The following is a 72,089-nucleotide window of genomic DNA, read 5'->3' on the forward strand; positions in this document are numbered from 1 at the left end:
ACATGGCAGGTGTAGTATAACGTGCTAAATTTTGAGGCTATCTGTTTTGATAGGAAGAAGAGGTGTGCAGAGTATTTTTTTAAATGGCAGGAGATTGGAAAATGTAGAAGTAGGAAGGGGTCTAAGTATCATTTTCATTAAGTCACCAAAAGTTAACATTCAGGTCGAGCAAGAAATGACTAATTGGAATGAATGTGGTGGCCATGTTAGAACTGTTTTAATCAAAACTCAACCTACATTTGGTCTGTATGCTTGTCCTCACAAAAAAAACAAAAGTTAATTTAGTCTGCTTTTTTTCATTTTACCACAACTTATCCCAGAGTCTACTAGTCATTTCCAACTCATACTTCAAAACCAACAAAAGAATAATAACAAAAGTAATGAAAAATCAACAAGGGTGCTAACAATACTGAAAGAATAGTAAGGGTAGATGCAAGTAAGTTGTTTCCCCTGGTTAGAGTGTCTTGAAAAGTACAGAAAAATTTAAAAATACAGGGAGATACCATTTAAGAATGAAGTAAGGAGAAATATTTTTATTCAGTGTGCTGTGGAAGCTCAGTTGTTGAAAATGTTTACAGTTTGTCAGACATTTGATTAACAATGCCATAAAGGATAATGGAGATTGTGTGGGCACAAGGTATTGAAATATTTGAATAGCCATGATTGGATAAAATGATGGGCCTGGCTTGATGAGCTGAATGGCCTACTCCTGTTCCTATATTTCGACACTGGTATTTCTTTTAGCCTGTTTCCAGTTGTGTCCTGAAGATCAACCTTTAGTTCCTGGGAACTTCTTTGTTCCAGTGAGTTCGTAGTATCTGGAAGTCTCAGTCTCATGTATGCCTAGCTTTAATATCCTCCTGTTTTCTAATGAAAACAGTTTCAATTTCAGAAGCTCATCCAGCTCTACACCTTGTTATCTCAATTATTTTGTTGTCTGGGGATAGTTAAGTTCAGGTTTGCAAATTGGAAGAGACAGTAAGAACTACAGATGCTAGAGTCAGAGACAGCACTGTGTGGATTTGGAGGAACACAGAAGGCCAGGCAGCATCAGAGGAGCAGGGAAGTTGATGTTTTGGGTCGTGATCCTTCTTCAGAAATAGTCCTGAGGCGAAATGTCAACTTTTCTGCTCCTTTGATGCTGCCTGGCCTGCTGTGTTCCTCCAGCTTCACACTATGCTGTCTCTTTTAAATTGGTAGAGATGCTTACATGTGACAGATAATTATTTAATGCTTTGATCTACTGCAATATTTGCTTAAAGTGAATGAATTTTATTAATTCATGCCATTTTACCACAACTTATCCCAGAGTCTACTAGTCATTTCCAAATCATACGTCATTAATTTATATTGTTATTCTTTTCACAAGGTGTTTGAACAAATACTCGGTTCTCATCCATCATACCCTGCCCCTTAGCCTTGACTGACTGCTGTGGGCCTCAGTCACAGACAATGTGAGCAAGGTTAAAGGTTTAGAGGGAGCAGAATTCTTAAAATGCATCCAAGACAGCCTTTTATGCTAGTACATAGAAGGCCCTACAAGAGCAAACACAGCCCTGGACTTAATTTTGGGTGACAAATATGGGCAACAGGTTAAATTAAGTTGGTGAGCATATTGCAGACAGCAATCATAACTCCTTGAGATAAACATTGTTATGGAAAACAACAAGGATGCATGTGAAAACAAAGTTCTAAAATGGTGGCAGGCTGATTTTAATAAGATCAGAAATTGCTTGGCCAGGCTGGACTGGGAGCTGTTGCTTGTTGATAAATCAGTCTCAGAACAGTGGGGCGTATTCAGGAAGGAAACATGGAGAGGACAGAACTAACATCTTCCAATGAAGAAAAGGGTTGGGACCATCAAATCCTCGATATCCAAGGATTCACAGGAATATACAGTATTGGATTAAGACAGAAAGGGAGGCTTATGCCAGGTATCATGGACTCAAAACGGTAGAAGTCATAGTGGAGTACAGAATGTGCAAAAGAGAACTTCAAAAGAGATTAGGACAGCTAAAAGTACATTAAATTATATTAACAAGTAAAGTAAAGGAAAATCCAAAGTTTTTGTTTTCCCTCAGCTATTTGAAGAGTGAAAGGATAGTGGGGGAAACATTAGGGACCACAAAGGGCCACAACAGTGATTTATGTGTGGAGGATGCAGGTGGGGATCAACATGAATGCCTTGTGTCAGTGCTTATGAATGAGGAAAAATATACATATAGCGATCAGAGAAAAGATCTGTGATACAATTAAACAAACTTGCATAGACATGGGGTTCTGACTGGTCTGGCAGTCATAACAGTCAATAAATGGCCAGGGCTGGATGAATGGCAAAAACTTTCAGTTCCTCTCTGACCACAATCAAGGTGCCGGAGGATTGGAGGATAGCCCATTATTCAAGAAGGGAGCAAGGAATCAGACTAAAAGTTACAGGCCTGTTGACCTAACCTTGTTGGTGGAAAACTGTTAAAAGCAACTCAGACGTACAGAAATAACCTGCATTTGGAGAGGCAGGGATTAGTCAAGAACGGTCAGCGTGGTTTTGCCAATGGGAGATCATGTCTGAACAACTTGATTGAATTTTTTTTGTAGAGCTGACCAGGTGTGTAAGTGAGGGCAAAGCTATTGTAGTCCACTAGGATTTTAGCAATGATTTAAATAAAGTCCCATAAGAGATAGTAATAGCAAAGAATAGGATCCAAGATGTTTTGTCAGGCCGGATCCACAATTGCCTGAACGGCTGGAAGCAGAGTGTGAGGGTTGTAGGGACTTTTTTCTGATTGGAAGTTTGTGCCCAGTGGGACTATATGGGAATCAGTGCAATCCTGTTTATAATTTACAAAAACAATTTACACTTGAATTTTAGGAAGGTTGATCAGTAAGTTTGCAGATTGGTGGGGTGGCAAATGGTGAGGAGGATACCTTAGAAATAGGAAGATTAAAAGAAAAGACTGGACTTATAGAGTAATCAGTAACAAATAGAATTCAATCTGGATAAATGTGAGCTCATGCCTTTAGATAGGACACACAAAGCAAAGGAATACATGATGGACAGTAGAACCTTGTTAGGTACTGAGGATCAGAAAGACATTGGTGTGCATGTCCACTGGTCCCGTCAGGTATCGGACAGATGGATGAAGTGGTTAAGAAAGCAAATGGGATACTTGTCTTTATTAGCAAAGGCATGAAGCTTAAGAGCAGGGAGATGACACTGAAACTCTATAACTGGGTAGCCCACAGCTAGAGTAAAATGTGCAGTTCTACACATTCACAATATAGAAGGGATATGACAGCACAGGAGAAGATGCAAATTTACATGACATTGCCTAGGCTGGAGGATTTCAGTTATAAAGAGAGATTGGACAGTCTGGGCTTGTTTTCTGTAGAGCATAGGAGATTGAGAGGGGACGTAATTGAGATGTATAAAATTATGAGGAACATACACAGTAAACAGGAAGAAACTTTTCCCCTTGATGAAGGGTTCAATAACCAGGGAGCCATAAATTTGAGATGAAGAGCAGAAGGTTTTGAGGATAGATGGATGGATAAATGAATGAATTAACTTTATTATCACTTGTACTCAAATGAGTTTCTAAGTCACCACTTCCAGTACCATTTTAGGTATAAAGGTACGTAGGTACAACCCCTAGTTACTGAGAGAGAAATGAAGAAGAAAGAAAGTAACATTACAGCATTAGAGATAACAAGGTGTAGAGCTGGATGAACCCAGGAAGTATCAGAGGAGCGGGAATGCCGATTTTTCGGGCCTAGACCCTTCTTCAGAAAGGTCTAGGCTGAAACGTCAGCTTTCCTGCTCCTCTGATGGTGCTTGCTCTGCTGTGTTCATCCAGCTCTACACTTTGTTATCACAAAATAATGCAAGTTGGGAGACTGCACCCATACACAGGGAGATCAAGAAGGATCTACTGTTACTGTGTAAGAGGTAAAAATCACAGGACCAGACTCCCAATTTCAACTCCCCTTTTACTGACTTCCATCACCATCAATGTCTACTCACCATATTGATTCCTCACCCTTCTTTCTGAACCCCCTCATCAACCCTTTCACTCACACTCATTTGGTAAATATAAGAACATAAGAAATAGGAGCAGGAGTAGGCCATCTGGCCTCTCAAACCTGCTCCACCATTCAATAAGATAATGGCTAATCTTTGTGGGGACTCAGCTCCACTTAATCACTTGCTCACCATAACCCTTAATTCCTTTACTGTTCAAAAATCTACAACAATTCAACAAGGTAATCTCAACTGCTTCACTAGGGAGGGAATTCCACAGATTAACAATCCTTTAAGTGAAGAAGTTCCTCCTCAACTCAGTCCTAAATCTATTTCACCTTATTTTGAAGCTATGCCCCCTAGTTCTAGTCTCACTCACCAGTGGAAAAAGCTCCCTGCTTCTATTTTATCTATTCCTTTGTAATTTTGTATGTTCCTATAAGATACCCCACATTCTTTCAAATTTAAGTGAGTATAATACCATTCTGCTCAATCTCTCCTCCTAAACCAGCTTTCTCAATGAACCTCGTGAAACTCTCCGTACACCCTTTAGTGCAAGCACAATCTTTCTCAAGTAAGGAGAGAGTATTCTTCATATTAGCAGTTGTGTAGTACTGTACCTTAATATGATATTGTTTTATTTACTTGTATATACTGATATAATACAGAAACACTTACTCAAAAAGTAAAATGATCAATTGTGTCTCATAAATTTTCATTTAACTCAAAACAGATCCAGACATATGATGCAGGACACCACTGAAAGTGGAAAGAACACAACTGGTGATGAGATCCACAAATGATAGTTGGGAAACTAAGTTGGAATTTGGAAAAGTAAATTGGAGCAAGGAGCTGGGGAACAAGCAGGCCAGTCAGAATACTGAGGGTCTATGGAAAATTGAATATGTAGCAGATTGTGCAATGTGTTTTAACCTGAGCAGTGACAGGCAGGAAGAAGGAGGAAGAGTAAATGCATATTGCAGTTTAACTGGAATTTAATGACAACTAAAGTTTTACTGACAGAAATTGTCATCAAGTTAGCATTGACAAAATACGATCAGAATATTTGAAAGAGGGAGAGTTGAGTTAAAGGATATTTTTTAATAGAGTTGAAGAAGATTAACCAGCTCAGAAACAGGCTAACCAGCAGATGAAACCTGTACTGTTGTTTATGCTGTATCAGAGATAATGGGAACTGCAGATGCTGGAGAATCCAAGATAACAAAGTGTGGAGCTGGATGAACACAGCAGGCCAAGCAGCATCTCAGGAGCACAAAAGCTGATGTTTCGGGCCTAGATCCCTCATTGGAGAGCTCTCTGATGAAGGGCCTAAGCCCGAAACATTAGCTTTTGTGCTCCTGAGATGCTGCTTGACCCGCTGTGTTCATCCAGCTCCACACTTTATTATCTGTTGTTTATGCTGTTATTGCTTTACTTCACTTCACTAGATCCTTCTATGCTTTTTTTCTTTCATTTATCAAGCCAGCTTCCCTTTTGAAGGCTATTATGTTTCAGGATCCAATGAGCCACATTCTTGGGTGAAGTCTTCCACCGACTGCACTCGGTAACTTCAGGGTGAAAGGGTTTTTAGTTGTTTATTCATTGAGGTGTTTTTGCAAACAGTCACCAACTGAGAATGGAAAGTTTTTAATTAGACATGACTGGTGTTATCAATAAAACAGATCTAACTGCAATTAGTACAGCTACAAATAAATAACCAATTTCCATTGAATCCGCAAGGCTGTGGTTGCTCAGGCAGAGCTTAGCATTCTGTCGCAGCTACTTTGTAAAAATGTTCTGTGCAGGTTAGCTGGGGCACAGTGTGGTATATCTTTGCAAGAATCTTGTCAATCACAAGTGCAATATGTGTCCAGTTCAATGGAAACTTTTGTGGTTTGCATCTTGTACTTATGACACAAATTATGCCCCAGCTATTTGCAAATGATTTTCAAGTGACCAAAGAAATGCGGCCAGGTTTGCAGATGATTCATAGAGTCATACAGCATGAAACAGACGTGTTAGTCCAACTCGTTCATGCTGACCGATTTTCCCAAACTAAACTAGTCTGACTTGTCTGTTTTTGGCCCATATCCCTATAAACCTTCCCTATTTACATACCTATCCAAATGTATTTTAATGTCGCAACTGTAGCTGTATCTATCACTTCCTCTGGCAGATCATTCCACATGTGAACCACCTGGGAAAAGTTACCCCTCATATCCCTTTTAAATCTTTCTCCTCTTACCTCAAAAATATGCCGTCTAGTTTTGAACTCACCCAACCTAGGGAAAAGACCTTTGTCAACCACTTTATTTAAGTCCCGCATGGTTTTATAAGCCTTTATAAGGTCTCCCCTCAACCACTGACATTCCAATGGAAAAGTCCTAGCCTATCCAGCCTATGCTTTTCACTAAACTCTTCAGTCCCAGCAACATCATGGTAAATCTTTTCTGAGCCCTCTCTAATTTAATAACATTCTTCCTAAGGCAGGTTACCAGCCCTGTACACATTACTCCAAAAGTGGCCTCACCAACATTCTGTACAGTCTCATCATGACATCCCAACTACTATACTCAGTGGTCTGAGCAATGAAGTCACGTGTGCTAAATATCTTCTTGACCACCCTGTCTACTTGTGGAGAATATCAGATATGACTAACTCACAGAGAGTCTGCAGACACCTTAACTGAGTGGGCAAGAAGGTAGCAGATGACATGTATGATGGGGAATTGAGAGGTTATTTATGAACTGAGAAACACTTTATACTTTTAAAGAGTGAACTGTAAAATGTTTACACTTAGAGTGATTTTGGTGACCTTGTATGGAAATTACAGAGTTAAAATGCTAATACAGCGTGTAGAAATGAAAAAGCGTGATAAAGGAGTTGGAGTAAATGAGAAAGTGTCACTTTTGATGTGTTGTGACCTGTAGCTAAGGAAGTATTTACTTACCTTATAGAAAGTACAAAAAGGATATCATTAGATTGATTCCTGGCACGATAGAACTGACTTCATTTGAGAGGCTGAGGGGAGTAGGCTTAAGCTGTCTGTCATTTAGAAGAATAAAATGTGATTTGCTTTGTGTGGTTTTATGCCAACATCCATCATTTATGTTCATGGCAGTCGGATTGTGGAGAAAACAAAGCTAAAAACAACACACCGCACGTTCCGCATCCGAGAATCAGTGATCTCCTATCTGATTAATGGGTTTCTTCTGTCTGAATGTCTGATAAAGAACTCCCTGATTAAACTCAATGTGTAATTTTATCTCCAAAAGTTATAAATCTCCTCAAGCCTGAATTCAATGTAAACATTGCGAGACCTCTCAGAACACCTTGAGCTACGCTGATGGGTTATGTGTGGCATTAGGTTTTTTTTAAACAGCAAATGGTTAGTTAAACACACAGTCCATGGTATCCACATGTAAGACCTTAAAACATAGGAGCAGAAATAGGCCATCAGATCTGTTTTGCCACTCAATGAAATCATGGCTGATTTGATAATCCCCAACCTCATTTCCTGCCTTATCCCCATCACCCTTGATTCCCAAACGCACCTGAAGATGGATTTGTCATGGAAACTGTCTGTGTCTGGATGTCTGCCAGCAGCAATTTTGTCTGTGCAAATGCTTCCTGGCAAAGAAGGCTACACTGTTTGGACATGCATCAGCAGCTATTTTAGTGTTCAGACTAATTATTCTGATTTGATAAACTGTACTATCTACTGGCAGTTGGTGCTGTAAACATGTTTCTCTACTTGTATTTTTTTTCTTTTTCTTAACTGCAGCCACATTGTGCTCTTTATATCCAGTGAAAAAGCTGCTTGACGACATTATTGTTTCCAGAGGACTGGAAAATTGCTCATGTGACACCCCTGTTTAAAAAGGGAACATTTGAATACTCTGGGACTATACTCATTGGAGTTTAGGAGGATGAGGGGGAATCTAATTGAAGCTTTCAGAATACTGAATGGCCCGAACAAAATGGATGTTGGGAAGATGCTACCATTGTTAGATGAGTCTAGTTCTATAGGCCACAGTCATACAGTAAAGGGAAGAACTTTTAGAATGGAGATAAGGAGAAATTTCTTCTGCCAGAGAGTGGTGAATCTGTGGAATTCACTGCCACAAAAGGCTGTAGAGACCAGGTCATTGAATACATTTAAGAGAGATAGGTTCTTGATTATCAAGGGAATCAAGGATTATGGGGAGAAAGCAGGAGAATGGGGTTGAGGAATTGATCAGCCATGATTGAACAGTGGAGCAGAGTCAATGGGCTGAATAGCCTAATTTATGCCCCTAAGCCTTATGGTCTTGAGGTTAGGTGGCTCGCAGAGGTGGTTTGTTCTGCAGATGTTTCGTTACCATGCTTGGTAACATCATCAGTACAGCCTTTGATGAAGCGTTGGTGTTTTTTCCCACCTGGTTTTTAAGCTCTGAGGTTCCACTCCCCTCCATGGACAGAACCAATGCCATCAACAAGATCCCCTGCAGACACTGTGAGAAACATTACATCAGTCAACCAGGAAGGAAATTAACAACAAGAATACATGAACACCAAGTGGCTACAAAAAGACATGACCAATACTCACTCATCTCAATCCACATGGACAAGGAGAACCATGGCTTCGACTGGGACAACACCAAGATCCTGGGACATGATAGGCAGAGACAAGCACGAGAATTCCTGGAAGCATGGTACTCCATGAAGCATGCTATTAATAACCATATTGAACTTGACCCCTTTTACATTCCATTGCGGAGGAAACCCGGAAGTGAGGCAATCCATCGCAACGGACCCCAGAGTTTAAAAACCAGACGGGAAAACACACCGACACCTCATCAGAGGCTGCACTGAGGATGTTACCAAGCATGGTAACGAAACGTCTGCGGAACAACCAGCCAGCTCAGCGAGCCAACCAACCTCAACAACCACAACCTGAGTTACAGATCTACTCCAAAACCTTGTGGTTTTATGGTACTGTTGCTGTAGGCTCTTACAGCCATGCAGAACATATTCATTTTGAAACATACAAGTGTCATGGACAGCTTTTTGACATTTCTTCAGAACTGCCTATGATCAATATGTTACGTGGATGTGTGCATTTTCTTTTCTCTTGGAGTGAGGGAGTCAATTTTTTTAAAACCCAGCATGAAGCTTTTTGTATGTAACAGGAAAGCTTAGCTTATTTTCATGCTCTTGTCTGGTAAGTCACTCATGCATGTGCACGCAAAGATTTGTTTCAGTATGAACATAGGCTATGAATATAAAATATGGATGCAGCTCCATCTCCACTTAAATGCAGGCCTGTTGTTTCATGGTGAAGTTGTTAAAATGCTGGAAGTGAAGTCTTTGCAATTGAAGATATATCTCAGCAACTGTGACATATTCCTCAGTTGATCTGCAGAGTGTGAACAGAATGAGTTCAGGGAGAAATTCTTATGCAGCACTGTTGGTGTAGGCTTTTCCAGCCTGGGTGATGACAGCAGACTGATAGTAGGACTTGCTGGCCCTTGTCTCCTTGCAGTAATGTTTTGTTTTATTAGAGAATCTGTCAGTTTGTCACAATTTGGTATGTTTCATAGAGAGGGACAGTGATCCGTTTGTCCGGAGACAGGGTAAAAGATGCTGAATCTTGTACAAAGTAAAAGAGTGTGGTAATTTTACTTCAGCATTTGCAGTGGTTGACTTTTCACATCTGAAGGTTTTTTGAGAATTGTTTTGAAGGAGCAGACGAACTCCAGCTGGAGTGTCTCCTCCACCACCATTTTGGATTCTGGGACTGACATCATTAGAAGCGTATCATTGGACAGTGAAGCCTATTTACATATTTAGACATAGATTCCAAGGTGACTTTCATATCTGGGGATGTCTTCTGTTGCTTCCCCAAGATGTAAAGGAGTCTTTGAATCGACAATTCCAGTTGACTGCTCTGGGACCAATTTTTAAAGTCAACGGCTTGTTTTCACAAAGGTAAGCTTTAGAAATAGTTTTTCAAAACCCATATAAAGGTATTACAACAACATTGACGTGACATAAGAGGTTCAATAGTGTCGTGCTGAGAAACTGTTTACCCCATCTGGAGAGTCTAGAACAAGAGAGGTATCCATTTAGCACTGGGCTGAGGAGCAATTTCTACACTCAAAAAATTATGAACATCTGGAGTACTGTGCTGGAAAATCTTGACAGTGCTCAGTTTTTGTACAGTTTAATATTGAATTGAAAGGTTATGAAACCCTGAGGAAATACAGGAATTTCTGTATTGAATGGGATCTTGGAGTCAATGTCAAAGAATAATCATAATGTAACAGAACAGTGTGACAGGCTCAAGGAGCTCTTAATCTGAATACTTTTTTTCTGTTATTACAATGGTCAGCAAGTCTGTACTTAATTTATCCAGTTTTTTTCTGGCACTTTGCAGAGCTTCCTGCAGCAAATGGGTGTAATGGTTTGACAGAGTAAATCTGCTATTTCCGGAATGTTATGTGAGAACACAAAGTATCAAATTAAAGCAGCATGAAGTTTCAAATGCATTCTCTTTTATTAAAAAAGTTTCAAGCATAATCAGTGCAAATGAGATAATATGGTTGCTGTGATGCTGAATCAATTAAATGGCAAAGTTTTTGCTTAAAACCAGTCTCAGTCACTGAGTTAGTGATCTTTGAATATGTATAGTATAGCTGTGGCCATAGTCCCACTGGACCATAAGCTTGTTCTTTCATTAGAGAGAGATGACTGGTGGTTATTTAATCTGAGGGCTACCAAGCCTCAGGAAAGGGGAGAGGCTGAGAAAAAGAGTGCTTCAAAGTAATTTCAGCGATATAAGAACTGAACCCATGCTGTTCGTATGGAGCTGGAAGAACACAGCATTTCCGAACAGTGATCCCAACCCGAAACCTCAACTTTCCTGCTCCTCTGATGCTGCCTGGCCTGCTGTGTTTTTCCAGCCTCTCACTGTTATCTCTGACTTCAGCATTTGCAGTTATTGCATGCTGATGTTATCAGTCTGTATCACAAACCAGCTGAGCTAACAGAACTCCATATTCGAATATCGGGCCTCAGATGTGATGTGCAGACCGCAAACAAATTGAAAAAAATTGGCTGATTTCTGGACAGAATAACAGGCTTTCAGAGTGAGTTGGAGATTGAAATCGAATTGAGGAGATTGGGTATTTGATAAAGGCACTACTATGTGGCCCATAGCCAAAAGATTGGAGAGAGGCAGACATCATTCCCTTATTCAGAAAAGGGAATAGGGATAACCCCAAAATTTCAGTCCAGTTAGTCTTATGTCAGTGGTGGACAAATTATTGGAACGGGCTCTGAGAGATAGGATTTATGATCACTTGGATAGGCACAGCTTGGTTTGTGATAGTTAGCATGGATTTGTGGGGGTGGGGGGGGTAGGGGTCATTCCTCGTTGAATTCTTATTTAATTCTTTGAAGAGTTGACCAAACATGTGGATGAAGGTAGAGCAGTGGATGTGGTAAACATGGATTTAAGTAAGGTGTTTGATAAGGGTCCACTTGGTAGGTTCATGCAGAAAGTAAGGAGGCATGAGATAGGGGGAATTGTGGCAGATTGAATTCAAATTTGGCTGACCTTGAGAAGACAAAGGGTGGTAGTGGATGGAAAATATTCAACATGGCGCTCAGTTACGAATGGTGTACCACAAGGATCTGTCCTCTTCTATCTGTGATTTTTGTAAATGATTTGGCTGAAGGAGTGGAAGGGTGGATTTGTAAGTTTGCAGACAATATGAAGGTGGCTCAAGGTGTGGAGGGCTGCTCTGGGTTACAAAGGGACATTGATAGAATGCACAGCTGGGCTGAGAAGTAGCAGATGGAGTTTAACCCTGAAAAGTGTGAGGTGATTCATTTTGGAAGGACAAACTTGAAAGCAGAATATAGGGTTACCGGAAGGATTCTTGGCAGCATGGAGGAGCGGAGGAATCTTGGGGTTCATGTTCACAGTTCCCTGAGAGCTGCCACCCAGATGGATAGAGTTGTTAAGAAAGCATGTGGTGTGTTAGCTTTCATTAATAGAGGGATTGAGAACTATGAATTTTTCTGCTTCAGCTATACAAAAGCCTGGTGTGGTCACATATGGAGTATTGTGTCCAGTTTTGGACACATTACAGGAAAGATGTGGAAGCTTTGGAAAAGATGCAGAGGAGATTTACCAGAATTTTGCCTGGAATGGAGGTAAGGTCTTACAAAGAAAGTTTGAGAGAGCTAGGGCTTTTCTCTTTAGAATGACGAAGGATGAGTGGTGACTTGATCGAGGTGTACAAAATGATCAGGTGTATAAATAGAGTGGACTGCCAGAGACTTTTTCCTAGAGTGGAGGTAGCTGTTACGAGGGAGCATAGTTTTAAAGTGAGTGGAGACATCGGAGGTATGTTCTTTACTCAGAGAGTGGCAGGCCTGTAGAATGCATTGTCGGAGAGGGTAGTGGAGTCGACCTCATTTGAGGCATTTAAACAGCTATTAGATAGGCATATGGATGATAGTATAAGATAGGGGTAGAGGTTCGATAGACCTTGGGGTTAGGGAAAAAGTTCAGCACAACATTGTGGGCTGAACGGCCTGTCCTGTGCTGCACAGTTCTATGTTCTATAGCAGCAACCATGCGAATGAGAGAATGTTTAATACCAGCCTGCTCTATTCAATGTGAGGAATGCTTTATTAATGTATACATTTCAATCTTTACTCATTATTTTGTCAAATACAGAGAATCAGAGGAGGGACTTCCACGGGGTGAGATTGTAGGAAATGTCACTCGGGTGTCAGAGATTAATTACAGTGTTATGAAGGACTATGGTGAAAATGGAGGATTTGTGTTCCTTGATAAGTATCGATTGATACACATGCTCCTTTGACCTCAGCTCCTAAATTTATTGTTTCTTGATCTTTTTTGATAAGTTCCAGTCCATAACCCTCAGATCCACCATCCTTGGAGGTCATGAGTTCAAATCTCACTCCAGAGGAAGGAGCAGAATTACAATCGAACATTCTCGGTGCAGGACAGAGTGGGTGCTGCACTGTTGGTTATGCTGTCATTTGATGAGAAATTAAATCAAAGCCTCATTGGTCTTGAAAATAGAGAATAAAGATAGCAAGCCACTTTTTCAATGGATAACAAACTTTTCTCTCAAATGTTCAGACTGGTGTCTCTCTCTGAACTGACATTGAAGTGGAACTTATCTGATAATTTTGTCCATTACTGTTTGTCAGAGCTTGCCCTATGCAAATTGACTTCTGCATTTTTAACACTCCTGACAGCTGTATTTTTTTTAACTTTTATTTCCTTTTCATTGAAAAACCAGGATAAGGTCATGACCCTACAATGCTACATTTCCCTGAGAGTGAAAATAATGGCAGAGGAGACTGAGGAGCAGATATTGTGAGAATGATAAGATCAACAATGGTCAGTGAGCTTGCGTTTTGTGTTCTTTTGTGAACAAACTCAATGTCCCTGAGCATTGCATGTTGTTGATAGAAGGTTATACCTACTGTACGTTTTGACCCTTTAGGGCGCACAGTTTCTGCGCCAAGAGTGCTATTCGGACTTGAAATACCGTCTACAGCATATACACACATTTTCACTGAGGGCCGTTCCAAATGCTGTGTCCCTGTGGAGTTCTACAGGAGTCAGTGTTGAGACCTCAACTATTCACATTATACAAGAAATGATCTGGACCAAGGAAGCGAGGGCATCGTTGCTGTGTTTGCATATGAGATAAAGGCAGGTGGTGGGACATGTAGTGTTGATGAGGCAGGTAGGTTGCAGAAGGATTCAGATTGGCTACAAGAGTGAACAGAATAATGGCAGATGGAATACAATTTGGAAAGGTGTGAGGATTTGCATTTTGGCTCGAAGAATAGAGGCATGAACTATTTCCTAAATGGGGAAAGGCTTCAGGAATCTGAAGCACAAGGATTTAAGAGTCCTAGTTCAGGATTCTCGAAAGATCAACATGCAGGTTGGCAGTTACGAAGGTAAATGCAATGTTATCATTCATTTGGAGAGGGCTAGAATACAACAGCAGGGATGCTGGGCTGTAGAAGGCCCTGGTCAGACCGCATTTGAAATATTGTGAGCAATTTTGGGCCCTGAACGTAAAGACAGATGGGCTGGCCTTGGACAGTCCAGAGTAGGTTTACAAGAATGATCTTCGGGATGAAGTGTTTATCATATGACGAGCGGCTGAGAACTCTGGGTCTATACGTGATGGACTTTAGAAGGATAGTTGGGGGAGGAATTACAGAATACTGAGAAGCCATACTGAGACATATGGTTGATGTGGAATACTAGGACCTGAGAACACAGTCTTTGAGTAAAGAGATGACTTTTTAGAACTGAGATGAGGATAAATTTGTTCAGCCAGAGGGTGGTAAATCAGTGGAACTCTGATTGTCCCCAAAAGCTGTGGAGGCCAAAAGATTGAGTTATAAAACTGATATAGATGGATTTTTGATTTTAATAAAGGGATCAAAGGTTACAGGGAGAAGGCAAGAGAATGGGGTAGGGAAACATATCAGCCACATAGGATGGCTGAGCAGACTCAATGAGCCGAATCACCTCATTCTGCTCCAATATCTTATGGTCTTATGCATATTAGCAGGGATTCATGGAGTCATGATTGACAACAACATTGACAATTGAAATGTCACTGCAGTAAGCTCCTTCTCTAAACACACAGCCGTACACAAACTCAGCAACAAGATGCTGCCAGCAATGCAACGTCAAGAATCACAAGCCACTTGCATGTTACTGGATTGTCAAAGTGTTTCTAGGTTTCAAGAGTCCTATAGAAGTTGCTATATTCATGGTACATGGTAAGACAGGTGCTGATGGAATTTTCCTTGAAATCAAGTTATCTGCACTGATCACTCAGACATTGATACAGTCGCAGGAATTTCCCTTGGCTTACAGTGTGATGAGGATGACCATGAAAATGATCAGAAATGCTACAGAACAGGAGCTGTTCAACGGAGAAGTTAACTCAGTAAAAAAAAATGTATCCACCTGCAGTATTCAGGGAAAAATGCATCTGACTGAAGCTTGGCAATAAATGACCTGTCAGATATCTGTACTTTTCTAAGTCTTGTTGAAAGTGTTGCATTACTGCAAACTGAGAAGGACATAAACATTTTTCCCTGTAGCTTTGATTGTTATGAATTTTCAGACAATAGCAGCAGATATTACAAATACCTCCCAGTTTCCCAACCACTGTTCCAATGAGAAGGAAACTGATACTCTGTACTCCAAGAGAACTTGGTGCATTAATTCTCCAAAGAAAAAAAAGCCCAGAAAGCTGCTGATGCTGGAAAACAGAAACAAAAATAGAAACTGTTGGAAAAACTCAGCAGTTCTGGCGACATCTATGGAGAGAAAGCAAAATTGACATTTTGGGTCCAGTGACCCTTCTTCTGAAGATTTACTTCTGTTTTGCGACAGAGTAGCAGGCAGAATAAATTCATAAATACAAAAAATTTGGGGCTTCCAAAGGGTGCTAGGTGCCATTGATTGCCCACCTCAGAGGTGTACTACACCCAGAAGTAATAACATTCAGCAGGTGTACAGCTAGGAATAGTATCATGCTACAAGGAACAGGAAGGCTTGTTTCCACTGGAGCTTAAAATTTATTTCCCAGAGTTGAAATGTCTAATATGAGGGGGCATGCATTTAAGGTGGAGGGAGAAGGTTCAAAGGAGATATTTTTTAACACAGAGAGTGGTTGGAGGCTGGAATGCACTATGAGGGGTGGTGATGGAGGCAGATATTATAATGCGTCCAAGACATTTTTGGATAAGTACATGAATATGCAAGGAATAGACAGCTATGGACCAAGGGCAGGCAGAAGGGGTTAGTTTGACTTGCTGTCATGTTCCGCACAACATGGTGGGCCAAAGACCAGATTCCTATGCTGTACTGTTCTACATTCTGTGAATGAAAGGTGATTTGATTGAAGTTTATAAGGACCTATGTCTCTGTGTTCTCAGTGAATAATGCAGGTGAGCACCCATTATCCTGCCATCGATCATGATGCCTTGGAAACTTATGGTAGCTCCAAGGTAACAAGGATGGATTCGATAAGAATGTGGGAAGATTATGGTGCACAACATATGCATACAATAGACAGTCAGAAAGATATACCTGCTTACCGAGTATAACAGAGCACACCACTGGCATACTGCAACAATACTTCCAACACATGGGTCTTCTTGGAGGAACCTGGCAATATTCAGTGGAGATTCCATTGAGGTAATGGGCTGACCTTATTTCCTTATTCACTTGTGGGACATGGGTGCCACTGGCTAGCCAACATATATTGTCTGTCTGTCCCTAGTTGCCCTTGAGAAGGTGATGGTAAGATGTCTTCTTGAGCCGCTGCAGTCCAAGTAGACCCACAATGGCAGAACCCTGAGGAGTATTGGAGTGCAGGTCCACAGATCATTGAAGTACCACCACAGGTAGACAAGGTAGTAAAAGAAATCTATGGCATGTTTTCCTTCATTGGAAGGGGCTTTGAGTATAAGGATAGCCATGTTATTCCACAGCTTTGTAGAACTTTAGTTAGGCCACACTTGGAATATTAAATACAGTTCTGGTCACCACATTACGAGAAGGATGTGGATGCTTTGGAGAAGGTACAGAAAAAAAAATACCAGGGTTTTGCCTGGTATGGAGGATTTTAGCTATGATGAAATGTTGGATACACAGCATTTGTTTTGACTGGAGTGCAGGAGGTTGAGGAGCAACCTGATAGAATTTGGTAAGATTGTGAATAGCATGGATCGAGTGGAAAGTATGAGGCTTTTTTCCCAGGGTGGAAGGGTCAATTACTTGGGGACACAGGTTCAAGGTGCGAGGGGTGAAGTTTAAAACAGATGTGCAAGTCACATTTTTCACTCAATTGATGATGAGTGCCTGGAGCGTGCTGCCAGAGGAGGTGGCGGAAGCAGACACAGTAGCAGCATTCAAGAAACACCTGTATGAATACATGAATAGGAAGGGAATAGAGGAATACCAATCCTATAAATATAGGCAGTTTTAACATGGAAGGGCAATATGTGTTGGTGCAGGCTTGGAGGGCCAAAGAGGCTGTCCTTGTGCTGTATTGTTTGTTGTTCTTTGTCCTTACGGAGGGAATTTTGGAATTGTGACCCAGTGACAGTGAAGGACCAGTGATTTATTTCTGAGCCAGGGTGGTGAGTGGCTTAGTAAGGAACTTCTAGATGGTAGGGGGTCCCGATATATCTGCTGCCTTTGTCCTCTTGGATGGAAATGGTTGTGGCTTTGGAAGGTGCTGTCTAAAGATCATTGGCAAATTTCTGTTATTTAGATAGTACACACTGCTGCTATTGAGCATTGGTGATGGAAGGAATGGATGTTTGTGGATGTGGTGCCAACAGAGTGGGTTGCTTTGTCCTGGATGCTATCAGGTGTCTTCAGGTTGTTGGAGCTGCACCCATCCAGGCAAGTGGGCCAATTCCATCACACTCCTGATTTGTGCCTTGTAGATGCTGGATAGTCTTTAGAGAGTCAGGAGGTGAGTTACTTGCTACAGTATTCCTAGCCTTTTTGCCACTGTATCATTATGGTGAGTCCAGTTGAGTTTGGGTAATCTCCAGGATGTTGATAGTGGGGGACAAATCTTCCACATTATTGTGTAGGTGCCAATATTGTAACTATACTAGAAAAGCTTGGCCTGGACTGCACCAAGTTCTGGAGCACCAGTTGCACGTTGCCCAGCCCGACCATCAGAAGAGCACAGCATTTTCTACCTATGTTGACCAACAGAAAGGACAGAAACAGAATGAGGAGGAAGAGTAAGTGAAGGAGAGAGAGCAGGAGATGAAAGAAGAGAGGAATAGAAAACACATTAAGCACTTTTTCAGCCAAACTGACCTTGACTGACTGACTGACTGTAAACCAACAAACACAACCCCAATCTCACATTCACAAACCTTCCATATCTTTGCTTGCTTCTGTTGCTGACCATCACAGCATCTTCTTGGTAATAATGCTCAACAGAAAATCAATATAAGCATTGCAAACCTAACTTACAAAGTAGAGCATGCCACACTGCATGCAAATATTAATTGTCATTCTGGTGCCTTTGATGTCTGGGTCTCATGTCTTTTTGTCTGTTATTGTGTTCCTATGCAATAATCCAGTCCACCAGTTTTAGAAAGGGTATTAACAAGCTGGAGAGGGTTCAGAAAAGACTCAACAGGATGTTGCTGGGAATGGAAGACTTGAGTTATCGGGGAAGGCCAGTTCAGCTGGGACTTTTTCACTGGAGAAAAGGATAGTGAGGAATGATCTTATAGAAGGTTTTAAAATCACGAGGGGTAATGACAGGTGTCTTATCCCTATGATGGGGGATTTCAAGACTAGGGGGCATAATTTTAAGATGAGAAGAGAAAGATTGAAAAATGACATGAGGGGCAACATTTTTACACAGAGTGGTTTGCATGTTGAATGGGCTTCCAGAGAAAATGATGAATGTGGATTCAGTTACAATGTTTAAAAGACAAAATTACGGTCGCATGGACTGGTTGGACTGAAGGGTCTGTTTCCATGCTGTATGATTCTATGACTCCCAATACCTGTTGCATGAGTCATGGAAAGTTGTTGCATTTCATGCAAGATGACTGCTGCTGTTCTTAGAGTATGACTGTGAGCAGCCTTAGGACCACAAAGTAGGTCTTGCTACTTCACCTTATTTGATGCAGTTGAGGCTGGTTGGCAGTAAAAGGCACTGATAGTGTGGCACTGTGGAGCATTAAACACAGTAATCCTGAGAAAGGATCTTTGTGCTGTGCTGCCACTTCCTTGTGAAAGTGCCTTAATAACCGTAGTACTTACTTGGAGGGCTGTGACACACAGCCTGTCATTTTGAACATTGATCTTTGTAGTCATGATGAAAGCAATCTAAGCTTGCATGACTGCATTGACCTTTATATAGCTGATATCTGAGCTTCTGCACACCACTGGATGTTGGGCACTTCCTGCTTGTTCTCCCATTTGAAGCTGCTACATTGGCCATCAGACACAGCTTCATTTTCTGGTCCACAGTAGTCATAATGTAGTTGCCCACTTTTCTTTCTTGCAAGTTTCTAAGCAGAACTCTGTGCCCTTTGGTGTTCTGACAGGGCAGCAAATGTCTCCTTGTTCAGGCCTGTATCCTCTTATTGTATAATGTTCTGGTCACTATATTACAGGAAAGATGAGCTCACTTTGGAATGTATACACAGAAAATGTGAACAATGGGGGAGGTGCTGGCCTGGTGCTATTATCGCTAGACTATTAACCCAGACACTCAGCTAATGTTCTGGGGACCCAGGTTCAAATCGCACACAACACAATTCAATAAAATATCTGGAATTAAGAATCTACTAATGACTAATGAAATCATTGTCAAATGTCTGATGTCCTTCAGAGAAGGAAATCTGCCATCCTCAAATAGTCTGACCTACATGTGACTCCAGACCCACAGCAATGTGGTTGACTCCTAACTGTCTTCTAAAATGGCCTGACAAACATTCTGATGTACTAATTGCTACAAAGCCTCAAAGATATGAAACTGGACACTTCACCTGGCATCAACCTAGGCACCGGAAAAGACAACAGAAGGAAAAGCCCTGTTGGCCCTGCAAAATCCTCCTTTCTAACATCTGGGGGTGAGGGCCAAAATTGGGAGACATGTCTCAGAGACTAGTAAAGCAACAGCCTGACATGGTCATGCTTGCAGAACTTATACCTTACAGACAATGTCCCAGCCACCACCATCACCCATCCTTGGATATGCTCTGACCCAGCAGCAAGACAGACCCAGCAGAGGTGGCATCACAGTGCTGTAGAGTCAGGATGGAGTTTCTCTGGGAGTCTTCAACTTGATTCTAAGCCCCATAAATTCTCATTGGTTCAGAATAATGGCCAAGGAAACTTTCTGCTGACTGATTAAGCATGTTGACATTCCTGTGAGCCAAGGACCTGCTTTAAGCCGAACACATATGTTGACGATGATTCCCCAAATGCTCACGTTTATGATAATTTCCAGTCCCCTTCTTCCACAAGAGGCTAGTTCTAATCCTTTAGTAACAGCAACTAATTGATAACTAACTAGAGATCAATTATGTTCTCCTCTAGTCTGTATTCATTAATGCTACAATTGACATTCTGAGGGATATAAATCTTGAATATCATTATAAATTCACCATTATTTATGTTGTTTTGAATCAGCAGATACATACTTATCTTCTATTTTATTCAGTCATCATAGAATCATGGAAATAGGCTCTTCGGCCCAACAAGTCCACACCGACCTTCAGAGCATCCCACCCAGACTCATACCCTTGTAACCCACCTAATCTACATATCCCTGAATGCCAATGGCAATTTAGCATGGCCAATCCACCTAACTTGCACATCCTTCGTGGAAACCGAAGCACCCGGCAGAAACCCACGCTGACACAGGGAGAATTTGCAAACTCCACACAGACAGTCGCCCGAGGGTGGAAATGACCCCAGTCCCTGGTACTGTAAGGCAGCAGTGCTAACCACTGAGCCACCGTGCTTGCCTCAGAGTCCTGGTATTTCAGTCTGTAAAATGGTCAGATGTTTTATCCTGAAGTTTAGTTTATTTGGCAGGATTTTTGGTTTGTTAATCTGGCAGGATGATGTTGAGAGGGTAGGGACAGAGCTACTGCATCTCATCCATTTAGCCACGTGGTGGTAGCAGAGACCAGCAATGTGAGCTCTTGCTGCCTGAAACTGCAGCCTCTGCTCAGGATTAGTGTTGGTCAGTCAAAACTGAAACAGAAGCTTCAAGTGTCCTGATATTCATATACTAGATGAACCAGTATGAAAGATGCACATTTTGAGATCCTTTGCAGGTTTAAACTTCTCATGGGCAATGGTCCTGCATATGAAATCCTTCAGAAGAGCCTCCAACTTTGAGTTAGAGCAATACACTTCAGAAAGGGTCTGACTCACTTTCCTTGGTGGAAGGATTAAAAGCAGTTTTTCATTAACCACACCACTGCCCTCCTTCAACTCCCACTGGACTCTCCAATTCTTCCTTATGATATCCAACTCACCTGGCCAAGACCCCCGACCTGAACCAACAAGCTAACATAACTGTTCCTCCCCGACTCCCAACCGTGACTCATTCAAACTGTCTCTAGATCTATGACCTGACTGGATAAACACCTGGCCTGACTCAATTACCAGCGTTAATGACTCAGTGGTATTTTAACCAAGTGGCCAGCATTGTATATATTGTATAAGCTACTGCAGCACGATTGCTTGGTTAGCACTGTTGCCTCAGCGCGCCAGGACCTGGGTTCAATTCCAGCCTTGGGCGACTGTGTATGTGGTGTTTGCAAGTCCTCCTTGTGCCTATGTGGCTTTCCTCTGGGTGCTCTATTTTCTTCCCACAGACCAAAGATGGGCTGGTTAGGGTGGATTGGCCATGTTAAATTGCCCAGTGTGCATTGTCCACAGGCATACTCATGGCCTTCTGTACCTGTTGGGCCCTTGCTATTTATTCCTTTGTGGAATGCTGGCATCACTGTTTAGTCCAGGACTTGTTTCCAATTTCTAAGTGCCCTGCAGAGTCAGCCACACTGCTGTCGATCTGGATTCACATATCAGCCAAACCAGATAAAGATGGCAGACGTCCTTCCCTGAAAGGTATTGATGAGCCAGCTTTTATTTTGCCGAAATTGGTGTTGGCTATGTTGTCACTTTTACTGAAACTAGCTTTCAATTCCAAATATTAATTAAATTTATTTTTCACAAGTTGATGTTGTTGGATTGGAGCTCACATCCTCAAATAATTAGTTTGGACTTGTAGTTTATGGATCCAGCAGCATTACCACAATGTCATCATCTCTTTGCATTAAACCCCAACATTGCACTCTAATTTGAATCTTGTAACTCGAATTTTGTTATAATGCGCCTTTAAGGGCTAGAACCCTTTCATCTGTCTATTTTGGTTTAATTTCCTTGAACTTGATTCATTTGATTAAACCCTTTTAAAATTGCACAAAATAGCTTCCCAAATTGGTCTTTTTAGCAGAAGATTCCAATCCAGGAAATTCAAGTTTAATTAAGGTATGTGATTCTGAACAGAAAACCTAAGCTGATTGTCAGGATGGCAAGCCATGGCTAGTGGAGTACCCCAAAGACCAGTGCTTTGACCCCAACTATTTAAAATCTGTATCAATAATTTGGATGTGTACACCAAATGTAAAATTTATTTTTTTAAGTTCCTCCCTCAATTACATTTTTCAGTTTATCACTGCTACTGAAATGTTTCCTGCATCTGCTAAAGACTGATGCAAAACATCTTTTCAGTTAATCTGACAGTTCCTTATTTATCATTCTTGATTCTCCCACATCACTTTCTAAAGTTTCAATGCTTGTTTTGCTAGCTATAATCTTTTTATTCACATGCTTTTTTTAAAAAAATTACTTTCTGTATTTATATTCCTGGCTAGCTTTCCCTTACGGTCTAATTTTTCACTTCTTATTGATTTTTGGCCACTCTATGCCATTTTTTCATATTCTACCCAATCATCTGACCCGCCAACTATTTTTGAGTAATTATATGAATTTTCCTTTTAGTTTGACACTATGTTTAATGTTCATATTTAACCAGATCATAGGTCTATCCCTTAGAATATTCTTTCTCAATATAATATATCTATACTGTGTATTTTGAAATATCCAGTTAAATGTTTGCTGCTGCATTCCTATTTTCCCTTTAGAAGGTGATGGTGAGCTGCCTTCTTGAAACCTTGTATTCTATTTGGTTTAAATAGACCCATACAAAGACACCGAAGGGATAGTGACAGAGTTCCAAGTCAGGGTGGTGAGGGCCTTGGAGGGCCACATCGAGGTGGTGGTACTTCTATATATCTGCAGCCTTGTTCTCCTAAATAGTAGAGATCATGGCTTTGGATGTTGTTGTCTAAGGAACCTTGATGAATTTCTGCATGGTTCCTTGTAGTTGGTAAATTTTGTTCCTAGTGATAGTGGAAGGATTCAAAGTTTGTAGATGTGGTGCCAAGCAGGTGACTGCTTTGCCCTCGGTGATGTCTAGCTTCTTGAGTATTGTTAGAGCCGTACTCATTTCAGCAGGAAATAACTTGCGCCTTCTAGAAGGTGGACAGGATTTAGGGAGTCAAGAGATAAATTACTTACCGCAGGACTCCTAGTCTCTGATCTTTTCTATTTTTCTATTTATATAGTCAGTCCAGTTCAGTTTCCTGTCAGTAGTAATCCACTGAATGTGGATTCAGTGATGGCAATGTCAAGAGGTGATTGTTGGTTTCTCTTTTTGGAGATGGTCATTGCCTGGCAGTTGTCATTACTGGAATGTGAATGTCACGAACTGTGAATGTTTCTTGTTAGTATTTGATAAATGGTGACAAGCTCCTCACATTGACTGCACAGAACCCTGTTTATTGTCCTGCATATGCTTTTAGTGGCTATATAAACCATGAAAATTGAATACTTCCTCCGCCACTGCAAGTTCTTCTTCACCCGAAATTAGATGTTCCAGACCTGACACTGAGTAAGCAATACAACCATCTTGCTGTGAGCTCTTTGCTGCAGAGAATGCTGGCAATCCCCTTTACTATACTCACCCTTACTTCACCAATTTCTTTCTTACTCCCTTTCATCAATGGCTTCCTGTCCCACATGCCAGGATCATTTAATTCTCCTTTGTAACTGTCACTCTCACCCAAACAAGCAGAAAGAACCTCTAACCTGTGGATGATTGGAAAGTCAAGGAACATTGCTCCTTCCTTTGGAGTCCATTAATCTCCTTCACTTGTAAACACAAACTACTGTCCCTGAACACTGATCAAATCAGGCGACCAAATCTTAAGGAGTGTCTACCTCTTGGTAGTCGGAATCCATGTAACTTTGTGACAACCCTTGATGCATCACAGTGTCTGCAGTTCAGTCTCCAGCTTATATAATCTGTGACAAATCTCCTTGAACTTTAAACATTTTCTGCAAATCTGTTTCTTCGGGATCAAACTGGCATTCAGAAACTCCTGTTTAGTACAACTGTGAGAGATTATGTATCCAGCTATGCTTATTATATCCTTTTTTAAAGAAAATACTTCATTATTTCATTTGATTGTATATTTACTTTAAGTATATTGTGCTAACATACCACAAGTTTCTATACTATGTTGAAATTTATAAATAACAAAACTTAGTTACTTACCCAAAACTCACCAAGTAACCAACTTCTCATGTAGCAGAACATTAATTAATTCCTGAGGCTGCAAATATTTCAGAACATTAAAATTAAAAGTAACACATTACCTATTTCTCTTCTCCCCCTAACTTCCCTTTATCACTGATCTCTGGCATACTGTTGTAAGACTCGCCAAAGTGCTATGTCCCCCTAAGTTGGCTAGCTTTGTCTATCTAAAAGGATGAAAAAATGCTGACTCAACCCACTCGATGAGGTGCGATTCAAATGTTATTTTTAAAATAATCTGTTCTTTCACTGGAATCCTTATCAAAATCCTAGTTAAACCATGTAACCCAAATATGGAATTTAAACTGTGGTTTCCAGGACAATTCAAACTACAAATGACAAAATAAGATTGTTGCAAAATAAAGAAGTTCCTATGCAACAAATGCAAATACTAAATGCTAAGTTAAGCCATGTTTCTGAGATGAATTTATATGTCCTAAGGCAAAAGGCCTTTTTGACCCACTCGACGTGAATCCAGTTGGAGTTGCTTCTTAATTAAGCCGAATTGCTCTCTCATAGGAGACTCTTTTTAAATACTTATACAAGACTGGCAACTAGGGACTGTGAATTTTCAATCTCAGGTTCATGGAAATTATTAACTACAAATAAAACTGGATTAGTACAACATGAATATGTAGAAATTCTTACCAAGTGGTAACTACTGTCAGCATTCAGTCTTAAAGAAGATTAACCGTTAACTCAGCATCAGCGAAACCAAACTCCTGCAGCAGTCCTCCACAAACAAGCACATAAACCTTCAATGACTGTAATTGATGGGGTGACTATAGAAGTTATTGAAGGGTTCCCATATCTCAGCAGTTATTTTCATTGAGGTAGGTGATAAGATATAAGGTAAGGAATAAGGTAGGTGAGCTTGCAGCATGGCTAGGTACCTGGGACTTTGATGTTGTGGCCATTTCGGAGACATGGATAGAGCAATCAGGACTGGATGTTGCAGGTTCCAGGGTTTAGATCTTTCATAAAGGGCAGGGAAGGTGGTAAAAGAGGGGGAGGTGTGGCTTTGTTAGTCAAGGGCAGTATATCAATGGCTGAAAGAACTTTTGAGGAGGACACGTCTACTGAGGTGGTATGGACTGAGGTCAGAAACAGGAGAGGAGAGGTAACACTGCTGGGAGATTTTTATAGGCCTCGCAAAGTTCCAGGGATGTGGAGGAGAAGATTGGCAAAACTATTCTGGGTATGAGTGAAAGGAACAGGGTGGTCATTATGGGAGACTTTAACTTCCCCAACATTGACTAGAAATGCTATTACTCAAGTATGTCGGATGGATCCGTTTTTGTCCAATGTGTGCAGGACAATTACCTGACACAGTATGTTGAAGGGCCAACAAGAGGGGAGGCCACACTGGGTCTGGTACTTTGTAATGAACCAGGCCAGGTGTTTGACTTAGTAGTAGGTGAGCACTTTGGAGAGAGTGACCATAATTCGGTTACGTTTTGTTTAGCGATGGAAAGGGATAGGAACATGCCACAGTTCAAGAGTTATAGATGGGGGAAGGGCAATTATAATGCAATTAGGCAAGACTTAGGAGGCATAGAATGGGGTAGCAGGAGATGGGGACAATCAAAATGTGGAGCTTGTTTAAGGAACAGATATTGTGTGCCCTTGATAGGTATGTTCCTGTCAGGCAGGGAGGAAGTGATAAACTAAGGGAACCGTGGTTTACTGAAGAAATTGTATCTCTTGTTTAGTGGAAGAAGGAGGCTTATGTGACGATGAGACATATGGTTCAGATGAGGCGATGGAGAGGCGGGATTTAAAGACAGAGTTAAGAACAGCAAGGAGGGGACATGAGCAGACGTTTGCCGGTAGAATAAAGGAGAACCCTAAAGCTTTCTATAAGTATGTGAGGAATAAAAGGATGACTAGGGTAAGAATAGGGCCAGTCAAAGACAGAAGTGGGAAGTTGTGTGCGGACCCTGTGGAGATCAGAGAGGTGCTAAACGAATATTTCTCATCTGTTTTCACTCAGGAAAAGGAGAATATTGTAGAGGGTAAGACTGAGATACTGGCTATTAGACTTAAAAGGATTGAGGTTAGTAAGGAGGAGGTGTTATCAATTCTAGAAGGTGTGAAGGTAGATAAACCTCCTGGCCAGATGGGAGCTTTTCCAAGGATTCTCTGGGAATCTAGGGAGGAGGTGGCAGAGACTTTGGCCTTGATCTTTGAGTCCTCATTGTCTGCAGGTTTAGTACCAGAGGACTGGAGGATTGCAAATGTTGTGCCCTTGTTCAAGAAGGGCAGTAAAGATGATCCAGGTAATTATAGACCAGTGAGCCTTACGTCTGTGGTAGGAAAAATTTTGGAAAGGATTATAAGAGATAGGATTTATAATCATGTAGCAAGCAACAATTTGATTGGAGATAGTCAACATGGATTCATCAAGGGCAGGTCATGTCTCACAAACCATGAGCTTCAATATTATTGATAAGTCTTTTATCCAATAGCCTGTCATTTTCTTCTCAAAAATTACCTAGAAGACATTTCCATTGCATTTTACTTAATGATTTCCAACCATTGTATTTCCATCCATTATTTCCACCATGTGTTTCTCTCTATATTGTACCTGCATTTTCTTCCTTGGTGACAACTGTCATGAACTACCAAAGAAGTCATTGTATAGTCTTAGATTGTTTCTTTACCTCCAAGCATCTATCACTTTCTTTAACTCCAATATGCCTCACTCTGCCTTCCTTGGAGCTTAAAGTTTAAATGGTAGTCAGAACTCTTTGTTCTTTTTTTTACATTACTGCATTGCATTCCCTCAAAAAGAAAACTGTGGATGTTGGAAATCAGGAACGAAAACAGAAATTGCTGGAAAAACTCAGCAGGTCTGGCTGCATCTGTGGACAGAAAACAGACTTAACATTTTAGGTCCACTGGCCCATCTTCAGAATGATTACTGCTAGGAGAAGGTTGGTATATATGCTAAAGTTGGGGTGCAGAAAAGGGAGGAGTGAATGATAAGTGAAGATGGAGAGAAAGAGAGAAAGGGGGCAAAAAAGCAATTGAGCAGACAAAGGAATGCCTAAATTCAGTCTATCCAGCAATGTGTATAATGCTAGACATAAATCCAGGGAACCAAATAAAATTTAGAAATCTATTCTCCTTTTCTGGGTCTCTCCAATTTGCTGCCAAGACAATTTTAAACCTCTCTGAAGCAGAACACTAATTAGATTTTATATTCAATTAATTTAAATGTATTTCTACAGGACACACTTAAAATTTTATTACAACCAGGAGAATTTTCATCTGATATTACTCTGCAAACAATAACATTCTCAATGTGCTTCTTTTGGAAATTGCTTCAATATTTATATGTTTTTAAAATCATTTTATCGTCTCCTTCACCCCTAGCTTCCTTTATCATTCTATACAGTACAATATTGTTGCCTAAATTTAGAAAGATGAATGCATCCTGCCACATTATTCATGTTATGTTAAGTCTACAGACAATTCTGAAATATGAGTGGATTTGAAAATTCCACAGTACTACCAAAATTAAATACAAAATACTCTTTATATATTATAAGTAACCCAATATCTGTAGTTACAGCTCAACTACTCCTGATCAAACCATATAAATGCGTCATGTTTGTTGTAATTTTACCTACGTTGTCGACAATGTAACTGCAATTTCCTGGAGCAGTGATAGAAATGTGATAGACTTGACAGGTGTAAACTGTGCCATGCTCAATTGGCTGTGCCTCTTCTATGGAACTGATGACTTCATACAGTCCGTTTGCCATTTCCCGCTGTACAGTTGTAATTCCTGTCAGAATTCTAGTGCCGTTTTTATGCCAGGTAACATTGAATTCCTTAGGGTGAAACTTAGCCGTTTGACACTGGAGTCTCAAAAAGGTAGATGAAGACTTTTGGAATGATGTAGAGACAATCTTCAGGGGTACAGGAGCAGCTAAATTTTAAAAAAAATTAAAAAGAGGATATTTTTAACTGCTTTATTTCATTTATATTGCTCAGCAATCATGTCAAGGCTTGGTAGTTGGATTTTAGATCAATATTTCATGTGAATGGGTTCCAAAATAATTCCTTCCTTGCTGTCCAGCACTGAGGTGAAAACGATTGCTCTTCACATCGTGGAAACAGTTACTAATCAAAACCTTAGTAAGCCCGAATAAATTGAGTGGGTGGTGTCCTGAGGAAGTCACCCAACATGAAAAATTAACTCTGATTATTTTTTTCTCACGCACAGAAGCTGCCAGACCTGCTTAATTTTTCCAGCTACTTCTGTTTTTGTGCTTGTTTAAACATTTTACAGCAGGAATTAAACCAATTTTCCTTTGCGGAGTCTTTGCAAGGCTTCCTTGAGGAATACGTTTCAAATTTAGACAGATTTCTGTTGATTTTCACAGGTTTCTTCCTCATTCTCAACAATTCCTTTGTTGTATGTTGCAGTAATGCAGTAACACCACTCGAAGCATTTGTACTGAATTATATATATTTGTTTGTTTGCTTTCCTTTTTTTGAAATAGGTTAAGGGACTAATCCTAAATATTATCTGCCTATGTGTTAAATATTTTGTTTTGGAATATATAAATAAGACTTTTAAAAAATTGACGATAAATCTCTCATGTGCTGTTTCAAAAGTGGAAACATAGACATTGTAGTCAATCCTTTTCCCTCAACCACACATGGTATGCTCTCTGTTTTTCCAGCATGCCCAGTTGATCATGTTAAGATCCAGCAACAGCTCCCTTAGATTGCGATGAGCAATATCTGTCTTGCATTGTTTTACGTTATTGAAGGTTCATTGTTCTAGCTTCAATACTGAGTGCCTATGGAACACATGGTGAACTTTTAGTATCATAGAGCCATGGTGCAGAAGGAGGCTATTCAGCTGATTATATCTGTACCAGCTGTATTATCTAGTTCCAATTTTGTGGCTTGTTTGCATAACCCTATGCAAAAATGTCCAAACACATTTTTTGCACTCATGGGGCATGGGTGTCGCTGGCTAACAATGACCTTATTGTCCATTCCTAGTTGCCTTAGAACTGAATGTCTCGATAGACCATTTCAGAGGGCAGTTAAAAGTCAACCACATTGTGTGGGTCTGGAGTCATATAGACACCAAACCAAGCAGATTTCCTTCTTTACTTGTTGGTGAATTAAACATGAGTGAACGAGATCAGTTTTTCCAATGATCATCAATGGTTGCATTGTCATCAGTCAATTCTTAATTCTGGAGTTTTGTTAACTGAATTCAAATTCCATCCTTCTGCTGTGGTGGGACTTGAACCCGGATCCCCAAACATTAAGCTGAGCTTCTGGATTAAAAATCTAGCAATAATACCACTGTCGCCAGGGCATCACCTCCCCACACCTCCTGAATTTGTCAATTGAACTTGCCTCTGCCACATTTCCAGGCAGTGCGTTCCACAGCCTAACAGCTTCCTGTGTGAATGTGATTTGTTTTCTCGCATCACCTTTGCTTCATTGGAGGCCATCTCATTCATGTACCTTTTACCAACAGAAACAGGTTTGTCCTTTCTATTCTGTCCAGCACACTTATGTTTTTGAAAATCTCAATCAGATCTCCTTTCAAACTTCTTCTTTCCAGAAAGAACAGTCCCAACTTCTTCAAGCTATTCTCTTAGCTGAAGATTCTCATCTCTGGAACCATTTTAATAACTCACTTCTGCCCTCTCTGCAATGTGTTCACATCATTCCGATAATGTGGATCACAACTATACACGTTACTCCAGATGAGATCTAATAAGTGTCTTGTACAATTTCAACATCACTTCCATTTCTTGAGACAGTTTTGAAGAACCTAAATGATCTTTGAGTAGGAAGTCTGCTGGAGATCAGAAACCATAATATGGTAGCTGTTAGCTTTCAGTCTGAGACTGAGCAATTTGGATTGGAGCAATTGTGCCAAACTTAAATAAGGGTAGTTAAGTCAGAATGACGGCTGAGTTGTTTAGTGTGGGCTAGGAAAATAATTTAGCAGAAAAGATGGTTGAGGAGCAACAGCAAGCATTTAAAAAAATAACTCATGACTTCATTACAAAGAATATCTCCCGTTAAGGGGCGGCATGGTGGCTCAGTGGTTAGCACTGCAATCTAACAGCACCAGGAACCTGGGTTCAAATCCACCCTTGGGCGACTGCCTGTGTGGAGTTTGCACGTTCTCCCTGTGTTTGCGTGGGTTTCCTCCGAGTGCTCCGGTTTCCTCCCACAGTCCAAAAATGTGCAGGTTCGCTGGATTGGCCATGCTAAATTGCCCGTAGTATTCAGGGGTGTGTGGGTTATAGGGGGATGAGTCTGGGTGGGACATATCAAGGGGCCGTGTGGACTTGTTGGGCCGAAAATCCTGTTTCCACACTGTAGGGAATCTTAAGGAAGAAGGTTACTCGGAAGGACGTTCAACAAGCATGGCCGAAGGGCCTGTACTATGCTGTAATGTTCTATGTTCTATTCTATGTTCTATGTTATCTGGGAAAGTTAAGGATGGTATCAATTTCAAAGAAAATACATACAATTTGACAAATCTTAGCTGCAAACCAGTGAATAGGAATGATTTAAAATCTGTAAAAAGATACAAAAATAAAATTAAGAGTGATCAAATAAACTATGAGGGGAAATTAACAAGCATGTAGTAAGGGCTTATTTAAATATATTTTAAAAGGGGCAAGGGATTCCAAAATGAACACTAGTTCCATAAACAAAAAGGCGGGGTTGACAAAATAGGAATGAGGAATCTGTAAATAGCAAATTGAAAAAAAATACTCTGCATCAATTTTCACAGCATAAGGCATGTGGTGGTAGTGAAAATAAACACAGCAATTACCATGAATGTAGTGGGGGACCAAATAAGTTTCAAGGTTGATGAATGCCCTGGACCTGATGGGATGTATCCAAGGATTTTAAAGATGTAAATGCATATATAATTGATAAATTGATAGAACTCCTTGAATCCTTAGTTCATGGTCAAGTCCCAAACAATTAGAAAACTGCCAATGCAACATTCTTATTCAGGGAGGGAGAAGGAAAAAATGTTTATGTCACCAATGGTGTCCCACAGGGATTGGTGCTGTTTGCACTTTTGTTTGCCATTTAAATAAATGATTTAGATGAAAATGTAGAAGGTATGGTTAGTAAGTTAATGGATGACACCAAGATTGGTGGTATAGTGACTAGCAAAAAATGTTATCTAAGAACAAAAAGAGATATTGATGAGGTGGGTCAATGTGTTAATGAGTGACAGGTGCAGTTTAAGTTGGATAAATGTGACATATTCCATTTGGTAAAATAAACAAGGGCAGGAATTATACAATTAAAAGTGGGGCCTTGGGAAGTGTTGTACAATAGACAGACCTGAGGTTCAGGTACGTGATTCATTGAAGTTTGCATCACATATAGATAAGGTGATTAAGAAGTCATTTAATATGTTTGTTTTCATTGCTCAGGCTAAATGATTATTTCTCATCTGTTTTCACTGAGGAACAGGAGAATATTGTAGAGGAGATGACTGAGTTATGGGCAACTAGAATTGAAAGGATTAAGCTTAGTAAGGAAGAGGTGTTATCAATTCTAGAAGCTGTGAAGGTAGATAAACCCCCTGGCCAGATGGGATTTTTCCAAGGATTCTCTGGGAAGGTAGGGAGGTGGTGGCGGAGCCTTTGGCCTTGATCTTTGAGTCATCATTGTCTACAGGTTTAGTACCAGAGGACTGGAGGATTGCAAATGTTGTGCCCTTGTTCAAGAAGGGCAGTAGGGATGACCCAGGTAATTATAGACCTTACGTCTGTGGTAGGAAAAGTTTTGGAAAGGATTATAAGAGATAGGATTTATAATCATGTAGCAAGCAACAATTTGATTGGAGATAGTCAGCATGGATTCGTCAAGGGCAGGTCGTGTCTCACAAACCTCATTGAGTTTTTTGAGAAGGTGACCAAGCATGTGGATGAGGGTAGGGCAGTTGACGTGGTGTACATGGACTTCAGTAAAGCCTTTGATAAGGTTCCACACAGTAGGCTATTGGAGAAAATACAGAGGCACGGGATTGAGGGAGATTTAGCAGTTTGAATTAGAAACTGGCTTTCTGTAAGAAGGCAATGAGTGGTGGTTGATGGAAAATATTCAGCCTGAAGTCTGGTCACTAGTGGTGTGCCTCAAGGATCTGTTTTGGAACCGCTGCTGTTTGTCATTTTTATAAATGACTTGGACGCAGGCATAGGTGGATGGGTTAGTAAGTTTGCAGATGACACTAAAGTCGGTGGAGTGGTGGACAGTGTGGAAGAATGTTGCAGGTTGCAGGGAGACTGGATAAACTGCAGAATTGGGCTGAAAGGAGGCAAATGTTCACTGCGGATAAATGTGAGGTGATTCACTTTGGGAAGAATAATAGGAAGGCAGAGTACTGGGTCAATGGAAAGATTTTTGGTAGTGTGGATGTGCAGAGGGATCTTGGTGTCCATGTACATAGACCCTCGAAAGTTGCCACCGAAGGCTTACGGTGTGTTAGGTTGTATTGGTAGAGGGTTTGAATTCCGGAGCCATGATGTCATGTTGCAACTGTACAAAACACTAGTGCGGCCTCATTTGGAATATTGCATACAGTTCTGGTCGCCCCATTACAGGAAGGATGTGGAAGCATTGGAAAAGGTGCAGAAGAGATTTACCAGGATGTTGCCTGGTCTGGAGTGCAGGCCTTATGAAGAAAGGCTGAGGGACTTAAGTCTGTTCTCATTGGAGAGAAGGAGGCTATGAGGGGGTTTAATAAAGACATACAAGATGATCAGAGCATTACATAGGGTGGACAGTGAGAGTCTTTTTCCGAGGATGATGACTTCAGCTTGTACAATGGGGCAAATTGAGGGGTGATATATTTAAGACAGCTATCAGAGGCAGGTACTTCACTCAGAGAGGGGTAAGGGCGTGGAATGCCCTGTCTGCCAATGTAGTTAACTCAGCCACATTAATGACATTTAAACAGTCCTTGAATAAGCATATGGATGATGATGGGATAGTGTGGGGGGAGGGGGTTAGATTAGTTCACAGGTCAGTGCAACATCAAAGGCCGAAGGACCTGTTCTGCACTGTATTGTTCTATGTTTTATGTAGGCCTTTAATTATAGGAGTTGGGACAATATATTGAGGTTGTACAGGATATCAGTGAGGCCTCTTCTGCAGTTCTATGTCCAGTTCTGGTCACCCTGTTATAAGAAGGACATTATTAAGCTTGAGAGGGTTCAAAAGAGATTGACCAGTGTGTTGCCAGGATTGGAGGGCTTTAATTATGGAGAGAGGCTGGATCAGCTGGGACTCTTTTTCACTGGAGCATAGGAGATTATGGGTGACCTTATGGAAATTTTTAAACCATGAGGGCTATTGAAGAGGTGAGTAGCAGGTGTCTTTTCCATGGGGTCGGGGATTTCAAGAGTAGGAGACTCATTTTTAAGGTGAGAAGAGAGAGATTTACAAAAGACATGAAGGGCAATTTGTTTTATGCAGGGAGTGCTTTGTTTGTGGAATGAGCATCCAGAGGAAGCAATGGATGCCGGTGTAGTTTACATTGTTTGAAAGACATTTGGATATGTACATGAATAAGAAATATTTGGAGGGAAGGGGCCAAATGTTGGCAGGTGGCACTTGTTTAGTTCGGGATTTTGGTCAGCACAGACTGGTTTGACTTAAGGGCTTGTTTTCATGCTGGATGATCTATGACTGTATGACAGGCTGGTTAACTTAGCTGTTAATATGAAATGTTAGAGTCTGTTTTATACTTATGACTTGGATGATGGAATTGTGTATTCCATTGCCAAGTTTGTTGATGGCACACAGAAAATAAATGGGTAGGCCAGTGTTGAGGCTGACACTGTAAGTCTTTAGAGAGATACGAACAGGCTAAATGAATGGTCAAAAACTTGACAGATGGAATATAATGCGGACCATATGAGGTCATGCATGTCAACAGGAAGAACAGAAGAGCTGAATATTATTTAAAATGGGAAATATTACAGAAAGCTGCAACACAGAGTGATTTAGGCATTCCTAGTGCATGGATCACAAACAGCTAACAACCTTGTTCAATCAGTTAAAGGAAAGGCAAATCGCGTGATCTTATTTCAAAAAGAATGAGGCACATTTTGTTAAAACAATACAAGCGAGACACATCTAAAGCAGCTCATTTTCCCTTATCTAAGGAAAGATGTATTGGCATCAAATTCAGTTCAGAGCAGGTCCACTGAGATGTTTCCAGGTATGGGGGATTTTAATGTAAAGAGAGGTTGAGAGTTTAGGTTTGCAATCATTTGAGTTTAGTAGAATAGTAGGCAACCTTGTTGAAACAGATATGATTCGTAGAGATTCTTAAAGATTCAATGGCCTCCCAGAGCATTTTCTGGCAGGTTGTTTCTCATTGTGGTATAATGTAAGACCAAAGGGCATCAACTCAGAGCAAGGACTCACTCACTTAAGACAGACAAGGGAACATTTATTATATTGGATGGTAGGAAATCCATGGAATTTTTTTGGCAGATGACTGTTGAGAGTGATTTAATTCAGAACTGACATGGAGAGATGTTTAGTCAATGGTTAGTGGGATACGGCAGGAAAATGAAGTTGAAGGCATCAGATCAACCATGATCTCATTGAACAGAGGAACAGACTTGATGGACAGAATGTCAAACATCTGCTCTTTCAACTTACGGTCTTATTTTGTGATTTTACCAAGTGACCGTCAATGGCACAAAAACAGAAGTTGCTGGAAAAGCTCAGCAGGTCTGGAAGCATCTGTGAAAAAAAGATCAGAGAAAATATTTCGGGTCCGATGGCCGCTCCTCAGAACTGTTCTAAGGCCTACTCCTGTTCCATTGTCTCCTTAAACGCTCTACGTTTATCATTTTTGCAACACTTACTATATACAAGAAGTCGGAATCCGGTTCCTTTCACAACTGTTTGATGATGATATTTGATGACACAGTAATATATTCCAACATCTGCAACAGTCACATTCAGAACATGAAGGTAGGCGCCGCCTCTCCTCACATCGAGACTTTTTCTGCCGTTTGCTTGCAGGAAAGTCTCGTTACCGTCTTTCCACCAGTAAGCGAATACCGCCGAATGTTTGAGATGGAAAGGGAAAGGACATCGGAAGGTAACGTTACCACCCCGGTGCGTCGTCGTTTGTGCCACATTTCTGTCATATTCGCCAGAGCTGCACACAGAAACTATCAATAAAATGCCCACAATTAAATCTCATCCAGAGTTAAAAAAAGACACTGCTAAAAATGCTATTATGCTTCCCATCATTTGTTACCTTAGTAGTGCTGACTAACCATACAAGTTAAATCATCCTGCTAACGAATGTGTTTCCAGATTAAAATATCATAACTAATGTTGCTTTTCATGTTCACATCATTCTTTTCTGCAAAAGGAAACTTAATACAAAAACACACAGATGAAACTACAGCAGCAGAAAGCTACTTTATGTAGGACATTGAATCCATACACAAGTTCTTGTTCAGTGAAGTTTAGTAATTAACATAAATACTAAATGGAAAGGAGCAGTCGACGTTTCGGGTATCGCACTTCTTCAGGGCTCCAGTGATACCCGAACCGTTGATTGTTCCTTTCCTCCAGAAGCTGTCTGGCATGCTGAGTTCTTCTCCTGTTCATCGAACTGCATCTGCAGTTTGTTTTTGCCTCTAATGAAATCTACATGCCTACCAGCACACAAAATTCCCAGGAAAGGTACGTTGCAAAGTAATCGGATCTTCAACATATTCTCCAGTGGAAGTTGCAAACTCAGAGCTAGAAATGGAAATAGAAACAATTAAAGCAAAGTTTTCCGTGTCTACAACATCATTTCAGAGCTGTTCGTGATGTCACCTGGCTTCTGCTTGCAACTGTAGAATCTTTTGGTATAAATCCGAGCGGGTAGTCGTGAAGGAGATACAAAAACATCGCCTTTGCTCATGAAATTGAACTTATTAGAGCAGTACATAAGCCATATCAATTCATTTGTTTCCTTCATCTGTCGAGAGGGTCGATAATATCGCATTTATTCAATGTTCTGACCGTAAGAATCAAGCTTGTTCTTAACCTAAGCCTCGTAAGTCTGAGAGGGCCATACTGCAGGTCTGTTAGCTGTTGAAATCACTTCTGGGAAGTTAGGAAGTCTCCCAGATAACCTAACCACTACTTAACGTCAGAGAGCAATCCCATTCACCATGGATGAGAAGGAGCGTTTTTGTCTGTTACCTTTCAGTATGGTCCACATTAGCTATTTAGAACATAGAACAGAGAACATTGAACATTCCAAAGTGTATAGGTCCTTCGGCCCACGATGTTGTGCTGAACTTTTACCCTGATCCTAAGGTCTATCTAATCTCCACCACTACTTTATACTATCATCCATATGCCTATCTAAGAGTTGCTTAAATGCCCCCAATGAGGCTGACTCCACTACCCTCTCCGGAAATGCATCCATGCCCCGACCACTCTCTGAGTTGAGAACTTGCCTCTGATGTTGACCTGATACTACCTCCTTTCACTTTAAAACTATGTTCCCTCGTAAAAGCAACCTCCCCCTGAGGAAAAAGTGTCTGGTGTCCACTCTACCTATACCTCTGATCATTTTGTACACCTCTATCAAGTCACCTCTCATTCTTCATCGTTCTAAACAGAAAAGCTCTAGCTCTCTCAACCTTTCCTCATAACACCTTCACTCCATTCCAGGCAACATTCTGGTAAATCTCCTCCGCACTTTTTTAATGCTTCCATATCTTCCCTGTAATGAGGTGACCAGAACTGGACACAATACTCCAGATGTGGCTGAACCAGGCTTTTGTATAGCTGGAGCATAACTTCACAGCTCTTGAACTTAATCCCTCTATTAATGAAAGCTAACAAACCATACGCCTTCTTAACAACTGTATCCACCTGGGTGGCAGCTCTCAGGGAACTGTGAACATGAACCCCAAGATCCCTGTTCTCCTCCACACTGCCAAGAATCTTTCTGTTAACCCTGTATTCTGCTTTCAAGTTTGACCTTCCAAATTGAATCACCTCACACTTTGCAGGGTTAAACTCCATCTGCCACTTCACAGCCCAGGCCTGCATTCTATCAGTGTCACTTTGTAACCTAGAATAGCCTTCTGCACTGCCCAAAACATGACCCACCTTCGTATCGTCCATGAACTTGCTAATCCACCCTTCCACTCCTTCATCAAAATCATTTATAAAAATCGCAAATAGAAGAAGAACCGGAACAGATCCTTGTGGTACACCACACATAACTGTACACCATGTTGAATATTTTCCGTTCACTACCACCCTTTGTCTTCTAAGGGTCAGCCAATTCTGCCACATTTCTCCCTATCCCATGCCTCCTTACCTTTTGCATGAGCCTACCAAGTAGAACCTTATCAAACGCTTTACTTAAATCCATGTATACCACATCCACTGCTCTACCTTCATCCACGTGTGTGGTCAACTCTTCAAAGAATTCAGTAAGTTTTGTGAGGCATGATCTACACCTCACAAATCCATGCTGACTATCACAAATCAAACTGTGCTTTCCAAGTGATCATAAATCCTATCTCTCAGAGCCCTTTCCAATAATTTGCCCACCACTGATATAAGACTAACTGGCCTATAATTTCTGGGGTTATCCCTGTACCCTCTTTTGAGCAAGGGAATTATGTTTGCATCTTTCCAATCTCCTGGCAGTATATCCATGGACAGTAAGGATGAAAAGATCATCGCCAAAGGCCCTGTAATCTCGTCCCTCGCTTCCCATAGAATCCTTGGGTAAATCCCATCAGGCCTGGGGGAATTATCTATCTTCAACCTCTTCAAAATTCCTAGCACATCTTCTTTACTAACATCAACCTCATCTCACCTACCTGCCTGTTTCACAACACCCTCTTCTACAGCTAGGTCCCTCTCAGTTGTGAATACTGAAGAAAAGTATTCATTAAGGATCTCTCCTATATCTTTAGGCTCTGTGCACAAATTCCCCTTACCATCTTTGATCGGCCCTACCCTTTCTCTGGTCATCTCTTGTTCTGCACATACGTGTAAAAAGCCTTACAGTTTTCCTTGATCCTATCCGCCAAGATTTTCTTATGCCCTCTTATAGCTCTCATAAGCTCTTTCTTCAGCTCCTTCCTGGCTAACTTGTATCCCTCTAGAGCCTTTTCCGTTCCTCTTTTCCTAAAACCTACACAAGCCTCCTTCTTCCTCCTAACCAATCATTCAAACTCTCTCAATAACCATCTCTCTCCCCATCACTCGACAGCATCTTCTCTGACTGCTAGGGACAAATGCATTGAGCACATGCAGTATGCATCCATTAAACAATCTCCACATTTATGTGGTGCTCTTCCCTGACAGCATCTGTTCCCAATTTATGTTACCCAGTTCTTGCCTAACTGAATTGTAATTACCCTTCCTCCAATTGTAAACTTTATTCTGCTGTTATGTACTTATCCTTACCCATAACTATAGTGAAAGAAACAGAGTTATGATCATTACCGCCAAAATGCTCTCCTACCAACAGGTCTAACACTTGGCCTGGTTCGTTGCCAAGCACCTAATCCAAAGTGGCCTCTTCTCGTGTTGGTCTGTCCATCCTGAACGCACTGGACAAAATCTGCTCCATCTAAACTATTACAACTGAAATGTTTCCAATCAGTATTTGGAAAGTTGAAGTTACCCATGACTACAACCCTTGACTTCTGCACCTCTCAATCTGCTCCTTTACTTCTCTGCCACTATTCAGAGATCTGTAATTAAAAAAAACTAATTTAGTTTGTATATCTGCAAAGACATCCGCATTGGATTAGGATCTAAGTAAGAACATACAACAGAGACAATTTCACAAGTTTCACTTAAATCAAGCCATGTCAGAATGATGTGGTTTTCGCTTGGAGATGCAGTCTGTAAAATGTGAAGTAGTAGTTCCTGCTGACCAAAGATACCAGGGAAATGCAATAAAAAATGAAAGAATAGAGATGCTGCAAATCAGAAACAGAAACAGAAATGGCTGGAAAAGCTCAGCCAGTCTGGCAACATCTGTGGAGAGAAATCAGAATTAACAAAGAACAATACAACACAGGAACAGGCCTTTCAGCCCTGCAAGCCTGCCCCTACACATTTTGCTCTTTCATTTTAAAACTGTCTCCACTTACAGGATCCTTATCCCTCTCCTCTTACTCTTGTATTTGTCCAAGTGTTTCTTGAATGCTCCTACTATGTCTTCTTCCACTACCTCCTCTGGCAGTGCATTCCAGGCACTCATCACCCTTTGTGTGAAAACCTTGCCTCACCTGTCCCTTTTAAACTCCATCCCTCCTGCCACTTTGCACCTTGATCATTCCACCCCACCCCCCATCACCAACACCACCTTGCACCTTGATCCTTTGTCCCCAAGTGATCGACCCTTCCACCCTGGGAAAAAGCCTTATACTTTCCACTCTAACCATGCAATTCCGAACATTCTAAAATTCTATCAGGTCACCCCTCAGCCTCCGTGAAAATAAACCCAGTCTATCCAAACTTTCTTTAAAGCTAAAATCCCCCATATCAGGCAACATCCTGGTAAACCTTTCCTGTATGCTCTCCAAAGCATCCACATCATTCTGGTAGTGTGGTGACCAGCACTGTATGCAATATTCCAAGAGTGACCTAACTTAAGTTCTATAAAGCAGCACAAGTAACATTTATAATGAGGAAGGGTCACTGGACCCGAGACATTAATTCTGATTTCTATCCACATATGCCGCTAGAGCTGCTGAGCTTTTCAGCAATTTGTATTTTTGTTTCAGGGAATGCAATCATGGCTGTCGGATTCTAGTTGGACAAAGCCATTGCTCAGTTAGCTGGCCGTTGAAGAAAAGTAATTGCTTTGTAGATAAAGTAATTGCTTTTAGATTAAGGATAGCCTTAGTATTTACCTTAAGAGTCATTAATCTAAATAATTATTAGTCATATAGAAAGACAGAATACCAGGTTCATGAATGGTTGTCTGATAAACAATATGAATTTGGGGCAAATCTATTGACGCCTCCCCATTACTTGAATTAATAATAAATTTGGATGCAATTAATCCCAAAGTATTATGGTGTGCCTCTTTAATTTCCCAGTAGCTTGCTTCATGGGAGTTTCTGTCTTTAAAACAAAAATCATCGGGTTTATTTGAAGGAAAAACGTCACAAAGAGAAAATCAATACCTGGCATCACTCAGAAATCTATACCGAAAATAAGCCTGCCTTATGCTCTATGAAATTGAGAAAAAAAAACTTCTAAATACATCAGGAATACTTAGAATGCTTAGAAGTTGCAGAAGTATCTGTCAAGAGGAAACATATACAACATTTACCTGTGCATGCGTGCTTCACAGAAAAACCCCCCTCCAGTGTCCAGGGTGGTATTGGTGTCACAGAAAACGATCGTGTACCAGCAAAATTTGAAGTATGATGTCGTCGCTCACTAGAATGGCAGCGATAGCTGAACTGATCATGATGCTGAATAGCTATGATCCCTGTGATAGAAGGCCTACTTTATTCTATAAGGGCTAATATACGTGATGAATTTATTTTAAATAAAAGCAAGCTTGTTAACTAACATCCAACAAAGAACAAGTGTGAAACCCCCAGGGGAAAATAAGCTCGATGTATTGATTTGATGCAATCAAAGGACTGAAAAGGAAACATTGCATAATGCGTGGCCACTAGTCTGTTTCCTGTGGTTCATGCTCAGTCATAGAGCTTTTGATAATGCTTAGACTTATCTTGCATAAATATATGAACAAAAAAATTGTGGATTTCTTTTCCTTTCAACAAAAGCATGCCCATTTCACATATAGCTGTGAGTCTTACATTGTGTGAGAAGCGAGAGAGCATCACTTGAAAGACATTTGTGGTATTTCTCTTTCTTTGATAGGCATTCATGGTACATCAGCCAATATTTCTTGCCCAAGTCTCATTACCCAACGGCCAGTTAAGCTTCAACCGTATTGCTGTGGCACTGGAAACAGACCGAGGCCTGAGCAGATAAGGATGATAAATCGTCTGATTTGGTCAGTGACATGAGTGAACTAGATGGTGTTTTTCGGAAATCATTTACAGTATTATTGTGATTAAGAGAGCTTTCTACTGGGTCCATTTTATTTTTACATTTACCATGGTAGGATTCAAAATCATGCACCCAAAACATTAGTCTGAGATTCTGGATGAGTCATCCAATGACGTTGGGTCTGTACACCACATGGAATTAATGGAATTAGCTATTGTTTACACCATCCTCTTAGAGAGTGGAAACATTGAGAATGTTCCAAGAGTAATGTTGAAGATCATCAAAAAACTAACCAACCTTCGAAATTGTTGACAAGTTTCTGAAAAGGAAGCTGACTAATAGATTGTTCCCCTTTTGTACCAAGAAACCCCGTCTCAAATTTTATCAGTAAAACAGCATGGCTGATCTTCTAACCTGATGTAAACAATAGACTCGGGTGAGGGGGGTGGGGGAGGGGTGGTGGTGTTGGGATATGCATGAGATTAACGATTTAGATTGGATAAAATTGCCACTGACAATCTACAGCACCTGTTACAGTTGTTTTGAGATGAATATTTATCAGTCCATTTAAGACATCAACACAAATTGTTTGACTGTGACAAGTGGATCATTAAAAAAAAACTGAAAGAGCTGTGGGTGCTGTAAATCAGGAGCAAAAATAGAAGTTTCTGGAAAAGCTCAGCAGGTCTGGCAGCATCTGTGAAGAAAAAAAAACAGAGTTAACGTTTTGGAGCCAATGACCCCTTCTCATCTGTGGCCTAGGTCTGTTTCCAGAGTCATGGCAATGTGGTTGAAGCTTAACTGGCCATTGGATAATGAGGCTTGGGCAGGAAATGCTGGCTGATGTGCCATGAATGGATATCAAACATTTTTTTAAGATAATGAATGGCCTTTTGTTTTTAATTACACATAGTGAAATCAATGGCAGCAAAAACTGTTTTGAAATTATTTCCAAGTGTGCCAATTCAGGATTGTAATAATGAGATGTCATTTCATTAAAATTCAATGTCCAAATCATGAGGGTGTTTTCAATTTTCTGTTATAGTCCATTTGCTATAATCGATGATGACATGTTTTTTCTATACAGTGATGGGCTTTCTTCAATTTTACAGATGATGTGTTAACTTAGCTACATTCTTGTTTCGCTTCTTCTGGTTTTGTGTTTTCTTTTGTCTTTTCAATCTCACACTAAGAATGCAAAGTTTCCTGTTTACCATTTCTGGGTGTCTCAATCTGCTCTGCAATTACAGATCTGCAACAAACTGCAAATGGATGAATCAGTGTGTTGTCGTCAGTTGGTTTCCTAACGAAACTCCTCGTCCCATTCTGTCTGAAAGATCCATCTTACTCCTGGGAAAATTATCTTAACACTATTGAAAACACGCACCACTTGATTGATACAACCTGTAAAACTTTCCTCGTATATGAGCATTGGAGCAGAGCCCAAGTCCATTCCAGGTTATATTCCAAAAAGGAAAACATGGCATGTCATGTGGAACACAGTTATTAATGTGTTGCATAATGAAGTAATCAAAACTATTCAACACAAGAAAGCTGCCTCACAGAGTAATCAACTAGCACCTTGACATATCCATTCTCATGGAATCACACATTACAAACATGCCCCGCATGACACCACAGTATCACTGCATATTTCCTGTCTGACAAAGCACTGATGGGAAGACAATGGTTGACTTTGATTCTGCAAGTCCTCGGCATTGACTCTGTACCCCATGAAGTCTCATGGTATTAGTCCAAATGCGGGTAATGGCTCAGCAGCACTAGAACTTCCTGAATTAATTGAATCTTCAAAAACACCTTAGAAACTTTTGGATTTGACAGCTGAAAAGTGCTATTTTGTCAGTTTGTATTTTTGCTGAAAACATAATGCTTCCCACTTTATACACAAAAATGTCATTGCAGCTTTAATTCTGATAAAATAACATTTTATCAGAATTAAAGAATAAAATAACCTAACTACTCAGCCAAGTAATGATGGGATGCAATTTAATAGTCAATATTAACTGAAGCTGGCTTCCTTGACAGCAAAATCAGTGCTTGAGCATTGCTCAATTTGGGAAAGTGGTAGCGTGATGGCAATGCCAGTGGATTAATATTCTAGAGATGCCAGATTAATATTCTGGGGAAATGAGTTCGAATGCTATTATGGAAAATTATGCATTTTGGATCAAATAAACATCTGCGTTACATCCCCACTGTTGTCAGTCACTAACAGTCCCCATTAACAAGAATTCACCCTCCCAGCCTAATTGTTTTCAACTCCTTTGCCTGCTCAACTGTCTTTCTCTCTATTTGGGCTTGATCCAATCTTTTACTCCTTACCTCATCCACATCCCTATTTACTGCATATAAACTGATGTTTTCCCAGCTACCATCAGTTCAAAGGAAGGGTCACTGGACCCAAAACGTTAACTGTTTTTACCTTCACAAATGCTGCCAGACCTCCTGGGCTTTTCCCACAACTTTGTTTTTGTTCCTGATTTACAGCATCTGCTATTATTTCAGTTTTTAATATCTGTCGTTACAAGCTAACTCATCTTCACTATTATCAATTATTGTACAGACCCATTTGATTCACTAATGAACTTTCCGGAAATAAACCTTCCATCCTTATTTGATCCAGTGTACATGTAACTTCTGACCAACAAAAATGTTGTTCACTTTAATTTCCCCTCTGGGTGATTAAAAATGGACAGTAACTCCTGCTTTGCCAATAATGCCCAGAGCCCAAGATCTTTTGTTTTTTTAAAAATCTGTCTCTAACAGACAACGAAAATACTCAATTCCCAACGGACAGAACGGTCAGTACTCTGTGTCACATGATGAAAAAAGAAAATGAGGTATATATGAATTGTTAAAGAAGCTATCAAAATTAAAAGCTTGCAAATGATCTTCATAACTACATGAACCAACTTCTGTGCCATTCAGTACAGCACCAACAGGTATTATGCCTTTAGAAGGGGTATATATCTCAACAATTGATCTAGTCATTGAGTCACACAGCACAGAAGTGACCCTTTGTCAGCACGGTTTTGTGAAGGGAAGGTCGTGCATCACAAACCTTATTGAGTTCTTTGAGAAGGTGACCAAACAGGTAGATGAGAGTAAACCGGTTGATGTGGTGTATATGGATTTCAGCAAGGCGTTCGATAAGGTTCCCCACAATAGCTATTGTACAAAATGCGGAGGAATGGAATTGTGGGAGATATAGCAGTTTGGATCGGAAATTGGCTTGCTGAAAGAAGACAGAGGGTGGTAGTTGGTGGGAAATGTTCATCCTGGAGACCAGTTACTAGTGGTGTACCGCAAGGGTCGGTGTTGGGTCCACTGCTGTTTGTCGTTTTTATAGATGACCTGGATGAGGGCGTAGAAGGATGGGTTAGTAAATTTGCAGACGACACTAAGGTCAGTGGAGTTGTGGATTGTGATGAAGGATGCTGTAGGTTGCAGAGAGACATAGATAAGCTGCAGAGCTGGGTTGAGAGGTAGCAAATGGAGTTTAATGCAGACAAGTGTGAGGTGATGCACTTTGGTAGGAGTAAGCGGAAGGCAAAGTACAGGGCTAATGGTAAGATTCTTAGTAGTGTAGATGAGCAGAGAGATCTCAGTGTCCATGTACACAGATCCTTGAAGGTTGCCACCTAGGTTGACAGGGCTGTTAAGAAGGCATACAGTGTTTTAGCTTTTATTAATAGAGGGATTGAGTTCTGGAACCAAGAGGTTATGTTGAAGCTATACAAAACTCTGATGCGGCCACACTTGGAGTATTGCGTACAGTTCTGGTCACTGTATTATAAGAAGGATGTGGAAGCTTTGGAAAGGGTGCAGAGGAGATTTACTAGGATGTTGCCGGGTATGGAGGGAAGGTCTTACGAGGAAAGGCTGAGGGACTTGAGGCTGTTTTCATTAGTGAGAAGAAGGTTGAGAGGTGACTTAATTGAAACATATAAAATAATCAGAGGGTTAGATAGGGTGGATAGGGAGAGCCTTTTTCCTAGGATGATGACGGCGAGCTCGAGGGGGCATAGCTTTAAATTGAGGGGTGAAAGATATAGGACAGATGTCAGAGGTAGTTTCTTTACTCGGAGAGTAGTAAGGGAATGGAATGCTTTGCCTGCAACGGTAGTAGATTCGCCAACTTTAGGTACATTTAAGTCGTCATTGGATAAGCATATGGACGTACATGGAGTAGTGTAGTTTAGATGGGCTTGAGATCGGTATGACAGGTCGGCACAACATCGAGGGCTGGAGGGCCTGTACTGTGCTGTAATGTTCTATGTTCTATGTTTGTTTCATTGAGCCTGCACTGATCTACATACACTAATCCGATTTTCCAGCACTTGGATGCAAGGATAATTCAAGTGCTCATTCAAGCAGGTGTTAAAGGTTGTGAGCTGTCCTGTCAATACTACTTTCCTAGGCAATGCATTCCAGGTTTCCACTGCAAGGTGCTTGAAAAAAATACTTTCCACAGTTCCCTGCTATACCTCTCGCCATTCACTTTAAATTCAAATCCATTTGTTATTTGAGATTAGTAGGAACTGCAGATGCTGGAGGATCTGAATCAGAAATGAAGGAGGGCCTCGACTCGAAACGTCAGTTTCCTACTCCTCTGAAGCTGCTTGGCCTGCTGTGTTCATCCACCTTTACACCGTGTTATCTCCATTTGTTATTAACTTACTTGACAATTGCTTTCTATCCACCCTGTCCATGCCACTGATAATCTCATACAGCTCAGTTAGGCCCCCCTTCAACCTTTACAGCTCCAAAAAAAAAGCATTCTTCATTACTAGAGTATTACATTACAGGCAATGATGACTCTCCTCTGAACCCCCGCAGTGCAATCATGTCCTTCCCATACTGTAGTAACTGGAATTGCATACAGTCCTCCACATGTTGCCTCACCATGGTTTTGTACAGTTCCAGCATAACCTCCCTACTCTTACAACATATAGCAGAGCTGATAAAGGCAAGTATCTAGTATGCCCTCTTAACTTCTTATTAACTTCTCCTGCACCTTCAGGACCCTGTGAATAAGCACCCAGGGACTTTTGGTATAAGACAAACCAAAATAACACATTGAGGGACCCTTGTTTGTTGAACAGTGGCAATTGTAAATTGGGAACCTTAGGAAGAAGCTGAGATAAATCATTCACTCACCAATTCTGACTGAATAAAAAGATGCTGAGCTTTTAATTGGAGATATTTTTTATCAACTGAATTTATATTGTCCACAACCATCATGACTTCTCCAATCTGCAAAATTAATGGAAGGTGTCAGGACAGGTTCAGAGACTGGTCAATGAAGCAACAAACATATTGAATTTTATAAAAAAGGTCACTTAAACACACTAATCCAGGGTGAAAGAACTAGTGCACAGCATTAAAAGATGTACATGAGAGAAGAATGTTCAAAATACTCACCTGAAACACTGTAAAAAATAGTACAAATGCAGGAAATTTAGTTAAACATGTAAAATGCACAAGCTTGGTGTCAATTGGAGTGTTGTATTTGGGTGTCACATTTTAGGAGAGACAGAGTATGTTAGAAAAGGAGTAGATAATATTTAAGACAATTGTTTTACAGAGGAGGTGCTTGCAAGCGTGATGAAGAAAATACAAAAAGTAGAATAGAAATCCATTGTCACATGTATTTTTACATGAAAAATACAGCAAAATGATGCCCTACTGTCTAGTGATAACACTGCAAATTTTCCTTAAGGATCTTGAGAGTGATCACACCCAGCTAGAAGGGAACCATAGCCATAAGGGACGGTTTTTACTTTTGAGTTCTTGCCTCCACATAAAGTCATCTGCACATCAGCCAATTTTGAATGGAAGTCCCTGCAAACATGAAGTGGTTTGATCCACCTTTTGGCTCAAGCTATGACCGGCAGGGCACAATCATTTCCATTTAAGGAGAAAGGAGGAACCGTAGGGGTTGCATCATTACACCATTACCAGCTCTGCTCTAGCAAACATGCAATATTGTCAGTGGTATATATTTACAGATAGATTTTGAATCAAAGCTTGCTGAGGTTACCACATCAGCATATAAGCGACCAAGAGAGCTTGTGGCTGCTGTGGTCATTGAAGTTCAATGGGAGATTGGGTTAATGTTGAGCCGCATGCTGGATGTTTCATGTCTATAGTGTCATCAGAAAGACAACAGATTTTCTACATGCAGCTGCAGTTGTGTGAAGGTCTGACGAAGATTCCAGATGACATGCAAATAGCTTGGTCAATCAGCAAAAGAGTCCATCCAGACCATGAGTGCTGTCATTTCTCCCTTGTCTGTGAATGCATCTTAACCCATTGAGAGACTGCCCTATCACGCTGAAACAACAGATCCCATGTACCTGTTAGTTAGTGCAAGAGATGGGAATAGAGCTTTATATGATTGTATGGGCAGTTCTCTCTGTGTAGTAATGGAAAGACAAGTGGGATATGAGGTGCCTGGAGTCTCAAATGGGAATCATAGTGGCAAATATGGAAAGGCAGAGAAGCTAAATATTTACGTTGTGTCTGCATCCACAAAGGAACTCCCAGGAATAAGAGAGATCAAATGGACTAGGAAGAATAAAGAATGAAGTTAATACATTAAAATTATTTTTAAAAGTATTTGCCAAATTAGTGACACTAAAAAATAACAAATTGATGGAATCCTCTGATTTATATCCCAGAGTTCTGGAAGGATATGATAGAGTTAGTTGATGCATTGCTAATCAATGTTCACAATTCTATAAATTCTGGAGCAGTGCTTGCAGATTAGATACTTGCAAATGCATTCCCATTATTTACAATAGGGAGGAAGACCTTGTGCTCATTTGTTACTCTTTAATGTAGGAAATATTACAACCAGTTCTGAGGGATATGCTAACTTGACACTTAGAAGATAATTATCTTTTTTGATCAGGCAAATGTGGATTTATGAGCTGAAAATTACATTTGAAAAAGTTGCTGGAGAGTTTTGATGATATTACAAGGCAAGTAGACAAGAAGAGACCAGGTGGTAAGGTAAGGTGCATTTGGATATTGGGAAAGCATTTGATAAAGTCTCACACAACAAGTTAAGAAACAAAGCTAAAATGCATGGGATAAATTGACATGTATTGAGCATTGTTCAAAGAAAATTGAACAAAGAGTGGGAATAAATAGGTATTTTGTAGCTTGGCAGTTTGTAACTAGTATGGTAGGGCAAGGGTCCACACTTAGGCCCCTGCCTTTCACTGTATATGAATGATTTTGAGTTGTTGACCATATGGTAAAAATGAAATCTATAATGAAGATACAAAAACATTTAAGGGGGATTTGAACAAGATGAGTAAGTAGATAAGAACATGTCAGGTGCAAAACAAATGCAGATAAGTGTCAGATTACCCAGTGCAGTAGGAGGAACAGATATACAGAATATATCTGAAACTATGGCATGTTGTTAAGTGTTGATATCAAAAGGGTGTTGTTATTTATAAATGACCAAAAACTAGCATTCGGGTGCAACAAACGACTTTTGGAAGGTTTCTAATACTGACATTACAAGCAGATGAATGTGGTTTGCAAGTAGTATTGGTGGTAAGATGACTGATAATCTGTGTTAGTATCTCACTAGTAATGGCAATATAACTGTTATGTCACTGGTTTACTAATCCAGAAACATAGGCTAATGTTCTGATGACAAATATTCAGGTTCTATTAAGTATGGTTGTTAAATATGGCACTAACAGTTCCTCTAATAGCAGCTATGAAGCCTCCATATGGTTCATTAATGTCTCTTAGTGAACAAATCTAACATCCTAACTTCAATGTGACTCCAGGTTCATAGACAGACAGATACTTAATTGCCCCCTGTATTGTCTAGAAAACCACTCATTTATATCAAATGGCTGCAAAGCGTAATAGGAATTAACTTGACTCAACCACTCGACAGTGAAAAAGGCATTGGAAATGATAATGTCAAACAAAGCCCTGCTCAGGGCTACAGCGTCCCACTTTGTAAAATTTGATGGCATGTTCCAAATTGCAAGAGCTGTCCCAGAGACCAATCAAGCAAAAGCCTGGCGTGGGCATATTTTTTAAAAATATCATTCATGTACTGTGGGCAATATTAGCTGCACCAGCATCTATTGCCCATTTTTATTATTGTTTGTAAAGGTGGTTATAAGCCGTCATCTACAACTCTGTAGTTCCTTTGATACAGATAAATTCACAATTCTATTAGGGAAGGATTTTAGGACTTTGAACTCATGTCAGTGAAACAACCGCATCATTGTCTCTTATCAGGATAGAGAGCCCCAGAAGTGTCAAAAGTGTCAATTACAGTTAGTGGAATGACTAGATAGAATAGAAATTTAATTTCAAACGTACTTTTACATGAAAAATTACAGTGATAAGTTTTATGTTTCCCCACTATGGCACATACATCAATGACAGAAGTCATATATAGGAACAAAAAAAATAAAATTAATCAAGGTGTAGAGCTGGATGAACACAACAGGCCAAGCAGCATCATAGCAGCATGAAAGCTGGTGTTTCAAGCCTAGATCCTTCTTCAGAAATGTCAGCTTTTGTGCTGCTATGATGCTGCTTGGCCTGCTGTGTTCATCCAGCTCTACACCTTGTTATCTCAGATTCTCCAGCAGCATCTGCAGTTCCTAATATCTCTAAAATTAATGACAGTTCAGTTAATGGCTCCTGGGCTCAGGGAAGGCCAACTTAGAAATGATGAAATACCCTGATGATGCAGCCAGGACAAAACCACCAGGCTGGTCGCTGGATACTAGGCCAGAAGCCTCACTGAAGTATACCTTGTTGGGCTTCCATTGTCCATCTCATGATAGCAGCACAGGTTTGAAATTTTCTGCTGAATGCGCATTGTGCCTTGTACATGGTGGGAAGGCACTAGGGAGAAAGGAGGTGATTTAATTGCTGCAGGATTCCTAGTCCCTCACTTATTCCTGTAGCCAGTGTACAACATTGGCTAGTGTACAAGAGTGGCATAGGTAGCACATATAGAGAGGTGGTCACATTGCACTGAAAATTCAAACTCCATAGGCACGAAAGAAATGGATGGGGGCATCAGGCAGAACAAGCAGTGTGCAAGAATCCCTTGTGGCTATTGCCCTATAAAATATTTTGGATACTTTTGAGGGGAATTGCCTCTCAGCGGATAACAGGAACAGCTAAATTCATGGCACCATGGTTGGCTCTGTTGCACAGTGAGGGAGAAATCAGCATAGAAATGCTAAAGTTAGAGGGAATTCAATCATAAGGGGAATAGATTGGCATTTCTGTGGCTGAAAATGAGAGTCCAAAATGGTGTGCTGCCTCTCTGGTGCTAGGGTCCTGGATGTCTTGGAGCAATTGCAGGGCATTCTGGCAGGGGAAAAGAATAGCCAATGGTTGTGGTACATGTTGGCACTAATGACATAAGTAAAAAAAAAGGGTGTGGTCCTAAAAGCAGTATATAGAGAACTAGGAAGAAAGTTAAAACGTAGGACCTTAAAGGATCAGGATCTCAGGACCTCAAATTTCAGGATTACTACCAATGCCACGAGCTAGTCACAGCAGAAACAGCAGGATATATAGGATGAATATGTGGTTGAAAAAATGATGTGGGGGCTTGGTTCCGATTCATAGGGCAATTGGACCACTTCTGGAGGAAGTGGGGCCTAGACAAACTGGACGGGTTACACCTGGGCAGACCCAGGACCGATGTCATTAGCGTGATACTTGGGAGAGTGGTTGGGGAAGGTTTAAATACATGTGGCAGGGGAATGAGAAATAGGGTAGGGCAGTTAATACAAAAATTGAGGGAAGGGTTTAAACCAGCTCAAGTATGACTAAGAAACGGCAGGGAGATGCTGTTGAAAAGAGCAGGGGTGGTGGTCTGAAATGCATGTGTTTCAATGCAAGAAGTATAATTGGCAAGTTAGATGAACTCAGAGCATTGGTTAGTATTTGGAACTATGACATAATACGATTACAGTGACTTGGCTGAAAGAGGGACAGGACTGGCAACTGAATATCCCAAGATTTAAATGTTTCAGGTGCAATGAAATGGGTGTAAAAGGGGTGGGGGAGTTGTGTTACAGGAAAAAGGAGTACCTCACAGTTGTACTGAAGGAGGATATATCAGAGAACTCATGCAGCAAGGCGATCTGGGTAGAACTCAGGAATAGGAAAGGAGAAATACACAATGCTGGCATATACGACACACCTCCCAACAGTCAGCGGGAGAGAGAGGAGAGGATATTTAGACAGATTTTGGCAACATTTAAAAACTGCAGGGTTGTTGTGAAGCATGATTTTAACTTCCACTGTGTTGACTGGGACTCATTATGTGCTAGGGGCTTGGATGGAGCAGAACTTGTGAGGGCCATTCAGGAGGGTTTCTTAACACAGTATGTAATCAGTCTAACTAGGGAAAGGGTTATAGCAGACCTGGTTTTGGGAAATGAGGCCAGCCAGGTGAGTGAAGTTTTAATGGGGATGCATTTCGAGAGTAGTGACCATAATGCCATGAGTTTTAAGTTACTCACAGATAGGGATAACAGCAGTCATCAGATGAAAATGTTAAACTGGGGGAAGGCAAAATGCAACAATAATCGACAGGTGCTAGAGAGTAAGATAACAAAGTGTGAAGCTGGATGAACGCAGCAGGCCAAGCAGCATCTCAGGAGCACAAAAGCTGACCTTTCGGGCCTAGACTCTTCATCAGTCTAGGCCCGAAACATCAGCTTTTGTGCTCCTGAGATGCTGCTTGGCCTGCTGTGTTCATCTAGCTTCACACTTTGTTACCTTGGATTCTCCAGCATCTGCAGTTCCCATTATTTCTGATAGCATTTCAAGAGCTGGAGAGCGTTAGTTGAAGGTGGCTATTTGAGGATAAATTTGCATCTGTCATGTGGGAATATTTCAACTGGCAGTTGATAAGAGTTCAGGAGTGGCATGCTCCCACAAGAATGAAGGATATGTATGGCAAGTTACATGAACCTCGGATGCCCTGGAATGTTATGATCTTGGTCAAAAAGAAAAAGGAAGCATACATGAGGTCTAGTAGGATGGTAACTGACAAAGCCCTTGAAGTATATAAGGGAATTGGGAAAGAACTTAAACAAAGGTCTGGAAGGGCTAAGAGGAATCAAGAAAAATCATTAACAAACAAGATGAAGGAGAATCCTGAGGTTTTTTGCACACATATAAAAAGCAAGAGGGTAGTCAGGGAAAGCATTAGCCCACTGAAGGACAAAGAAAGTGATGTATATGTGGAGTCTGAAGACGTAGGTGAGGTGCTAAGTGAATACTTTGTACCAGTATTCACCAAAGAGAAGGAATTGGTGGAGGATAATCTCATGGAAAGGATTATCAAATGTTTAAGCCAAGATGCTATTTAAAAGGAAGAGGTGTTGTGCATCTTAAAACATATTAAGATAGATAGGTCCCTGGGTCGTGATGGATCTATCCTAGAATATTGAGGGAGGGAAGAGAACAAATTGCAGGAGCAATGACAGACACCTCTGTATCCTCTTTGGCTACAGGTGATGCCCAGAGGACTGGAGAAAAGCTAATGATGTCCTATTATTTAAAAAGGGTAACAGGTATAATCCAGAAAATTACAGGCCTGTGAGCCTCACAACAGTCATAGAGAAATTATTGGAAAAGATTCTCAGGGACAAGATCTATACACATTGAAAAGCAAATGGGCTGATTAGCGAAAGACGGCATGGTTTTGTGCAGGAGTGGTCGTGCCTCACTGACTGGATTGAGAGTTCTAAGGAGGTAATGAAGATGATTGATGAGGGAAAAGCTGTTGATTTTTTCTACTTGGGTTTCAGTAAAGCCTTGGACAAGGTCCCTCACAGCAAACTGATGCAACATGGTATCAGGGGTGAGCTGGTAAAATGGATACAGTACTGACTTTGTCATCAGAGTCAGAGGGTAATGGTAGAAGGATGATTTTCAGAATGGAGGGCTGTGATTACTGGTGTTCCATAGGGATCAGTTCTAAGACATCCGCCGTTCATAATCTATATAAATAATTTGTAGGAAAATGTAGCTCCTCTAATTAGTAATTTGGCAGATGCTACAAAGATTGAAGGAGTTTCCCAAAGTGAGGCGGATTATCAGAGAAGACAGCAGGATTTCAATCAGCTGGAGGCATGGGCAGAAAAATAGCAGATGGACTTTAACCCAAACAAATGTGAGGTGATGCATTTGGAAGGTCAAGTACAGGTGCAAATTATACAATAAATGACATAACCATTCAGAATATTGAGTGGCAGAAAGATCTGGGCGTACAAGTCCACAGATCCCTGAAGGTGGCAGCACAGATAGATAGGGTAGTGAAAAAACACCCCTGGCAGATGCTGGAGAATCCAAGATAACAAAGTGTGGAGCTGGATGAACACAACAGCCCAAGCAGCATCTTAGGAGCACAAAAGCTGACATTTCGGGCCTAGACCCTTCATCAGAGAAGGGGGGTGGGGAGAGGATTCTGAAATAAATAAGGGGAGAGGGGGAAGCGGATTGAAGATGGATAGTGGAGAAGATAGGTGGAGAGGAGAGTATAGGTGAGGAGGCAGAGAGGGGATAGGTCAGTCCGGGAAGGACATACAGGTCAAGGTGGCTGGATGATGTTAGTAGGTAGGAAATGGAGGTGCGGCTTGAGGTGGGAAAAGGGGATAGGTGAGAGGGAGAACAAGTTAGGGAGGCGTGGACAAGCTGGGCTGGATTTGGGATGCAGTGGTTGGAGGGGAGATTTTGAAGCTTGTGCAATTCACATTGATACCATTGGGCTGCAGGGTTCCCAAGCAGAATATGAGTTGCTTTTCCTGCAGCCTTCGGGTGGCATCATTATGGCACTGCAGGAGGCCCAGGATGGACATGTTGTCTAAGGAATGGGAGGGGAGTTGAAATGCTTTGTGACTGGGAGGTGCAGTTGTTTATTGCGAACCTAGTGTAGATGTTCTGCAAAGCGGTCCCCAAGCCTCTGCTTGGTTTCCCCATTGTAGAGGAGGCCACAACAGGTATAGCGGATGCAGTATACCACATTGGCGGATGTGCAGGTGAACATCTGCTTGATGTGGAAAGTCATCTTGGGGCCTGGGACGGGGGTGAGTGAGGAGGTGTGGGGGCAGGAGTCATCTCTATGGATGGCAGACAAGGGTGGGGAGGGAAAAATGTCTTTAGTGGTGGGGTCAGATTGTAGACGGCAGAAGTGTCAGAGGATGATGCGTTGTATGCAGAGGTTGGTGGGGTGGTATGTGGGGATGAAGGGGATTCTTTTCTGGTGGTTATTGTGGCGGTGGGGTGTGAGGGAAGAGGTGCAGGAGACTCGGTTGAGGGCGCTCTTGACCACCACGGGTTAGAAGTTGTGGTCCTCGAAGAACGAGGTCATCGGGGATTTGCAGGAGTGGAATGCCTCCTCCTGGGAGCAGATGTGGCAGAGGCAAAGGAATTGGGAATAAGGGATGGCATTTTTGCAGGAAGGTGGGTGGGAAGAGGTGTATTCTAGGTAGCTGTGAGAGTCAGTGGGCTTAAAATGGGTTTGTTGGTGGTTGCCTGAAATAGAGACCGAGAGGTCCAGGAAGGTGAGGGATGTGTCGGAGATGGTCCAGGTGAATTTGAGTTTGGGGTGGAACGTGGTGGTGAAGTGCATGAACTGTTCAAGCTCTTCTTGAGAGCACAAGGCAGGGCCGATACAGTCATCAATTTAACGGAGGAAGAGGTGGGGTTTAGGGCCAGCGCAGGTGTGGAAGAGGGACTGTTCCACGTAACCTACAAAGAGGCAGGCATAGCTAGTCCCCATGTGGGTACCCATGGCCACTCCCTTTGTCTGTAGGAAGTGGGAGGAATTGAAAGAGAACTTGTTGAGGGCAAGGATGAGTTTGGCCAGGCAGATGAGGATGTCGGAAGAGGGGGACTGGTCGGGCCTGCGGGACAGGAAGAAGCGGAGGGCATTTAGGCCATCTGTATGGGGAATGCAGGTGTATAGGGACTGGATGTCCATGGTGAAAGTGAGGTGTTGGGGACCGGGAAATTGGAAGTATTGGAAGTATTGGAGAAGGCGGAGGGCATGGGTGGTGTCACGGATATAGGTTGGGAGTTCCTGGGCCAAGGGGGAGAAGATGGAGTCCAGGTAGGTGGAGATGAGTTTGGTGGGGCAGGAGCAGGTGGAAACAATGGGTCAACCATGGCAGGCAGGTTTGTGGATTTTGGGAAGGAGATACAAGTGGGTGGTGAGAGGTAGGGGAACAATGAGGTTGGAGGCTATAGGTGGGAGGTCACCTGAAATGTTGTGGTTGTGGATGGTTTGGGAGATGATGGTTTGGTGCTCCGGGGTGGGGTCATGATCCAGGAGGCAGTAGATGGTGGTGTCGGAGAGTTGGCGTCTGGCCTTGGCGATGTAGAGGTCAGTGCTCACTCACCCCCATCCCAGGCCCCAAGATGACTTTCCACATCAAGCAGATGTTCACCTGCACATCCGCCAATGTGGCATACTGCATCCACAGTACCCGTTGTGGCTTCCTCTACATTGGGAAAACCAAGCAGAGGCTTGGGGACCGCTTTGCAGAACACCTACGCTTGGTTTGCAATAAACAACTGCACCTCCCAGTCGCAAAACATTTCAACACCCCCTCCCATTCCTTGGACGACATGTCCATCCCAGGCCTCCTGAAGTGCCATAATGATGTCACCCGAAGGCTGCAGGAACAGCAACTCATATTCCGCTTAGGAACCCTGCAGCCCAATGGTATCAATGCGGATTTCACAAGCTTCAAAATCTCCCCTCCTCCCACTGCATCCCAAAACCAGCCCAGCTCATCTCCGCCTGCCTAACCTGTTCTTCCTCTCACATATCCCCTCCTCCCACCTCAGGCTGCACCTCCATTTCCTACCTACTAACCTCATCCCGCTTCCTTGACCTGTCCGTCCTCCCCAGACTGACCTATCCCCTCCCCACCTCCCCACCTATACTCTCCTCTCCACCTATCTTCTCCTCTATCCATCTTCAGTCTGCCTCCCCCTTTCTCCTTATTTATCTCAGAATCCTCGCCCATCCCCCTTCTCTGATGAAGGGTCTAGGCCCGAAACGTCAGCTTTTGTACTCCTAAGATGCTGCTAGGCTTGCTGTGTTCATCCAGCTCCACACTTTGTTATCTCTGCAGACTTGCCTTCATTGGAAGGGAGGAGCAATATAAATCTTCAGTCTAGCACTTTACAACTTTCTGGGCTCAATATTGAGTTCAACACCGTCAGATCGTGAACACCGTTTCCCTTTCTTTTCGCTTTTCTTGTTACATTCTCTGTCACCACGTCCTCTCTCCTCTCCCCCCAACTCTAGTAAGACTGTTGTTTCCGGACCGGCTGTTAGACACATCACTATACTGCCTTTCTCACATCCCAATCACGTAATCTGGGCTATCAACATTCTTTCTCCCCCAGCACTCCAAAATCCCCTGTACCTCACTATTGCATAAATGCTGTCCCCTTCCCACTTCACGTCAGCTCTGATGAAAATCTATACTTGAAACATTAGCTTGCTTTCTCTCTCTAGATGCTGCATGACCCATTTTGATCTCCAGCATTTTTTGTTTCTTAGTCCACTTAAGAAAACTGATTCCATTTATAGTTTCTTCTGAAAGACAGCACTTTCAACAGTATGTCATCCATCAGTCACTGAATAGTGTGTTCATCCCCCAGAGTCAGGCTTAAACCAGGAACTTTAAGTGTGCACATGAAACTTTTTTTCACTCAGTATGTAGATTACCTACGACAGAAGGATCAAAAATTGATCTTTTCTTGGGAAATAAGGCAGGGCAAGTGACTGAGGTGTCAGTGGGCGAGCATTTTGCTGCCAGTGATTGAAATTCTATTAGTTTTAAAATAGCTACGTTAAAGAATAGACCTGATGTGAAAGTTAAATTTGTAAATTGGAAGAAGGCCAATTTTGACGGTATCAGGCAAGAATTTTCAAAAGTTGATTGGGGTCAATTATTTACAGGTAAAGGAATGCCTAGAAAGAGGGAGGCCTTTAAAAATGTGGTCATGAGAGTCCAGAGACATATTTTCCTTTTACAGTGAAGGGCAAAGCTGGTAGGTGTGGGGAATGCTGGATGGCTACAGAAATTGAGATTTTGGTCAGGAAATTGAGGAGGCATATGTCTGGCCTAGGCAGCATGGATCGAGTGAATCCCTAGAAGAGTATAAGATACAACCATTCCATGCCAAACATAATTCCAATCTAAACTAGTCCCACCCTCCTGCTCGTGGCCCATATCCCTCGAAACCTTTCCTATTCATGTTCTTATCAAAATGTTTTTTTGACATTGTAGTTGTATCCACATCCACCACTTCCTCAGCAAGTTAATTCCACACACAAATCACCCTCTGTTTAAAAAAAGGCCCCTGACGTCTTTTTTTTAAATTTCACTCCTCTCACATTGAAAATGTGCCTCCTAGTCTTGAAATCCCCTATCTTAGGGAAAAGACAGCTACCATTAACTCTATCTATAGCCGTCATTATTTAATGCATTTCTATCAGGTCACCACTCAACATCCTACAGTCCAGTAGAAAAGCTCCCAGCCTATTCAGCCTTTCTTTATAACTCAACACTTCCATACCTGGCAACATCCTTTTAAATCTCTTCTGAACCCCCTCCAGCTTAATAATATCCTTCCTTTCACTGAACTACCTGAACTGGACATTGCATTCCAGAAGGGCCCAACTCTCTTCATAACTAAGGTCAAGTGCAGAAAACCAGCAACTTCAAACTGAGGGATTCATATTATTATCAAGCGGCAGATCAGAAATAATAGATTTCTATTGTTGAATTTTACAAGACAATACAACAGGTTTCATACATGTGTTTCAAACTCCAAATCCAAGGTAGAAAATACACGTGCAATTTTCCAAGCATTTAGCCTGCCATAAAATGGGCTATCCATTTGGATATGCTTCTTAATATAAATACCAACCACATTTCATTGAAATGTGACATGCCAAGTTTAGTGTAAATCAAATGATGAAAATTTACTACATTATCACCAAAATAAATACATATAAAGTCACACATTGAGGTAACATTACACTGATATCGCGTGCCTTTTTTTCAATTCATACCCAATCACGGCAGCGAAAGTAATTTTATGGAGATAAATATGAATTAATACAAATTGATCATTCATTATTGGGAACTATGTCTGAAATGCATGCCTTCAGCCCTTACCGAAAGTAACCTATGAATGGAAAAATGCTTTAATTAGAATGACCTGTTATTCAGTGATAAGTACGTCTTATCTAATGTTTAAAGGTGGTCGTTAATGTATACTCGTGTAAGTGTGAAACAAATAGGCTTTTTGGTGCTTTCAACCACATCCGTCCGCCAGACTGAATTATTCTGTGCACTGTTTGAACGCAAGCTAATTGCCAGTATTGATACTGCGAGGTCAAAGTGAATTGATTCGTTGACAAAAAAGATGATAACAAAATATAATAGTTTAGTTGCTTTCTACAATGCATTAAAAGGCACCAACGCAAGCTGCTAGTTTTCGTTAATTTGCTTCATAGTTTTTTTTTCGTCACCAGCATGGTGGCTCAGTGGTTAGCACTGCAGCCTCACAGCACCAGGGACCCGGGTTCGAGTCCAGCCTCGGGTGACTGTCTGTGTGGAGTTTACACATTCTCCCCGTGTCTGCGTGGGTTTCCTTTGGGTGCTCCAGTTTCCGCCCACACTCCAAAGATGTGCAGGCTAGGTGGATTGGTCATGCTAAATTGCCCATAGTGTTCAGGGGTGTGTGGGTTATAGGGGTATGGGTCTGGGTGGGATGCTTCAAGGGGCGGGTGTGGACTTGTTGGGCCAAAGGGCCTGTTTCCACACGGACGGGAATCTAATCTAATCTAATCTCATAACCAGCACTTCCTGCAAATAGGCAGAAACTCACAAATCATTCAAGAACACTGAGCAAAACCAATTATTGGTGACCCAATGACCATCCTGTCTTGCATATATTCATTCATGTAATTTGGTAACTCATTGGAAGGTATAATATTTTCAAGTTTTATCGTGACATACATGACAATAAAGTGAAATTTGTGCATTTAAATAAATCTATGAAATGGAGCACTGAAGCAGTGGGACAGTCCTGATGAAATAAAAACCAGAATATACAGTTGCACTACCAAGACTTAGCGAAGAGGGCATATGCAATGCTTGCCTTCATCGCCCAGCGCATGCAGTACAACAGTTGGCAAAATATGTTGCAGCTGTATAAAACTCTTGCTAGGCAGCATTTGGAAAATTGTATGCAGTTTTGCTCACCACACTACCAGAAGGATGTGGAAGCTTTGGAGAAATTTGTGAGGGGTAAATCATGCCTCACAAACCTTATTGAATTCTTTGAAGAGGTGACCAAATGCGTGGATGAAGGTAGAGCAGTGGATGTGGTATACATGGATTTAAGTAAGGCATTTGATAATGTTCCCATGGTAGGCTCAAGCAGAAGGTAAGGAGGCATGAGATGGGGGGAAATGTGGCCGACTGGGTTCAGAATTGGCTGACCCTTAGAAGACAAAGGGTGGTCGTGGACGGAAAATATTCAACACGGTGCTTAGTTATGAGTGGTGTACCACAAGGATCTGTTCTGGATCCACTTTTATTTTTGATTTTTGTAAATGATTTGGATAAAGGAATGGAAGGGTGGATTGGTAAGTTGGCAGACAATACGAAGGTGGGTCAAGCTGCAGGTAGTGCGGAGGGCTGTTCTAGGTTACAAAGGGACATTGGTAGGATGCAAGGCTGGGCTGAGAAGTGGCAGATGGAATTTAACCTTGAAAAGTGTCAGGTAATTCATTTTGGAAGGACAAACTTGAAAGCAGAATACAGGGTGAACAGGAAGATTCTTGGCAGTGTGGAGGAGCAGAGGGATCTTGGGGTTCATGTCCACAGTTCCCTGAAGGCTGCCACCCAGGTGGATAGAATTGTTAAGATGGCATATGGTGTGTTTGCTTTCATTAATGGAGGGATTCAGTTCAAGAGCCACAAAGTTATGCTTCAGCTATACATAAGCCTGGTTTCGGCTACATCTGGAGTATTGTGTCCAGGTCTGGTTGCCTCATTACAGGAAGGATGTGGAAGTGTTGGAAAAGGCACAGAGAAGATTTACCGGGATGTTGCCTGGAATGGAGTGAAGGTCTTACGAGGAAAGCTAGGGAAAGACAGAGAGAGCTAGGGTTTTTCTCTTTAGAATGATGAAGGATGACAGGTGACTTGATAGAGGTGTACAAAATGATCAGAGGTGTAGATAGAGTGGACAGTCAGAGACTTTTTCCTGGGGTGGAGGTAGCTATTATGAGGGGGCATAGTTTTAAAGTGAGTGGAGGTAGATATAGATACGGTGTCTTCATATATCAGAGGTAGATTATTTACTCAGAGAGTGGTAGGGGTGTGGAATGCATTCCCGGAGAGGGTTGTGGGGTCGGCCTCATGGGGGGGGGGGCATTTAAGCAGCTATTAGATAGGCATATGGATGATAGTATAAGGTAGGGGTGGAGGTTGGATAGACCGTAGGATTAGGGTAAAAGTTTGGTACAACATTATGGGCTGTAGAGCCTGTACTATGCTGCTCTGTTCTTTGTTCTATGTTCTAAAGTACAGTGGAGGTTCACCAAGATGTTGTCTGATCTCCAGGGCATGGGTTATGAGGAAAGGTTAAAAAATCTAGAATTGTTTCCATTGAAAAGATGGCAGCTGAGAGGAGACCTGATAGAGATGTACAAAATTATGACAGGCAGAGACAGGGTGAATAGTCAGATGGTTTTTTTTCCCCCCAGGGTTGAAGTTTCAGTTACCGGGGGCACAGGTTCAAGGTCAGAGGGGGAAGGTTTAAAGGGAATGAGCAAAGGAAGATTTTTTTTTAAACTGAGAGTGGTAGTAGCCTGGAATGTACTACGAGAAGAGTCTATGAAAGCAGGCACATTGATGACATTTAAGTTGGGTACATGAATAGGGAGGGAATAGAGGGATACCCATCAAAAAAATGATAAATTTATTTTTAGATTAATTAGGGCATGATGGTCAGCACAGGCTTGGGGGCAGGGCGATGGGCCAGTTCCTCTGTTGTATTTTTTTATTCATTTGTGCATTCAGTTACTCCTTAAGAAGAATTGGAAAGAAAGAAACGAAAAGAGTTACGCAGCAGTAAATGAGAAATTATGGGCTGCACAATAGAAGCTGAATGTGATTAGGATGTGGTCTCTTCATATATCGTTTACGTATGTTGAAACAGGATGTGTACAGCCTGTAATGGTAAAGTTATTGTCATGGCACATTGCGACATTATTGAGACACAATCAATTAGTTTTCTGGATAGCCACGAGGGTGCCAGGAGTTGTGGACAACAGACCAGCAAAATGCAGTTGTGACCACAATTAGACCAGCCAAGATATTCTCGAATGGAGGAGTGGACTTGACAGCTGAATGGTTTTAATTCTTCTCCGAAATCCAATGTCCTATTTCGTACGGAAGCTAAGTTCATTCGTTGAACCATGGGCGTGCAAACACATGCCAACAAGCTTAACGTTGTTAAAATAAAAGAACGGTTCTATTTCCTTTCAATGGTTACTTAGAAGTGGTGGTTCTGGGACAATATTTACTACTTCAGATGGAAAACAAAGTAGAAACAAAGTTATTTTGATTCTTAAAATTCAACAGATAATAAACTGTAAAAATGAATAACGAAGATATTACTTTCTTTGTCTTTAATCTGAGTCGTTGCAAGGTATTGCAGAGGATAGCGTCGCTAGAGTCACGTGCAGGATCGGGTAAGAATGTTGAATGCACTTCAGTTTAACAACCAAAGGGAATCCTTGTCAAACAATGTGGTGAATTTCAGCACAGTTGGGCTTTACCAAGAAGATTCAGTCTAACGAATTACGACTTCCGTACTTCAAACCCAAACAAAAACAGAATACTAATGTCACAGCATAGATTTAATTTGGTTTAAATCTGCAGGGCAGTTTAGAATTAAAAGGTGCGAGAAAATCTAATGAGAAACGACGAGAGGTTAAGCAATTCAAATAGTTGTTCCGCATTCCCGCAGTCATCGATAGTGGATAACTAGATTGGGAAATGCAATGTAAACAGGTCAATTTGTCAGATAAACCCCGAAAGCGCTGCAGATGCTGTAAACCAGAGACAAAAACAGAAGTTGCTGGAAATGTTCAGCAGGTCTGGCAGCTGCCAGAGTAAGCGGCACAGGCTAGTACAACTACAACACTTAAGAGGCATCTGGATGGGAATATGAATAGGAAGGGTTTAGAGAAATATGTGCCAAATGTTGGAAAATGGAACTAGATTTATTTGGGATATCTGGTTAACAGGTACGAGCTGGACCAATGGGTTTGTTTCCGTGCTGTGAGCTTCCACGATTCTATATGCTGCTAAACATTCCGTGTTTCAATTTTAATGTTTCACTGCACTTACACAGAGCAGGTGTATGAGAGTTACCAGATCAGTAGATTTAAAAATAAATTGAAAAACTGATCATATCATTCTTCTCAGTGCTGGTGACGTCACTGGTCCAACTGCGCATGTGTAGAGTCGGAGAGCACGGAAGCAGACCATTCGGCCCAACCAGTCGATGCCAAACATAATCAAACTAAACTGTTACCACCTAGTTGTGCTTGGCCCATATCCCTCCAAACATTTCTTATTCACGTACTTACTTAAATGTCTTACTTAACCTTTGTGCATCCACCACGTCCTCTCAAATTTCATTCTGCACATGAACCACTCTCTGTAAAAAAAATGCTCACGATGTCTTTTTTAAGTCCTTCTCCTCCCACCTTAAAACATTCCTCGTGGAAGGTTAGCAGCAGAGGGGAGGGGAATATATCTCTGATGATGGCATTCTGTTCAAGGTGGAGGAAATTACAGTTAATGAACTTCTGGATGTGGATGCTGGTGGGATGGTAGTTGATGACAACGGGGACCTGTTGAGAGAAGGAAGAGAGGGGATGAGGGGTGAAGTGCAGGAGATTGGTTAGACCTGGCTGAGCACTTTGTATCCAGAGGTTGGTGGGGTGGTATGTGAGAACAAGGGGGATCCTCTTGGGGTGGTTGTGGCAGGGGCGGGGTGTGAGGAAATGCAGGAGATGCGGTCAAGGGCATTCTTGACCACTGCGGGGGGAAAGTTGCGGTCCTTGAAGAATGTGGGCATCTGGGATGTGCAGGAGTGGAATGCCTCATGGGTACCCACATGGGCCCAAGCAATGCCTGCCTCTTTGTAGATTATGTGGAACATTCCCTCTTCCACACCTACACAGGCCCCAAACCCCACCTCTTCCTCTGTTACATTGATGACTGTATCGGCACCGCCTCTTGCTCCCAAGAAGAGCTCGAACAGTTCATCCACTTCACCAACACCTTCCACCCCAACCTCAAGTTCACCTGGGCCATCTCCAACACATCCCTCACCTTCCTGGACCTCTCGGTCTCCATCACAGGTAACCAGCTCGAAACTGATGTCCATTTCAAGCCGACCGACTCCCACAACTACCTAGAATACACCTCCTCCCACCCACCCTCCTGCAAAAATTCCATCCCCTAGTCCCAATTCCTCCGCCTCTGCCGCATCTGCTCCCAGGAAGAGGCATTCCACTCCCGCACATCCCAGACACCCAAGTTCTTCCAGGACCGCGACTTTCCCCCCGCAGTGGTCGAGAATGCCCTTGACCGCGTCTCCCGCATTTCCCACAACACATCCCTCACACTCCGCCCCCGCCACAACCGCCCGCAGAGGATCCGCCTGATTCTCACATACCACCCCACCAACCTCCGGATACAACGCATCATCCTCCGACACTTCCGCCATCTACAATCCGACCCCACCACCCAAGACATTTTTTCCATCCCCACCCTTGTCTGCTTTCTGGAGAGACCACTCTCTCCGTGACTCCCTTGTCCGCTCCACACTCCCCTCCAACCCTACCACAACCGGCGCCTTCTCCTGCAACTGCAGAAAATGCTACACATGCCCCCACACCTCCTCCCTCACCCCCATCCCAGGCCCCAAGATGACTTTCCATATGAAGCAGATGTTCACCCGCACATCTGCCAATGTGGTGTACTGTATCCACTGTACCCGATGTGGCTTCCTCTACATTGGGGAAACCAAGCGGAGGCTTGGGGACCGCTTTGCAGAACACCTCGCTTGGTTCACAATAAACAACTGCACCTCCCCATCATGAACCATTTTAACTCCCCCTCCCATTCCTTAGATGACATGTCTATCATGGGCCTCCTGCAGTGCCACAATGATGCCATCCGAAGGTTGTAGGAATAGCCACTCATATTCCGCGTGGGAGCCCTGCAGCCCAATGGTATCAATGTGGACTTCACAAGCTTCAAAATCTTTCCTTCCCCCACTAAATTCCAAAACCAGCCCAGCTCGTCCCCTCCCCCCACTGCAACCCAAATCCAGCCCAGCTTGTCCCCGCCTCCCTAACCTGTTCTTCCTCTCACCTGTTCCCTCCTCCCACCTCAAGCCGCTCCTCTATTTCCTACCTACTAACCTCATCCCGCCTCCTTTACCTGTCCATCTTCCCTGGACTGGTTCTTCAAGGACTGCAACTTTCCTGCTGCAGTGGTTGAGAATGCCCTTGACTGACCTATCCCCTCCCTACCTCCCCATCTATACTCTCCTCTCCACCTTTCTTCTTTTCTCTCCATCTTCTGTCCACCTCCCCCTCTCTCCCTATTTATTCCAGAACTCTCTCCCCATCCCCGTCCCTGATGAAGGGTCTAGGCCCGAAATGTCAGCTTTTGTGCTCCTGAAATGCTGCTTGGCCTGCTGTGTTCATCCAGCTCCAGGCTTAGAGCATGCTTGCCTTCATTGGAACAGACACTGAGCACAAGGATAGTCAAGTTACACTGCAGCTTTGTAGAACTTTAGTTAGGCCGCACTTGGAACATTATGTACAGTTCTGGTCACCACAGTACCAGGAGGATGTGAAGGCTTTGGAGAGAGTACAGAATGGATTTACCAGAATGTTGCCTGGCATGGGGGATTTGAGCTGTGAAGAAAAGTTGGATAAACTGGGCCTGTGAGTTTGTTTTCACTGGAATGCAGGAGTTTGAAGGGCCACCGAGTACGAGTTTATAAGATTGTGAATGACATGGGTAGAGAGAAAAGTATGAGGCTTTTTTTCCCAGAGTAGAGGGGTTAATTACTGGTGACTTCAAGGTGAAAGTCGGGGGCGGGGGGGGGGGGGGGGAGTTTAAAAGAGATGTGCAAGGCATGTTTTTCAAACAAAGGGTGTTGTGTGCCTGGAATGTGCTAGCAAAGGAGGTTGGAGAAGCAAACACTAACAGCAGCATTCAAGAATCACCTGGACGAATACATGTGTAGGAAGGGAATAGAAGGATACAAATCCTGTAAGTGAAGTCAGTTTTAGTATGGAAGGGCAAAATTTGGCAGCACATGCTTGGTGGGCTGAAGGGCCTATTCATGTGCTATATTGTTCTTTGTTCGTCAGTCTGCTCTCACGAAATGCACTTGAAATCTTTCAGATTGCTAATACTCTGAGGATGTTCAAAATATGTTGAAATGAACCAGCAGATCAAATTGGACTGGTTGGACTGTGTTTTTCCTTTCATTGTATTCTAAAGTAGATTATCGATCCGTTTCATCAATAATTTATGAATGCAGAATGGAATCTTTGAATATGTACTGTAGTTACGTACACCCGTACATGTGTTACACTACTGCTAAAATGAAACACACAGTCACTATTATGACAGGATTATCAGCCCAGTTTTTGTTCCATGTTTTCGTGTCATGAAGCACATATTCCGCTTGGGAACCCTGCAGCCCAATGGTATCAGTGTGGATTTCACAAGCTTCAAAATCTCCCCTCCCCCCACTGCATCCCAAAACCAGCCCACCTCGTCTCGGCCTCCCTAATCTGTTCTTCCTCCCACCTATCCCCTCCATCCACCTCAAGCCACACCCTCATTTCCTACCTATTAACCTCATCCCGCCCCCTTGACCTGTCCGTCCTCCCTGGACTGACCTATCTCCTCCCTAACTTCCCACCTGCGCTCAACTTTACTGGCTCCATCCCCGCCTCTTTAACTTATCTGTCTCCTCTCCACCTATCTTCTCTACCCATCTTCGATCTGCCTCCCCCCTCTCCCTATTTATTTCAGAACCCTCTCTCCCTTCCCCATTTCTGATGAAGGGTCGAGGACTGAAACGTCAGCTTTCCTGCTCCTAAGATGTTGCTTGGCCTGCTGTGTTCATCCAAATCCACACTTTGATATCTCGGATTCTCCAGCATCTGCAGTTCGTATTATCTCAAATATCACAATAAATTTGTGGTGCTTGATTCGTTCAAGCATTTGTGTTTGTATAAAACTTCTCATTCTTATGAAATACTCAAAACATTGTATCACACTGCATGGTGTAAAATATAGTTACCGAGATTTTGTGGTACAGTTTATAAGTTTTCTACTCGCGTTATGTGGCCTATTTCTCTTTCAGCTTCCTTCCCGTAGCCGCGGTTTAGATGACAATCGCTTTTTTCGTGAGCATCAGTATTTTTCTGACTAGATTTCATTGTTAAGTATGGGATAATACATGGCAAATTTGCAATATTTTGTTAAGATGAATGGCCGCAAGTTCTGTTGGTCACCCAAATGTGCCGAGTGTGTTATATTTGCCGCTGCTGTCTTCCTTCAGAAACTTTGACCTCCCATTCAGGTTATCTTCCTCTTCGGTCAGCCCACGCTTCAGGCCCTTATAGGGTTGACATCAAACGAAGTTAATTATATTCTTAGGTTGACTCATCAGCTGAGCCAATTTACCATGAAATGACTGCTATTGTTCACAGCCAACTGCTTAGAGAAACAAGTGAGAACTGAGAGCATTTTGCAATATCAATTTGCATTGTTCGTATTCAAAACTGGAATGTGCATTTGGGCGGTGTGTGGATAGTTCTTGTCATTTCACAAAAATCTTGCATACATCCTCTGGCATTATGATAACTGAAACATATTATTTATAACAATGGAAATGTAAATGTAACGTCTAGGCCCAAAACGTCAGCTTTTGTGCTCCTGAGATGGTGCTTGGCCTGCTGTGTTCATCCAGCTTCACACTTTGTTACCTTTCTATAAAGAACTTTGTTTGTTGCAGCATTTGGGTGGAGACGGCTAGTTAGCATTTGCTACCCATCCCTAATTGCACTTAAGGACCTGGCCATGACCCGCCTTCGTGATTTGTTGCTGTCCCACAAAAGCTGATGTGCCCAAAGTGTCGTTAGAGACCTCGCTCCAGGATTTTGCCAGAAATGCACTGTAATTCCAGCTCAGAAAGGTATGTGGTTTGGAAGGGAACTTGCGAGTGGTGATATTCCTCTGTATAGAATGCTCTTGTCCTACCAAGTGACAGGGCCGAATGTGGTATTAAATGTGCAAGTCTGTTTGTGTATTGATTCAAATGTTATCAAAATTATTTCCTGGATTTTGAGCCATAGAGCTATACAGCACAGAAATAGACACTTCGGTCGAACTCGTCCATACCTACCGGATATCCTAAATTAATTGAGTCCCATTTGCTAGCTTTTGGCCTAAATCCTTCCTATTCATACGCCCATTCAGATGCCTTTTAAATGTTGTGGTTGTACCAGCCTCCCCCACTCCCTTTGGCAGCTCATTCCATATAAGCACCATTCTCTGCATGCAAACATTGCCCCTTAGTCCCTTTTAAAATCTTTCCCTGCTCAGCTTAAACCTATGCCACCCAGTTTTGGGCTGCCACACTTCAAGAAAAAGACCTTGTCTATTTACCCTATCCATGCCCCTCATGATTTTATAGACCTCTGTAAGGTCACCCCTCAGCCTCTGACACTTCTGGGAAAATAGTCCCAGCCTATTCATCCTCTCTCTATAGTTCAATCCCTCCAACTCTGTCAACATCCTATAAATATTTTCTGAACCTTTTCAAGTTTCATAACATCCCTCCCATAGCATGGGGACCAGAAATGCACACTGTATTCCTATAACCAATTTCCTGTACAGCCTCAACATGATCTCCCAACTCCAACACTCAATGCACTGATCTAAATGGCAAGCATACCAAGTGCCTTCTTCACTACCCTATCAACCTGTGACTCCACTTTCAAGGAACTATGAACCTGTATTCCAAGGTCTATTTCTTCAGCAACACTCTCTGGGATCTTATCTTCCAGTGTATATGTTATGCCCTCATTTGCCTTTCCAAAATACAGCATTTCACATTTACCTAAATTAAACTCCATCTGGCAATCTTGGGCCCATTGGCCCATCTGATTAAGATCCCGTTGTACTCTGAAGTAAGCTTCTTTACTGCCCACCGCACCTCAAATTTTGGTGTCATCTGAAAAGTTGCTATTCTTGGCTCCTATGTTCACATACAAATCATAACTTCATAAAGTGTACAGTGATAGACGTGATTAATTTTGGAACCTTATTTAGTTCAACATAGTTTTGAGCAACAACAGAAATGAAAACTATACACAGGGGAACTCAATTAATAAAAACAAACCAAAGTAAATAACACTCATTATACCACATTTTATTATGAATTAATGGAGAACTGTTACATCAAATACTTCAATGATTCTAACAGCTATTTCAAGTGTGTATTGGTAAAATACATGAATATGTTGATGCATTCCAAGGTGCCAGTTTACTAAAACAAAATGGCAGCACGTGAAATTTGAGGCAATGCTTTTCCTCAGACAGAGAAATCCTTCAAATGTAGAAAACAAAGTTTATGAAATGTCATTTAAATGCTGAAAATGGTCATGACTTGAACAGTTAAGATTGCATACATGGTTAGGGAATTGTAAAGATAGTTTGAATGTGATATGTTCATCATGATTCATGTATTGGTCATAAAATTTATGCAGTGTAGCTTTGTAAGTATGGTGCCTGAGAGAATACAATTACACTAAAGGCTCAAGTTGCATTAACTTGTTATCCATTGGCATGAATATGATGGGACTCGCTCCCTCTAATTCTTATTGAAGGTAGGTTAAGGGTGGCTGATGTTTTCTCCCCCCACAGATATTAAGGGTGAGAACAGAAAGTTAAAATGCAGAAGTTGGAGTTCCAACACTGATTAACCGTGATTTGGTTAAATGGCAGAGTGGGCTGGGGACTAAATGGACTACTATTATCCCCTTTTTTGCTATTTCTGTTCATGTCCTCACGAATGCCAGACTGTTTCAATCGGTAATGACCTTGATAATTACGATTATTTATTTTCATCATTGAACTGTTCTTTTCATTAGCACTGCTGCTTCACGGTGCCAGGGACCGAGATCCATTCCACACTCGAGCGACCGCTTGCGTGGATTTTGCACATCTCTCCGTGTCTGTGTGGGTTCCCTCCGGGTGCTCTGGTTTCCTACCACAGTCCAAATATGTGTAGGTTGGGTGGATTGGCCATGTTAAATTGCCCGTCGTGTCCAGGGATATGCAGGCGAGGTGAGAGATAGTAGGAACTGCCGATACTGGAGTCTGAGATGAACACAGCAGGCCAAGCAGCATCAGAGGAGAAGGAAGGCTGATGTCTCGGGCCTAGACCCTTCTTCAGAAAATTGTAGTTGAGGCGAGTTAGCCATGGGAAATGCAGGGTTTCTGGGGTAGGGAAGGGGAATGGATCGGTGTCGACTGCTTTTCAGAGGATCTGTGGGCTCGATGGGCCGAATGGCCTGCTTCAACGCTTTAGAGATTTTATGATTGTATAATGCTGTGGCATGAGTCTTGCTCATAAGTAACCAGCAAACATTTTCAATGAAAAGGACTGTTGGGTCAGCAATTGTAACACTTTCTTTCAGAGCAACGCCACTATTATCTTTTACCCCCTTTTTTGGTGTTCATTTTTCGCTTTATTATATTCTTGCTGCTGCTATTACAATTTGCATGTTTCAGTAAATTGCCGACCTGGTGTTTGCCCTGACTGTAGGAAGAAATAAAGACAAATTCTGGTTAGCAAGCATACAGAAAAAAAAGCATAAACGATAATGCAAACGACTTCAACAATCTCTCAGATTGAATTGAAAACACCTCCAATAGCTTACAATAGAGTCCAATCTGTCAACAGGCACTACCACATCATAATTATTAACTAACATCAGACCTCGATCTTTATATCTCATTAACTATTGGAAAGTTAGATCTTAAGCACGCCTGATCCACAATACAGGGAATCTTTCAAAGAATCTGTCATTACTTAGGATTAGAGATAGTAAGAACAGCTGATGCTGGAGTCTAAAGTAACACAGTGTGGAGCTGGAGGAACACAGCAGGCCAAGCAGCATCAGAGGAGCAGGAAAGTTGGCGTTTCGGGTGGAGACCCTTCAGAAATTATTCAGGATTACTCTTGTTCCACTGGAACACCATTCCCTTTATTTCTTACGAACAGCGAGAAATCATACGTCGCAGTGAATTAAGTCAGCGGAAATAATGCAGTAATCATTGAAATTAGACAGGGCAATATCGTTTTACTTGGAGTCATCAAAGCCTCATAATTTACAGATTAGAATTTCATCCCAAAATCCGGCTGCAGAAAATTAATTATTTGCAGTATGTCGTTGTGTAAAGCTAACGTGGCGATAAAATAGACATGTTGCGCGTGATTGCATTAAAATTAAACACTTAAACAAAATTCTATGTTGCTGTAATTGATACGAATGTTTTCACGTGTGACTGTGTTTCTGAAAGGGGTATCGTAGAGTTCCGAACATTTTAGAAATGAACAATAAAGTAAGGGAGCGAGATTATACGCCCACTCACCACTTCTTGCCACAACTACGTTTTATTTTGTGGAACTTGGTGTAAAACCAGTCTTTCTTCTTGTCATGATGATAACACATATTTTGAAATCACACACTTGCAGTCCCATTTCAAACAAAAAAATAATCATTTCCAAGACCGTTATGTTCAAATCAACCACAGGTAGGGAGTGTACGCAGCTCTCCTTGTCCTGGTGGCAAAATTCATATCTCATTAACGGTAAAACGCAAAGCATTCAAATTTTAAAAAAAGTTAAAACAGTTTTCTTTCCTTCAGATGTCCTTCAATTGACATCTTTTTCAAATTCAATCAAGGAACAGTAGACACATCAGACTATATTAAATGCAGCTAGAAAACAACAGATAGTGGGATAGCAAGGTGCAGAGCTGGATGAACACAGCAGGCCAAGCAACATCTTTGGAGCAGGAAGGCTGATGTTTCGGGCCTAGACCCTTCTTTAGAAATGAGATGGTGGGGGCTTTGCCCACAAAATTACTAGGAAAGAAAACATCCAATAATCTGAGGGCATAGCCTACTCAACATTTTAATATCGCTTTCAAGATTTAACCTGTTTTCTATAATTCCACGTTACAACTTAACCAAGCTTCTATTTCTGGTTTTCTTTTATTGTAGTTATTTACGGAGCTAGGATATGGCAGTGACAACTTTAGAAGGCGGAAATGAACCTAAAACTATTCCTACTGGCTCAATGGAAGCCACAACTCAAGCATTTTACTATGCATTCCTCAGGTGAGCATTATTTTTTAACAATTCAAGAAATCTCACCTGAAGGGAGAGGACTGCCAATTAATTAATTAATTAATTAATTATGATAAA

At 41.7% G+C, this 72,089-nt stretch overlaps 1 gene segment (V, D, J or C); it reads right to left on the bottom strand.

Moving 5' to 3' along the window:
- Window positions 1–2,714: 2,714 nt before the first annotated feature.
- On the bottom strand, window positions 2,715–40,880 carry LOC125460090 (Ig heavy chain C region, secreted form-like). The segment is given in 5 exon segments: window positions 2,715–2,828; window positions 27,954–28,255; window positions 35,226–35,537; window positions 36,037–36,120; window positions 40,694–40,880. Coding segments are annotated over 4 exon segments (783 nt in total).
- Between the last annotated feature and the right edge of the window lie 31,209 nt (window positions 40,881–72,089).

This window comes from Stegostoma tigrinum, chromosome 16, assembly GCF_030684315.1.
Source record: "Stegostoma tigrinum isolate sSteTig4 chromosome 16, sSteTig4.hap1, whole genome shotgun sequence".
Taxonomy (NCBI): domain Eukaryota; kingdom Metazoa; phylum Chordata; class Chondrichthyes; order Orectolobiformes; family Stegostomatidae; genus Stegostoma; species Stegostoma tigrinum.